Source organism: Geotrypetes seraphini, chromosome 1 (genome assembly GCF_902459505.1).
Source record: "Geotrypetes seraphini chromosome 1, aGeoSer1.1, whole genome shotgun sequence".
In the NCBI taxonomy this organism is placed as follows: domain Eukaryota; kingdom Metazoa; phylum Chordata; class Amphibia; order Gymnophiona; family Dermophiidae; genus Geotrypetes; species Geotrypetes seraphini.
In genome coordinates, this window is record NC_047084.1 from 291,946,140 (window position 1) to 292,018,228 (window position 72,089).

The window sequence follows — 72,089 nt, forward strand, 5'->3', positions numbered from 1 at the left end:
TAATGCTGCCACATTCAGGAAAAAAAATTTCGATTCGATTCAGCCTATTGAATTGGTTTTTCAATTCGATTTTCCTGCCCAGTTGGGTGATTTTTTTTCAAAACTCCTGGTGGGTTTTATAACTTTTTCATCCTCCTTTGGCTTCTCCTAACCACACTGGCGCTGTGGTGTAAATAAAATAAAGAAACAAAAAGGACTTTTCCTCTCTCTGTTAAATCCTAGCTCACGTTTGCAGTCCAACACCAGCTCTGGCAGGATACACATTTCAAATCTGACATATTATAATCACAAAACAGAAAATAAAATTAATTTTTCTACCTTTTGTTGTCTGGTTATATTTCAAATCTTGTTGGTCCAAGGATCTGGTTTTCTTCTGATAACTTGCTTGCCAGGGTCTCCTTCTTTCTTCTTTCTGCATGCTAACCATCCATCTGCCAACTCTGTCCTCCCTTTCCATTTCTCTTCCCTCCCCAGGAAGTCTGGTATCTTTCCTTTTTTTCATCTCCCTCCACAGATCCACCTTTTCTTAACTACCCTTTCATCCGGCATCTCTCCCTCCTTCCCCACCACCCCAGAGTCCACCATCTCTGCCTTTCTTTTCCCAATTACCCTCCTATCCAGTATCTCTATCCCTCCTCCACACCATCCCTTGTGTCCAATTTATCTCCCTTTCTGTTCCTTCCCTCCCTAAATCCCTCCCTAAATCCTCTATTTTGACCCATTATTTCTTTCCCCCCCCCCCAAAGTTTGGCATATGCACTTCTCTTTGAACACCCCCTTCCCTCCGTGTACTTCTAAACCAGGGTCCCCCCCAAAGGCCTGTCCCCCCTTAAAGGTCTGCCTGTCCCCCCTTGAAGGCCTGTCCCCCCCTTGTAGGCCTGTCCCCCCCTTGTAGGCCTGCCTGCCTGTCCCCCCTTGAAGGCCTGTCCCCCCCTTGAAGGCCTGCACCCCCCCTTGAAGGCCTGCACCCCCCCTTGAAGGCCTGCACCCCCCCAAAGGCCTGCACCCCCCCTTGTAGGCCTGTACCCCCCCTGAAGGCCTGCCTGCCCCCCTTGAAGGCCTGCACCCCTTGAAGGTCTGCACACCCCCCCCGAAGGCCTGCCTCCCCCCTTGAAGGCCTGCCTCCCCCCTTGAAGGCCTGCCTGTCCCCCCCCTTTAAGGTCTGTCCCCCCTTGAAGGCCTGCCTGCCTGCCTGTCACCCTCCTCCCCCTTGAAAGCCTGCCTGCCTGCCCGCCCGCCCCACCCTGAAGGCCTGATGCCCCGACCCACCCCGAAGGACCGCTCGCCCCACTGACCTTCTTGCACCACCTATGAAGCAGCCGCAGCAGGATCGCGACGTCAACTATCCCTGCGCTGCTTAGGCGCTGCTTCCTGCGCCGCGGTCCTGCCCCTCCTCTGATGTCAGAGGAGGGCGGGACCGCGGCGCAGGAAGCAGCGCCCAAGCAGCTCAGGGATCACTGACGTCACGATCCTGCTGCGGGCTGCTTCACAGGTGGTGCAGGAAGGTCAGTGGGGCGAGCGGTCCTTCGGGGGTGGGGGGGGACTGAACGGCAAGGCCTGGAGCACCCCCTCAGGGCTGGCACCCGGGGCGGACTGCCCCCCCCCCCCTTGGTACGCCACTGGTTGAAGTTGTATTTCCAGAATAGAGAGGCAAAATTTTGTGGTGAAAAGGTTCTAATGTTCCCCGATGTGGCAAGGGCTACTCAATATAGGAGAAAAGCCTTTTTGGCTTTACGTCCTAAAGTTCTTGAAATGGGTGCAACGTTTTTTCTTAAGTTTCCCTGTAAATGTATTCTGCATGTTCAAGATAAAGATTATGTATTTTGGGAACCTTCTCAATTAGAACTTTTTCTTAAAAGAAAGAAACAAGATTAATTATTATTAGCTTTTCTCAGTGGGGGGGTTTAAAAAAATATATCGCCCTAAGAGGTAAATAGGTTTTGTGAAGGGGGTAAGTTTGTTCTCCTCTCCTCCTTTATACCTATTTTTTGTTTTCCTGTTACATAGCTTATTTGAATTATGAGATGTCTTCCTTCATTTGTGGGCTAGATGGATATTTCCCTTAAGGGGTAAAATTGGTTCTTTTTTGGACAATGTATATTTTCTTTGAATTCCATTTCTTATTATGTTTATTTAAATGGATGTAATAATGTTGAAAATACTTAATAAAAAAAAAAAGAAAAAGAAAAGATGATGGCAAAAGCTAGAAGGATGCTAGGTTGCATAGGGAGAGGTATGGCTAGTAGGAAAAAGGAGGTATTGATGCCCCTGTATAAGACTTTGGTGAGACCTCATTTAGAATATTGTGTACAATTCTGGAGGCCACACCTTCAAAAAGATATTAAAAGGATGAAGTCAGTCCAGAAGAAAGCTACTAAAATGGTATGTGGTCTTCATCATAAGGCATATGGGGACAGACTTAAAGATCTCAATCTGTATACTTTGGAGGAAAGGAGGGAGAGGGGAGATATGATAGAGACGTTTAAATACTGTGACCGGGCCTGTCCCTGAGTAGGTGGGAAACCGGGCTCAGATCACAGGTAGATTTATTAATGCGTCTTTTATATGGCTGGATGAACAAAAACCCGGAGGACGGATTTCTTAGGAACTGGAATCAGGTTTATTAAAGTTTCCAAAAAAAAAACATGTTGGAACATATAGTTTCTTCACACTTTCCTCCACCAAACATAACAGGGGCTTTAGTCCTTGTGCCCTGCCTGGAGCTTCCAGGTCCATAAAATAAAGTAGGTTAACATCTCAAATCTCCCAACAAAAATAAAGCAAAGGTTCAGCTTTCAAATTCTCCCACACAAAATGTGTCCCCGGTAACTGAACTTTGCCAAGCCCCAACCTGGGCTAACTTCCAGGAGCTTCTTACCCCTCCAAGTCCTCTAGAGGTAAGATAATCAAACAGTTCTCTTAATTACTTTTCAATTGGGCAGAATTGCCCTCCTTGCTTCAAACACTGCTAATGTCCAGGGCTTCAATTAGCCTAGACTGGATTATTAAGGAAAGGGGCAAGACCTCTCATATCTCATACTCCCCTAAGTCCATGTCCTCCCCAGGCTCACTCTCCCCAGGAAGGCTGTTCATCTCCCAGTCATTAGAATCATAGCCACGGCTGCTTCTCCACCCCAGGACCCTAGGTGGTTCTTCCCAACCCCCTCCTTGCCTGCATGTAAGCTCCTTGCTGACCTGTCCTCTCCTTTGGTCCACCCTCCCAGGGTTTGTCTGGCAAGGCAAGATAGCGTCCAGGGATTTCAATCTCCCGTCTGCTGGCTGTGTCCTGGATAGCATACGGGGTTGAGGAACAGGCACTCCTTGGAAGCTGCTCTCCCTGCTGGTAGCTAGCTGATTGTGATTAGCATCACCTGAGCTCCTCAACTGATTTCCCCTTGTTGGTATTTGAGGTTTTCTGACCTGCACAACTCGAGTGTTAACCCCACCCCCTCCTGGGTTGGGTTTAGGTTTTAGAGAAGGAGGAAAGGAGTAATAGGGGGAAGAATTCTGTTCAAGTGCCTTCCCCCTCTGGCTCTTAGGCTGGGTTATGACCGGGTCTTTCTCTTCCCTTCCTGGCTGTGCCGGCTCCATGCCAGGTTTTCTCGGGCTCAGGGCAGGGTGCATGCTGGGTTTCGTAGTTTTTTTGGCTGGGACAGGAGCTTCCCTGTCACAATACCTACATAAAGTAAATACGCATGAGTCGAGTCTCTTTCATTTGAAAGGAAACTCTGCAATGAGAGGGCATAGGATGAAGTTAAGAGGTGATAGGCTCCGGAATAATCTAAGGAAATACATTTTTACAGAAAGGGTGATAGATACATGGAACAGTCTCCCAGAAGAGGTGGTGGAGACAGAGACTGTGTCTGAATTTAAAAGGGCCTGGGATAGGCATGTGGGATCTATCGGAGAGAGAAAGAGATAATGGTTACTGTGGATGGGCAGACTAGATGGGCCATTTGGCCTTTATCTGCCATCATGTTTCTATGTTTCTTATTTCGTTAAGTGCAAATTTGCAGAAACAAAATTGTATGTTTTTTGACATTGTTTGAGATCATTGATTGAACCATATCCATATCATTCTCTTTATGACTGGGCTGAGAACTTTTCAGCACCCCCTCATAATGTCATTATTAAGGCATACATTTATTCAAATATACAAGGATAAATCAAAAAGTAAAGCCAAAATACATTTAACGGCTTTAATAGAAATAGCTATGAGCAATTGAACATACCACTTTTCCACATAGTCCCCATGTAAGATGATGCATTTGTTGTATTGTTCAACTAGCTTCTGCATTCCTGCAGAGAAGTTTTTCAGATGCTTCCGAAGCCAGGTGAACACCACTTCCTTTACTTCATCATGCATCCATGTCTCATCATCAGTGTCAATTCTCTCCAGAATATTCAGATCTTCTTCATACCATCTCAGGAATTGGGTCACAACCTCCACATGCTATTGCTTATGACAAATGCAGATCCATAGCTGATATCCAAATTTGCAGCCAGTTGAGATAAAGTTTCAAGTTTGTTTAAACTTTCTTATACCGCCTAATAAGACTTCTAAGCGCTGTACAAAATCATAAAAACATACATTGGCTAAAATACAAACTTAAAATTACAAGGTAGCTCTAGGGATGACTACTACATTCAAAGACATTAAAACCTTGACATACAGGAACAGAAGGTAAGAAGGCGAGAGCTACAATACTCAAAGTAAAAGGGAATGAATAGGGAAAAAACAGTAGGAAGGGTTGTTGAAGCTAAAATCATATTGGGTCGCCCTTACAAGGGCAGTTAGGTCTCAAAGGCATCAAAAAATAAAAATGTTTTCAGCTTTGTCTTGAATTGACTAACCCCCTCTTCTATGAAACTGCGCTAGCAGTTTCTAAAGCGGGGAGCCGCGCTGGATGGCCCACGCTGCTCCCGATGCTCATAGAGTTCTTATGAGCATCGGGAGCTGCGCAGGCCATTCAGCGTGGCTAGAAACTGCTAGCACAGTTTCATAGAAGAGGAGGTAAGAATTGATTCTTCCTCATAAATAAGCTGGGATAAAATTCCATAGAGAGGGAGCAGTCACTGTAAAGATGGTCGACCTCATTGTGTTTATGTACTCTAATGAAGGGATAGAAAGAAGATTCTGAGCTGGAGATCGAAGAGTGTTAGAGGGATTATATGGAATAAGAAGTCTAGCAATAAATTCTGCCTGGTTATTTTGTTGGATTTTGAATGTTAATAAAATAATTTTATAGGTGATTCTATGTTCTACCAGTAATCAGTATGCTTTGTGTAAGAGGGGAGTAACATGATCATATTTTTTTGGGTTAAATATAATTTTTACTGCAATATTCTATACTATCTGGAGTCTTCTTATTTCATTTTTGTTATGCCTTTGCAGAGGGCATTGCAGTAGTCTATGCAGGAGATCACAAGACAGTGGATCAGGATGTTCAGAGAGGAGGGTTCTTAAAATTTGGAGAGAGATCTAATCATTTGCAGCCAATAAAAACAGCGCTGGACCACTGTACTGATATGAAGGTGATAATTGAATTTGCTGTCGAAGGTGACTCCTAGCAATTTTAATGAAGATATGACATTGATGGGTAGAGATTTGAATTTGAGAGAAGCCTTTAAGGACAGTCCATCTTTGGTGGGAAAAATCATTAATTTGGACTTTTCAATGGTCAAGGACAGCATATTAGAATCAAGCCAAGATTTAATTTTTTTCCAATTTTTGATTTATGATATTACCTCATTTGGTTTACTTAAGTCTATTGTATGAATTAGTTGCAAATATCATGAAACCAATAGATTGACCTAATGTTAATAGAGGGGCCAAGAAGATACTGAAAGGTAAAGGAGATCAAATTAAACCCTATGGGATGCCATATTCAATCATGAGTCTGAGGATGTTACATTAAAGACTACCTTGGAGGACCATTCTGTAAAGAAGGATGAAAACCAGTCCATAACTTGATCTGTGATACCGATTTCCCTATGACACGACAGAAGGAGCTTGTCAAATGCTGAAGAGAGGTCTAAGGAGATAACTGACTGTTATTTGCAATTAACCAAGTACAATCTTTAGAAGTGTTGTTTATATGAGCTTCTATTGTAAATGCGAACTGTTAAAGGTTTCAATATATGTGACATTCAAAAATAGAGAGAAAGAATCAAAAATTAAGAAAGAATTTAAAAAAGAAAAGAAAAATACAAATATATGAAGTGATAAATTTCATTGATCCTAAAAAACCTTCAGTGGTTATCACAATCCATTATTACCAATGGACGTCAATGTAGTCTATGGTATGGATTTCTGAGATTCTTTTTTCCTTCATTTATAATATTTTGAACTTCCTACAATCCAACTATATGAGGGAATTAGGACTGATATATCCTGGAACCAATTTAATTTTTCCAATTGGTCAACTTTCTGTAAATTATTTTCTAAGTATGCCAAAACAAATTGCCAACTTGATGATTGTCCTTCAAATCTAATAAGAAATGCTCCACTCACTTTAAAATCTAAACTTTTTAATTGGATTCTATGGCTATTAGAAGCAGGATCGTTTCCAAGGGAAATAGGTCAGATTCTGATTACTCCTATCATAAAGGATCCGAAAGAATCCATTACTAATACATCTAATTTTAGACCGGTTGCCTCTATTTCATTATTTACAAAATTGATAGAAAGTTTAGTAAATGTGGATTATCTAGACAAATTTGAAATTCTATACAATTTTCAGTCTGGTTTTCGATCAGGATTTAGCACAGAAACAGTATTAGCCCCATTAACAGATCACATTCATAGTTTGTTCAAATTGGACTCTAGTGCATTAATCCTACAATTGGACTTGAGCAGTACTTTTGACTTGGTAGACCATGAAATATTATTACTGTGTTTGGATTCTATTGGAATTTCAGGAAGGGTATGGAACTGGTTCCAAGATTTCCTGAGAAATAGGTCATACCAGGTAGTTAGCGCTGGACAATATTCCACTAGGTGGGTAAATGAAAGTGGTGTCCCTCAGGGTTCACCACTCTCACCAACTCTATTCAATGTTTATCTAGCACCATTGGGTTACTTATTACATAGTTTACAAGTAAAATTCTATATTTACGCAGATGATATTACAATACTTATTCCTTTAATTGTTTTCACAACATAAATGTTGAATCAAATTGCTTTCATTCATACACAAGTGGAAAACTGGACTTATACATTTAAATTGAAACAACCCGGGTAAATCAAAATTCTTCCTTGCTAGCCCTAATGAAAAACTTACTGAAACAATGCTTTTTTTAAATAGTCAAAATTATCTGATAGTTCCCACCTAAAAAATATTAGGTGTTACATTAGACCGCTCTTTATCATTCAAGGCCCATACAGATTTATTGGTTAAAAGATGCTTCATTGTTCTTTAGAATTTGCGTACTATTAGAAAATATTTTGATTTTATAACATTTAAAATTTTGGTTCAATTGTCAATTCTTTCAATATTGGACTACTATAATGTTATTTACATGGGCTCATACAAAAAAACAATCATACGATTAAGAATAATACAAAATACAGCAATTTGTTTGATTTTTAATTTGTAAAAACACGATCATATTAGTTTATATTATCAAAAGCTCCACTGGTTGCCGTATGAGGCCAGTGTTATTCAAATTTGGTTGCATTTGTTTTAAAGTTTTATTTAGTCTAGCACCATCTTATCTTTCTTCCCATTTTAGATTTCTTACTATTCAGAAAAACATTCACAGATCCGGTTGGTTTTATGAATTCATGTTTAAATGCTCTCATTTCCCCATCCCTTACCTATTATCAGTTTTGGAAAGATCTTAAAACTTATCTATTTAAACAATATAAAACACAATATTGATTTTATTCTTAAATTTATCGTAGTCAGTTTCTACTATCTTATGATCATTTGTTTAAACAATTCTACAGACTATTTTTATTTATTTTAGTATAATCATCTTGTATCGTGTAATTGCTATCTTTTATCGTTTTATAGGGCTGTATTTTGCTATTTAGTATTTTATTTTGAACTGTGTTATTTTCATTTATAATAATTGTTATAAGGCTTTGTATTTCTAATTGCCTAGTGTAATTATTATTGTGTAAACCACCATGAACTGATGGTTTGGTGGTATATAAAAATAAACTATGATTATTATTATTATTTATTATTAAAATTGAAATAAAAATATTTTGTGGCATGCAATTTCATTAGATAAACCTCGATTGAGTGGATCTATTTTTGGTCACATGGTTTATCTACATTTTTATGAATTGGGACATTGAGTATTCAACTACTGAGAAAATGGCTGAAAGAGCATGGAAGTCAACTTTGAGTTTTTCTGATGCAAAAGCCTTTGACTTGTTAAATGTTCCAACTATATTTGAATCACAAGTTAATACATCCAGTGATTCAGATTGGTTTCAGGTCCTTAATAAGTAGAGAAATTATATACAAATAGATCTAAATAGAAATGAAAAAGATTAAATATTGTAACTATTCCCTCCCGTTTTCTTTCCTCCCTTATGTATCATGTCAGTCTGTTTTGTCTGTTTGTATTAGAACCCAACTTATTGTAATACTTCTAAAATTCTATTTATTTTAAATAAATTGTTCATCGCTTAGTTTGTAATAAGCGATCAATCAAATATTAATAAACTTGGAAACTTGGAAACTTGCAAATTGAATTTTGTAAAGTAGAGAGAATTCCAAGAGGACTTCAAGTAAACACAGTTCCCCAAATATTTAAAGAGCACCAAGATTTTATAGATAAACGGAAGAGAATTTTAAATAAGTGTTCTTTACATCTAATGCTTCTAATCATAGAGAAAAGTAGAGAAGTATGTGGTGAGCTAAAAAAAAGAGGTGGATTAGGAATTAGACAAATTAAAAACACTTATCAACTTAATAAATTTGAAGAACATTATAAGCAGTTACAAGACAACATCAGCAGATTAAAAGAATAAAATAAAAATATTTAATAGGGATGATGTGTATATTTGTGATCTTCAAATAAGGATGAAAGAAGTTTTATACCAGTTAATTCTAACATTAATCTTTCCAGTTTCAAGGAAAGTACATCTTTGAGTGATTCATCTTCTAATAGTAGCAGTAGATCTCAAGATATTTTAGGCAACAAGAGCAATCAATCAAGAAGAGAGAACATAGAAATCAGAAGTTACCCTAGAAGACGTTCCCAAACGAGATCACAATAGAACACAATGCAACACAACAATCAGTGGTAGTTAATTTATCCAAAATAATTTTGAGTGATAATGAGCAAAAATATATATATTTTTTTTTTTCAAAATTTCTTTTTTTGATTTTGGGAAATTCATCAGAAAATTACAATTAAGGATATTTTTTCATGGAAAAGAAGAATTGATTCACAAATCAATTATGAAATCTTCTTCTAATTAGTATCCTCCAGGCCCTATAAATAATGTTTTGGGGATTTTTAAGCACAAGGTCTTGAAGGGAGTGAATACTTTGGTTGAATACAATAAAAAGGGTCTCAATAACTTATCCAAAGATTTAAGAATTGTACTAAAGGATTTGAGAGTTGATGACAGCAAAATAATTAAGAAGATGGACAAGGGAGAAGCAATTGTTCTTCTAGATAAGGATGCATATTTAAAGGAAGCTTTTTGCCAATTAGAAGATAAGAGCATGTACAAATTAATAAAAATGGATCCCACTAGCCAACTTCAAAGTGCTATAAAAATTTTAACTAAAGAAGGCACAAGAGTATGTTTTTTTTTTAATCTCAGAAAGATTTTAGATTTTTGAATATCAAGGATCCTTTGAGTCCTGTTATGTATTTTCTTCGAAAGGTACATAAGAACTTGGGAAATCCCCCAGGTTGTCCTATAATATCATCAAGGAAATCAGTGCTAGAACTTTAAGCAAGTTTGTGGATCACTTCTTGCATGACTTATCCCCTCTTCTACGAAACCGCGCTAGCGTTTTTTACTACAGAGAGCTGTGCAGAATGGTCTGCGCTGCTCCCGATGCTCATAGGAACTCAATGAGCGTTGGGAGCAGCACGGGCCATTCAGCATGGCTCTCTACGCTAAAAACCACTAGCATGGTTTCATAGACAAGGGGGTTAGTGAAAATGAGTCCATCATATATGAGAGATACAGCACATTTTTTTTTTTTTTTAAATCCTTCAAAAAGATGATGCAGACTATTTTCCTTTTTTGGTGGTAACTTTGGATGTAGCTGCTTTATATACTTCCATCCCACAGGATGTGGCCATTGAGATTGTTTCCTCTGCTTTAGAGTCTAGGATTAGACCACATTTAATTCCATCAGAGTTTTTGGTGAGATTGACAAGATTGGCTCTACAAGAACATTTTTTCATATTTGAAAACAAATTATATTTGCAGATACCAGGAGTAGCTATGAGGGCTACTTTTGCCCTTTCTATAGCTAATCTATAAATGATACAGTTTGAAGAAGAGTGGTTAAAATTTTCACCTTTTGCACAGAAAAGCTAAAAGGATCAGTTGCAAAGGGTAGAACTATAAACCAGGCATGGATGTTATTTAAAAATACTATCATGGATGCCCAGAACAGATGTATTCCACGTATCAGCAAAGGTGGAAAGAAGAGGAAATGAGAACTGGAATGGTTAAAAGGTGAAATGAAAGAGGCTATTAGAGCCAAAAAACACATCCTTTAAAGAATGGAAAAAGAGTCTGAAACTTGCAAAAGAGTCAAAAACTCATAACAAATTTTTTAGGTACATCAGAAACAGAAAACTAGTAAGGGAATCTGTAGGACATTTGGATGATCAAGGAGCAAAAGGGACGCTCAGGGAGCATAAGGCCATAGCGGAGACATTCAATGAATTATTTGCTTCGGTCTTTACGGAAGAAGATGTAAGAGATCTACCTGAACAGGAAATGGTTTTCAAGGGTGATGATGCGAAGGAACTGAAAGAAATCTCAGTGAATCTGGAAGATGTACTAAGTCAAATTGACAAGGTATAAAAGTGATAAATCACCTGGACCGGATGGTATACATCCAGGGTAGTTCAAGAACTCCAACATGAAATTGCTGACCTGTTGTTAGTGATCTGTAACCTGTCTCTTAAACTGGCTGTAGTACCTGAGGATTGGAGACTGGCCAATATTAGGCTGATTTTTATAAAGGGTTCCAGGGGAAATCTGGGAAATTATAGACCGGTAAGACTGACTTTAGTACTGGGCAAAATGGTGGAAACAATTATAAAAAATACAATTTTGGAACACATAAACAAGTATGATTTATTTTAATGCGACAGAATCAGCATTTAAGAAAAAAGTTTTCCAGGAACAAAGATACCACATGGCAGTGGAAGAGAACAAAAAGGCATTTGATAATAGGGATATACAGTACATGTATTAGTTTTTTGCAACTTTTAAATAAAAATATACATTTTCAGTGCTCAGTTGTTCAGATTATTTTATTAATAGTTTTTAAATTTCCTTTTCTATCTGTCATGCATCTTTAAAACAATCTTATAACCAGTTTTATAGGACAGGTGCTGGCTGAAGAAGATGGGGGGTTCTAATTTACTCTATGGGGACCCAGAACACATTCTCCTGAAATCTCGGTGTGGCAAACTTCTCCATGGAAGCAGGTGAGGGCAGTTTCTTTCACATGGTAAACTAGATTAACATATTTGAATTCCAGAGCTGCATTTTCAGAGTGTCCCATTGTTCTAATGGGAGGGTTGTATTTTCTCCAGATTGTTTCTCTGTATGTGTTACACAATCTAAAATGAAGCAACAGAGTTTCTAAGAGAAATTGTAAAAAAATAAAAATAAAAAGAGAGAGAAGACAGAAAGAGTGATTGTATTAAAATAGCCCTCTCCATTATACAGACACTAATAGATGCTCAGTACATTATTCCTGTATAAGTACAATTTGCATTTACAAAGATCTCCTGAGAAATGATGGATGAGGAAGGAATGGAGAAAGCCCTGTAGCTGAAAGTGCTTGTCTAGGAGTAAATTTCAAGTACAAGGCGTTTTTTCCTTCTGCCTTCTTCCCAAAGGAAACTCCGCTGTGTCATTTTAAATAAGTGATGTCTTTCTGGCCTTTCACCCCCATCCCATCAATAAAAAGAGGGATCCAGGAGGAGGGGAGGCCATCTGTCTTCATTAACGCTCTGGCCAGCTCCTCTGATCAGGGCAACAGGAAGCATCTAGAGCAGAGACTGAATGGGAAAATCTGCTACTGTTCCACGTTGGCTGGCCCTACCCACAAATGTGTTTTCAAATATCACTGAGTGACAAACCCGCTGTTCTTATCTCACCACCTGCCCGGTGGAAGAATGAATGCCTGAATCCATGGAAGAATAAATGAATAAGTGAACTGAAGATGACAATTAATTTTTTTGTGTGTGACCTGGAAAAGAAAAGCCAGAACTGAAATGTAATAACAATTATACTTACATAAATCACTTGCACACGAATAGTCAAGACACAAGGATAAAAAGATTTATGTTGAATGTGATGGCATAATGCAATTTGGAATACTGAGAGATCATAGGTAGGGCTTTTACAGAAGTGATAAATAGTAGTTATTCATAGGTGTTTATAAATTGTAATTTTAGCTGCTTATTTTCCAGTTTATTGAGGCTACTTTGGGGGTGTTTATTGGTATTTTCATGGTATTTGTGCCATTGCTATGCACTTTTTCCAATGGAATACAGTACAGTAGACTTTCAGTTAACCAGCACCCATGGGGATTGATAGATGCTGGATAAATGTAGTTTCTGGTTGCTTGAGAGTTAATATTAAAAAGAGGCCTAACTGATACTATACCCCATACTATGCCATACCATAAACTGTTCCAGACAAACTACCAGACATATGGTATGCAAAGCTTGGTTATCGGGTGTGGCGTGCCAAGTTTACACTTAAATTTTCTTCAGAATTTGATTTTATTTTCATCTTTATTTAAAGTATTACAGAATTTCTTACATTTTTTTTCTGGTTGCTTGAGAGTTCTTGTTAATTGAGTTCCAGTTAACAGAGAGTCTGCTGGATATACATTTGTGCAGCTGAGAAATCAGCAATATGAAAATAGATTAGATGATTTAAGGCAGGAAGGGGGAGAAATGAAATAATAATACTAGTGCAGGTAGAGGGTTTGCAAAGTGCTTTTTGTTTTTTTGCACCAGGGCTGCTTTTTTGGCATTCATTGGATATAACTTAAAATCATAAGCTTTAATCATTGAACTACACCATTTTAAGGGTCCTTTTTACTAAGCTGCAGTAAGTGCGAATGTGTACTTTATTGTAACAAAAAATGACTTATCATGGGGCACACTAATGCATCCCATGATCATTTTTGATCGTTCATGCACTACTTACATGCTAAAAAATCAAATTTATTTTTGACTGCCTCTGTAGAAGTAGATTGCTGGGCCTTTCTTCTGCGCAGTGCCCAGCACTATAGAAATAATAAATAGTAGTAGTAGTGCATGCCTAGTGTGTGAACCCTTAGTGGCAGATTCTATAAATGGCGGCCTGAATGTAAGCGGGGATAGGCCTACCAAAGCATGCTGCCTACATTGTAGGCATTTTTGCCAGCCTATGAAGGTGCGAAGGGCCATTTACCCTCGCCCAGAAGTGGCCGGCTATCCTAGCTTCCTGATTTCTGAGCACATTTGACAGGGCCCCCCTAAACATTTGGGTCTGTGGCATGTGCCTAGTTTGCCTATGCCTTAATTCAGCTCTGGGCAATAGATTATATTTTCATTGTATTGCTGGTGATCATCCTACTGATTTCAACCTGGTTATACAATCTGAGGCTTTGATGTGGATCAGTAGCATGGAATGTTGCTACTCCTTGGGTTTTGGCCAGGTACTAGTGACCTGGATTGGCCACCGTGAGAACGGGCTCATGGGCTTGATGGACCATTGGTATGACCCAGTAAGGCTATTCTTCATCCTATCTAAGTTTTAGAAAATTAGTAAAAACAAACTTGTTCAACTGATTTGTAACCTAAATGCTCCTATTGCCCTATCGCTTTACTCCAATTGAATTTTACCACTATCTCTCACTCCCGCCCTGTTCTTTGCCTACATGTATTGATGACTGTACAGTGCGCCTATTCTACACTGATTGTTTGCTGTCTGTTCCAGCCCTTCCTTTCCCTGCACCAGCTTAGATGTACTTTATAACTTTACTTTGTACCTATCTTCGCTGATTGTCCAGCTCCTTTTATTGTAAACCACCTTGAACTACTACGGCTTTGGCGGTTTATAAGAATAAAATTATTATTATTATGTTCTTATGTACCGTTAATTAGGCTTTTAGTATCAAATTATCTACCTGTTTCTAATGTATCACTATTAACTATAATTGAAAAATTGTGTATTATGTTAAATAGAAGATTTTTTGAATGACCACCAGTTTGGTTTTCACAAATATCACAGCACAGAGAAGTGGCTGATGCTAGACATTGATTGGACCAGGGAGAAGAACTAATTTTAGTAATTTTTAATATGTCAACAGCATCCAATACTGTCAACCAGCCCCAGTGGTGTGGTAAGGTGGATGCAAGGGGGGTGGTCCGCCTCGGGCGCGGTCTTCCTCGGGGTACCGGCACCCCCCTCCTCTCCACCCCCTTCCCACTCCTCCCCCTGCTGCGTGTGCATGCCCACACTCCTTCACTGTACCTTTTTAACTTTGGCCAATTAACATTATTAGTGGAAATGTCAGAATAACGATGTACCACCCAAATGGGCAATGTTGGAGGCTGAGGGTTGTATTTATACTGTCCAGAAGAAAGGCCCGGCAATCTACTTCTTTATACTGCCACGTAAACTTGATGAGGTTCATCAAGTTGCTAGGAATCGAACACGAGTTAATAGTACCCAACAGCAGCCAATTATCAACATTGATTGGTCTTATTAAACAATTAAGTTATGCACTTAAATAGGCTGTGTACACTGATTTGTGTGTGCAACCTATGACGCTATATACAGAATTTGGGGGGGTTAAAAATTTGATATCCCACCTAATCGAGCTTCAATTCAGTTTACATATTTAAAACAAAGGGGGATACATAAAATATTAAAATAAACAAACGAACACACCACAGATAAACATGAATCACACAGGCTGGAACAGGAACAAAAGGGAAAAAGGAGAAGAACTGCAATATTTGGATAGAAAAGTATAAAAGGGAAGAACGATAGGGAGGGGATGCGAACAACATGCTTATTCTGAACTTGAAAATGATTAAACCGATATGGTTCACAAGGTTTTCTTACCCCTTGTGTGACTCCTTTATTGTTCTTCAGGGGACTATTATAACTGTTTACTTAGTTGGAAATGCTTAGATATTTGTGTTACTAGACAAGGGGAATGACAGGCTGCTGGTCTTTCTGGTCATCAGTGCTGCTTTTGATACCGTTTGATACCAGCCTCCTTGCGAGACTCTCAAATATCGGAATCAGTGATCGAGCACTCCAGTGGTTCTTGTCATTCCTGAGCTATAGGATCTAAAGGGTCCTACTAAAGTCTATTGTATCACAACCTAAACCAATAAAATATGGAGTTCCGCAGGACGCTCTCCTGTCCCCTCTGCTTTTCAAGCTCTATATCATACCAGTGATAGACATTGCCTTAACACACCACATAAAGATCAACTCGTTTGCCGACAACGTACAACTGTACCTACTGCTAGGCTTGAACCGAGACGCCCAAGTCTCCAAAATATGTGTCTGCTCGCTCGGAAATGAAAAACTGGATGTCCCAAAACAAACTGCAACTAAATGCAGAGAAAACCAAATTCCTCTGGTTACGTAGAGGTGACCTAAAACTCGCCCACCCATCAATGTCTTGGGAATCGGCTACCCAGACAGCCAAAGACAAAGTACGCAGCCTAGAGGTGATACTTGATGGTGACCTTTCACTCTCTGACCATATCTCCCAAGTAATATCTGCCTCGTTCTTCTACCCCTGTCAGCTAAGGAAAATCAGACGATACTTCTCGGAACAGAATTTCTCTCATCTACTCTATGCTTTTGTCCTCTCCTGTTTGGACTACTGCAACGTACTCCTAAATGGCCTCACCTTGAAAAACCCCCATCAACTACAATGAGAACAAAATGCTGCCATCCTACTCCTGAAGAATCTCAACATATGATACCCGATCACCCCAGTGATGCGTGCTGCCCACTGGCTGACAATCGACAAATGATGCATATCCAAAGGCTTAGTAATGGCCTACAAGCTCTTCCACGACATAGTACCAGCCTATATGATACAGCAGGAGCATTTTAATAAATTTAGGGATGTTTGGAAGCCATTAACAAAATATTGTACAGAATGAATATTATTGTCTCCCTTTGTTCATACACGTCCAGGGTGGGGAGGGGGGGAGGGAATATTTTATGATTTATTATGCTTAAGTACAATTGTTGGATATAAGGGGGAGGGATATTTGATGTGAGTTAAACTTTGATGGTATTTTAAGTGATGTTAAAGTATAAAATGATTGTATATTATGTTACATTTGTTGAAAGTTTTAAAAATGAATAAAGATTTTTTTTTTAAAAGTTTTTATTGTTAGGTTGTGGAGATTGGATTAATTCTTTAGAGATGTAAGGGTGAGGAATAGAATTGATTGTTACATTACATTAGTGACTTTTATTCCGCTATTACCTTGCGGTTCAAGGCGGATTACATAAGAGGTTATCTGGACATTTCCAGAAGAGTTACAGAGTTGAGCAGGTTACTTTTGGGGGATTGAAATGTTTCCTGCGGAGTTAGTTTGTCTTGATGGATTTCTTGAATAGAAATAAAGTATTTATTCTTGTTAAAAAAAAGATTCTTTAGTTATATTGTGATTTAATCTATGTGGTGAGGTAGCTTTTTATTTAATTAATATTAATTATGTATGTATAATTTGTGAACGGCTAGGAATTTTAGATTGTGCAGTACAGTAAAACCTTGGTTTACAAGCATAATTCGTTCCAGAAGCATGCTTGTAATCCAAAGCACTCGTATATCAAAGCAAATTTCCCCATAGGAAATAATGGAAACTCGCACAGACAAAGATTTAAAGAGGTGCGGGGTGGGAAGGGAGAGCGTGAGTGTGGTGGGGGGCAGAGAGGAGGGCGGGGGATTGGCATGGAAGGAGCGGGGGCCTCCTACCCTCACAACACCACAGGCCACAACCCATACACAGAAGGAATTTACTCTAGATTTTTTCTGCGATTTTCCTACTTTACCAGGAACTCTACTGCCACCTGCAGTTTTTCCCTTCAGCACAAGATCCAGAAGGAGTATTTCTGTTCTGCTCTCCCGTTTTCTTATTTTATTCAGTGTTTTGGACTTTTATTTGGTATTTTCAGTGCTTGGAGCTTTCGACTTGGTATCAGCTCTGCCCACATAGAGAAAAAGCAGACTGAGGTCTGCAGCTGACAGGTCAATCCCTGGTGGTACCTGTTAGCTAGTGCATTTATTCTCTCACCTGTTTAGCAAGGGTTCAAGCACAGGCTGTTAGGTATCTGTAAGAGGCTCAGCAATGTCTCACAGAGTGCTCTCTGCATTTTTGCCTCCCCCTTCTGGTAGCGCATCTGTCAGTCTGCAGGGGTGGGGGTGCAGTCAGACGCCATGTCTGACTGGCAGCCCAAAAATCAGCATTGAAGAAGCATTTCCAGCATGAGGCAGTGATTCTTCTCCTTTCCAGCTACTGTAAAGAGCCAAGACAGGCTGCAGCACATTGCCAGCAAGGGTAGCAGTGTGTAAGGCTGTTAAAGACTATGAGGTGAATCAAGGGTGAGTCTGGAAAACAGAGTTTTTAGGGTCCCTGCATGTTCCTCTTCCTTCCCCCTCCTGAAAAATCCTTGATTTGCTGTTTTGGGACTTTAGTTAGTAGGGGGAGGGGGGTAAGCATATTTAGGTGCAAAAATCTTGACCGTGGCCATCTTGGATTTTTGTGATCCTAAAAAAAAAAAGTTCCCTACACTTCTAAAACTTCAGTTTCTGTCTCAAAAGTAGTTGGGATGGAGTCCTTGGGCTTTGTTACCCCAGATTCATGCCAGGATTGTGCAAATTCTGCGCCTCAGGAGCATCCTTGCACCTAAGGTTACCATATGGCTCCAGAAAATGGAGGACAGATTGAGACATCCGGGTTTTACTTCCATGGCTTTCAAAAGAAGTAAAGCCCAGATGTCTCTATCTGTCCTCCTTACTTCCATTGCTTTCAGTAGAAGTAAAACTCGGATGTCTCAATCCGCCCTCCTTTTTCTGGAGCCATTTGGTAACCCTACTTGAACGACATGTCACTACATAAACCGGAGAGGCTGGAGCAGCCAGCTTAACCTCTCCTCTGTGTACTAAGATGGCAAGAAGGGAGGCCTTTTCTGTTTTCAGGGCCTAGAAATGGTAACTATTCCATGCTTAAGGACGCAGATGCTCCACAGCCCAAAAAACACTAAATTGAGTAATCACAGGCTGACTCAGTGCTCCTTAGGACTGATGCCTTCTCAGACTTCTTGAAGTTTTTGTGGAAAGCTTATCGAGGGAGCCATGCTCCCCCTATGCAGTCCTGCTCCACGTCAAACTTACCTCATTGAAACATAGCCTCCCAAGGCTTCTTCCTTGTCTGCCGCTGTCCAGGACTCAGGAGACTCCTCTCCAGGGAATATGGATGATTATTTTACTGATCCTTTATTTTCTACAGATGCTTCTCCCATGGCTGGGGACCAGGGACTGTTTGCTAGCACTTTAGATCCTATGTTGGCTTCAGAACCTGGGGATGATCCCTTGGTTCTGCATTTATTTAAGTCTGCTGCCTTACTGGATCTCATGTTGGAGTCTCTGCATTAGCTGAATTTGCACATACAGCCAGCGACTTCTACCTCTTCCTCCCTCATGTGTGGAGTGAGGGTTCAATCCTCTAAGTTTCCCTGGCCTCCAGCTGTTAATGTCTTGATTTCGGAGCAGTGAGATTCTCCTGAAGGGTCTCTCAAAATAGCAAGAGCCATGTCCAGGCTGCATCCTATGGATAGGAGTGTCAACAACTTTTTAGTCAGCAAATAAATGCATTCCTAGTTTCCACAAGTTAATAAGTGTACCTCCCTTCCAAATGTGATGCTTAAGGATATGCAGGACCGCTGAGTAGATGTTGCTCTCAAGAGACTTTGAGGCAGTGGCTTTAGAAGTCAAAGCTACCTCGGCGGTGTCTTTTGTCACTCGTGCTTGCCTGTCTAGACTGCGCACTTTGGAGAATGAATGCGATGTTCCCCCATCTCAGCTACTTCTACCTAATGTGGATTATGTGGCTGATGCTCTGTATGACATTAAATGGGTCCTGGGTAAAGCGTGAGCTTATTCCATTTCTGCTCATAGAATGCTCTGGATCAGAAATGGGCTGGCGATTCCACCTCTAAAGCTACTCTGGCCAGATTCCCTTTTAAGAAGTAGCTTTTATTTGGAAAAGGCCTGAATGATATGATGAACTGCATGGTGGACCGTCGTCCTAAGTTCCTGCCTGATAGTAGAGCTAGAACCTCTGCAGCAGGGGTGGGCAACTCCAGTCCTTGAGAGCCAGAATCCAGACGGGTTTTCAGGATTTCCCCATTGAATATGCATTGAAAGCAGTGCATGCAAATAGATCTCATGCATATTCATTGGGGAAATCCTGAAAACCCGACTGGATTACGGTCCTCAAGGACCGGAGTTGCACACCCCTTCTCTAGAGGCTTAGGGCGCTCTAACTTTCATGGCTCCAGGCGCTCTTGACAATATTTCAGTTCCACATCACAGAGATTCTCTGGATCCAGGTTAACCAGACCTACACTTCCCGTGTTGCATCATCTACCAAGTTGTAGCGATACCAGGCCAAGAAAGGTCCCCCTCTACATATAGGGGGCAGGCTCTCGTGTTTCTGCAGACCTGGGTCCAGATTTCATCCAAATGCTAGGTTCTAGATATCATTTAGTCTGGCTGCAAGCTGGAATTTGCCTGGCCTCTAATGGACTGGTTTGTGGATTCTCCTGCAGGACACCTGGAAAAGGCAGATAAGATTCAAGCCACTGTGAGGAGGTTGCTTAATATTCAGGACAAAGAGCCTGTGCCGCCTGGACACTTGGGCTCAGGGAAATACTCCATATAGTTTTATTATGCCAAGGAAAGGTTTCAATGATTGGATACCCAGTCAGGACCTTACTCATGTGAATGTAGCACTCAAAGTTCTGCGCTTTTGCATGGAGACGTTTGGTCTGTCATAGCAATGGTGACCTCAGGAGAGTTCCTAGTATCTCTAGATTTGACAAAGGCTTACATTTTCCCAAACCACAGGATGTTTCTTGGATTTCATGTTCTGGAAAATCATTATCAATTTTCAGCTCTACCCTTTGACCTGGCGACAGCTCCTCGCACCGTCACCAAGGTGATGGTTGTGGTAACAGCTCACTTGCACAAGATGGGACTGCAAGTACATCCATACTTGGATGACTAGCTGATCAGGGCCCTCTCAAATTCAAAACAAACAATAAAGGGAGGTGCACTGGAGCCGGTAGGAGGTAGAAACAGGAAAAAGAAAAGGGAGGATTTCAAAATTTCAAGATTTTATTTTGACTTGATGAATCGCTTATTTACATTACTAAGCGATTTACAAATTTAAAATGTATAAGCATATACCAATTTAATCTTTAAATATAATGGGTTTAACAGACAGACTTGCACTGATCCAAGCCATACATACCTATGATGTGGATTGCAAAACTCCTAATCCATCGAGAGAGAGCTAAGCCGCGAAGTTTGCGATCCCCGCTCAGGGAAAACTTGGTGCCAGCAAGCACAAGCAGGCGCACTCCGATGCAGAGTAAACATCGATGTTGTGATCGCTGCACTAAAGAGTGAGCTAAAAGAAGAACAGAGAGCTCAGGGTCCAAACACCAAATGGTAAATGGTAAAACTAAAGGGCATAATTTGAGGTTATAGCGAGGAAGACTTAGGAGCAATGTTAGGAAATTCTTCTTCACGGAGAGGGTGGTAGATGCCTGGAATGCCCTCCCGAGGGAAGTGATAGAGAGGAAAACGGTGATGGAATTCAAAAAAGCGTGGGATAAAAAATTGAGGACCTCTAATTAGAAAATGAAGGATATAAATTAAAGAACTAAGGCCGGTATTGGACAGACATGCACGGGCTGTGTTCCAGCAACTCATTTCTTAGTATTGCAACGGAAAGTGAAACGACACAAAAATCCATACGAAAAAGGAGATTATCGCTGAAAAATAGCTGGAAAGCGATGACCACAAATGCTCGCAGTCTAAGCAACAAAGTTCATGATCTGCAAGCCCTGATATTAGAGGCAGATCTAGATATTGTTGCTATCACAGAGACATGGTTTGTGAATCACATGGATGGGATGCAAACATACCGGAATATAATCTTTTTAGGAAGGACAGAGGTGGTCATAAAGGTGGAGGAGTAGCTCTCTATGTAAAGATCAATATCCAAGCGACCGAAATGCAAGGGACCTGGGGAGAGGAAGAAGCGATATGGATTGCTCTGAAAAGAGAAGATGGAACTTCTATCTACGTGGGTGTAGTCTACAGACCTCCGACTCAATCGCAGCAAATTGATAAGGATCTGATTGTGGATATCCAAAAGTTTGGAAGGAAAGAGGAGGTTCTGCTGTTGGGAGATTTCAACCTGCCGGATGCGGACTGGAATGTTCCGTCTGCGGAATCGGAAAGAAGTAGGGAGATTGTGGATGCCTTTCAAGAGGCTCTGCTCAGACAAATGGTGAAGGAACCCACAAGGGAAAAAGCGATATTGGATCTGGTCCTCACAAATGGAGAGAGTATCTCTAATGTTCGAGTGGGTGCTCACCTGGGTAGTAGCGATCATCAAACGGTTTGGTTTGATATAACGGCTAAAGTTGAGAGCGGCCGCACGATACTTAAAGTCCTAGATTTCAAACGTACGGACTTTAATGCAATGGGAAAGTACCTGAAGAAAGAGCTGTTAGGATGGGAGGACATAAGAGAAGTGGAAAGACAGTGGTCTAAGCTGAAAGGAGCGATAAAAATGGCTACGGACCTTTATGTGAAGAAAATCAATAAAAACAAGAGAAAAAGGAAGCCAATATGGTTCTCCAACTAGTGGCTGAGAAAATAAAGGCGAAAGAGTTGGCGTTCATGAAATATAAAAAAACCCAAGAAGAGGAGAGCAGAAAGGACTACAGGGTGAAACTGAAAGAAGCCAAGAGAGAGATACGTTTGGCGAAGGCACAGGCGGAAGAACAAATGGCTAAAAATGTAAAAAAGGGAGATAAAAATTTTTTCAGATATATTAGTGAAAGGAGGAAGATAAAAAATGGAATTGCTAGGCTAAAAGATGCTGGGAACAAATATGTGGAGAGTGATGAGGAGAAAGCAAATGTGCTAAACAAATACTTCTGTTCTGTGTTCACAGAAGAAAATCCTGGAGAAGGACCGAGATTGTCTGGCAAAGTTACACGAGAAAATGGAGTAGATTCTGCGCCGTTCACGGAGGAGGGTGTTTATGAGCAACTTGAAAAACTGAAGGTGGACAAAGCGATGGGACCAGACGGGATCCATCCAGGATACAAAGGGAGCTCAGAGAGGTTCTGGCGAGTCCTATTAAAGACTTGTTCAACAAATCTCTGGAGACGGGAGTGATTCCTGGGGATTGGAGGAGAGCGGATGTGGTCCCTATTCATAAAAGTGGTCACAGGGATGAAGCAGGAAACTACAGGCCGGTGAGCCTCACTTCAGTTGTTGGAAAAATAATGGAAATGTTGCTGAAAGAAAGGATAGTGTATTTCCTTGAATCTAATGGGTTACAGGATCCGAGGCAACATGGCTTTACAAAAGGTAAATCGTGCCAAACGAACCTGATTGAATTTTTTGATTGGGTGACCAGAGAGCTGGATCGAGGACATATGCTAGATGTAATTTACTTGGATTTCAGCAAAGCCTTTGATACAGTTCCTCATAGGAGGCTGTTGAACAAACTTGAAGGGCTGAAGTTAGGACCCAAAGTGGTGAACTGGGTCAGAAACTGGCTGTCGGACAGACGCCAGAGGGTGGTGGTTAATGGAAGTCGCTCAAAGGAAGGAAAGGTGACTAGTGGAGTCCCTCAGGGTTCGGTGCTGGGGCCAATCCTGTTCAATATGTATGTAAGTGACATTGCTGAAGGGTTAGAAGGAAAAGTGTGCCTTTTTGCAGATGATACCAAGATTTGTAACAGAGTAGACACCGAAGAGGGAGTGGAAAATATGAAAAAGGATCTGCAAAAGTTAGAGGAATGGTCTAATGCCTGGCAACTAAAATTCAATGCAAAGAAATGCAGAGTAATGCATTTGGGGATTAATAATAGGAAGGAACCGTATATGCTGGGAGGAGAGAAGCTGATATGCACGGACGGGGAGAGGGACCTTGGGGTGATAGTGTCCGAAGATCTAAAAGTGAAAAAACAGTGTGACAAGGCAGTGGCTGCTGCCAGAAGGATTCTGGGCTGTATAAAGAGAGGCGTAGTCAGTAGAAGGAAGAAGGTGTTGATGCCCCTGTACAGGTCATTGGTGAGGCCCCACTTGGAGTATTGTGTTCAGTTTTGGAGACCGTATCTGGCGAAAGATGTAAGAAGACTTGAGGCTGTCCAGAGGAGGGCGATGAAAATGATAGGAGGCTTGCGCCAGAAGACGTATGAGGAGAGACTGGAAGCCCTGAATATGTATACCCTAGAGGAAAGGAGAGACAGGGGAGATATGATTCAGACGTTCAAATACTTAAAGGGTATTAACGTAGAACAAAATCTTTTCCAGAGAAAGGAAAATGGTAAAACCAGAGGACATAATTTGAGGTTGAGGGGTGGTAGATTCAGGGGCAATGTTAGGAAATTCTACTTTACGGAGAGGGTGGTGGATGCCTGGAATGCGCTCCCAAGAGAGGTGGTGGAGAGTAAAACTGTGACTGAGTTCAAAGAAGCGTGGGATGAACACAGAAGATTTAGAATCAGAAAATAATATTAAAGATTGAACTAGGCCAGTTACTGGGCAGATTTGTACGGTCCGTGTCTGTGTATGGCCGTTTGGAGGAGGATGGGCAGGGGAGGGCTTCAATGGCTGGGAGGGTGTAGATGGGCTGGAGTAAGTCTTAACAGAGATTTCGGCAGTTGGAACCCAAGCACAGTACCGGGTAAAGCTTTGGATTCTCGCCCAGAAATAGCTAAGAAGAAAAAAAAAAAAATTTAAATTGAATCAGGTTGGGCAGACTGGATGGACCATTCGGGTCTTTATCTGCCGTCATCTACTATGTTACTATGTTACTATGTTACTATATGGTGATTCGGTGTAGGATGGGCTGAGGTGGGCATCAATGTGAACTCCACTAATATGGAACATGAGGATGTTACTGGCCAGACTTTACGGTAGATATCCTACAAACAGCGGGATGGTTGGATAGGCTGGAGTGAACTTGAACAGCAACTTCAGCATTTGGAACCTAGGACAATACCAGACTTTACAGTCCACAGCCCAGAAATATCAAAGAAGAGACAAGCTAATCTAATCATGTATTTTTTAATGGGTATAACTTAAGGGCAGACTGAATGGAGTATTCAGGTCTTTATCTGCCGTCATTTACTATGTTACTATGTTAAACATGACATCCCCGTCCACCATCCCATCTGTAGCCAGCATTCCCCAGACAGGTGGAGCACCTACCTACCTGTGGTTCTCACCCTCCCTGGATCACGGTGACACGATCCACGGGAAGAGCTTACCTGCAGCTTGCCTTGATCTCTGGGCTGTAAGCAGAAAAAGGCACCACCGCGGGATTCACTTTATAATCTAGTCTTCCCCAGAGTAGTTCGCAGAACTGCGCCCTGTGCCACTTCCAGCCACTGCCACCACCCCCTTGTCGCTGCTGCCGCTTAATGGTATTACTGTTTATTATCTTTAATTAGTAGCACAGAGCGAGAGGAGGGAGATGCCGATGTGTGCCATTTTTTCCGCAAGGGAAAAAGCAAAAACCCAGCACATTGGCACAGTGGTGTACCTAGCATATGTGACACTTGGGGCCCATTATTTTTTTAAACCCCCCCCCCTCGCATCTGTATGAAAACCATGATTTTTAGTAACAATCCATATGTCACACAAGAGTGTACCTAAGAAAAGGCAGCATCTTACATACTGCAGTGAGCAGTAACATCAATACACCCATTGTAAAACTAAACAAGCCAGACTAGTACAGATCAATCCTGCACAGTCAATCCTAACAGAAAACCATGTCTTTTGAACACACATAACACCTTCGCCTAATATGGAATATGTAATCACAAAGTAACCCCCCTCCCTCTTTTACAAAATTGTAGTGCATTTTTTAGCCACGGTGGTAACAGCTCAGACACTCATACAATTCTGAGCATCAGAGCTGTTACCACCATGGCCAGCGCTAAAAAAACACTCTACAGTTTTGTAAAAGGGGAGATAAAATAGGAATATGTAGACAAAAATTAAACTGAACCAAGAAGCTGGACTCTGCATACAATGCAACATCACAGAAACAGTGACACATGTCCCCTAAAGCAAAAAAAAAAAAAGAAATTTTTTTTTCTACCTTTGTCTTCTCTGGTTTCTGCTTTTCTCATCTTCTTGTCACTCTCTTCCTGTCATCCACTGTCTGCCTCTTCTCTCCTTCTATGCCACTTCCAGAAACTGTATGCCTTCCCCTTCCATCTCTCCCTTCACCCCCATTGGTCTGGAATCCATCTTCTTCCCTTCTCTCCTCCAATGGTCTGGCACCTCTCTCCTCTTCTTCCTTACCCTCACCCACACCCCCATGATCTGCCATTTCACTCTATCCTCTCCCTTCCCCCCACTTCCATTAGCATCTGCCTTCTTTCTTTCCCTCCAACCCAATTCCATCCAGTATCCTTCCCCTTATGTCTCTCTTCCCTTTCCTTGCACCCCAATTCCATCAGCATCTGCCCCCTTTCTCTCCCTCCATCACCCTTCCATACCACGCTGCCCCACCACTCTTCCATACCATCCTTCTCACAACTCTTCCATACCACCCTGCCCCTTTCTCTTCCTCCACCACCCTTCCATACTACTCTGCCCCTTTTCTCTCCCTCCACAACCCTTCCATGCTCCTTTCTCTCTCCCTCAAAACATTACATCCCCCCCTGGCATAGACGGCAACGGCCCCCCCCCCCCACCCTCCCCGGCATTGCCAACAAAGCATTCAGCTCTGTTACAGGAAGATCCCGCGATGACTGCATCTGCCGGTCCATCTCCCTCCGAAGTCACTTCTTCAAGAGCAAGTAAGTGACATCACCCTTAGGGAGTGGAACGGCAGACGCAGTCATCGCGGGACCTTCTTGTAACAGAGCTGGATGCTTTGCCGGCAATGCCGGGGAGGGTGGGGGGGGGCCCGTTGCCGTCTATGCCGGGGGGGGATGTAATGTTTTGAGAGAGAGAGAAAGGAGCATGGAAGGGTTGTGGAGGGAGAGAAAAGAGGCAGAGTAGTATGGAAGGGGGGAGTGTACCGGCAGACGCAGTCATCGCGGGACCTTCTTGTAACAGAGCCGGCCGCGTTGCCATCAATGCCGATGGGGCCCGTTGCCGTCTATGCCGGGGGAGGCCATCACAGTCGATGGCAGGGGAGGGGCCATTGCCGTCGGGGGGGGAGGGGCATTGCTGTTTAAAAAAAAAAAAAGGCAAGGTGAGTTGTCCTCCTTCAGCGGGCCCCCTTCACAGTTTCAGGCCCTAGGCACGTGCCTACTGGGCCTACCCATTAATCCGGCCCTGTGCAGGGCATGTCTATCTACCAGAGGCATGCAGACAGAAGATTTCTCTCAGATGCTCTCAGATTTCTTGTCTCTTTGGCAAGTTAGCTCCATCGACGTGGGACTATCTTCAAGTCCTGAGGTCCATAGCGGCCACAAAAGACATGGTGCTTTAGGTGAGGGCCCATATGCATTCTCTCCAGTATGCATTACTCTCACGCTGGTCCATTCAGACGGACACTTAACAGAAGTGTCTTCCCTGGATGCTGTAGGCACAGGCCAGCATGGATTGGTGGGTCCGTCCTTAGTCCCTCTCTAGGGTCATGTCTCTTTGGATTGCTTCCTGGGTGGTCATAATGACTGATGCCAGTCTCCTCAGTTGGAGAGCTCATTGCAACCGTCATCTGATTCAGGGGCAAAGGACACCCTCTCAGAAGAACTAGTCAATAAACAGGCTAGAACTGCGTGTCATTCAGTTGGCTCTGATGAAATTGCAGAAGCAGAGTCTTCTCCGGCAATGTTACAGTAGTGGCATATGTCAGTCTCCAGGGAGGCACCAAAAGTACATCTTTATGTCTGGAAGCCTGCAGGCTCTTTCACTGGGCGCAGTGGCATCTCCAGGCGCCATTGGCTGTGCATGTTACGGGAGTGGACAATGTTCAAGTCAACTTCCTCAGCGGACAGACCTTGGATCTGGGCGAGTAGACGCTTTTGATGGCAGAGTTTCAGGCTATTGTTCAGCCCTGGCCCATCCAAGTTTCGACCTCATGGTGATAGCGAAGAACAAGAAAGCAGACAGGTTTTTCACTTGAAGATTCGAGCCCAGAAGCAAGGGTCTATTTTTAACTAACTATGCCAATATTCAATGGCTAGCCAACTAAGTTTTAACGGGCAAAGATATACTACACTTTTAGGTGGTTATCTTTGGCCGCTGGACTTAGCCAGTGAGCTGCTGAATACTGGCTGTATCATACAAAATAGCCAGTCACAGGCCAATCTGGAGACTAGGATATTCACTGAGAGATAGACGGCTCTGTTCTATTTAGACAACCAGGAGACATTCCTGGCTGCCTAAATAGTGCTGAATATCAGGTCCTGCTCATCCGTATCTCTCAATCCGATCAAAATGCTGCTGCATGACGCGTATTCCATGAGAGCTGCTACGCTCACATTACCCCTCTCCTCAAGTTACTTCATTGGCTCCCCATTCGTTTCCGAATACAGTTCAAACTCCTCTTACTGACTCACCTTGTAGCCCCTCAATATCTCTCCTCATCTCCCCCTATGCTCCCCCACCCTGTGAACTCCATTCATCGGGTAAGTCCCTCTTAGCTGTACCCTTCTCCTCTACACCAACTCCAGACTCCGTTCCATCTTTCTTGCTGCACTAGATGCCTGGAACAGGCTGCCAGAGTCAATATGTCATACTCCGTCCCTAGCAGTATTCAAATCCAAGCTAAAAAGCCACTTTTTGGAAACTGCTTTCAACTCTTAACTCCCAGTCACTGTCCGGTACTTATACCCATTGTATTATTCCTTCTGCCAGAAACTCCCCAACCTGAAATGTCCTGTCTGTCTGTCCAAATTAGATTGTAAGCTCTTCTGAGCAGGGATCATCTATTGAATGTTAAACCTACAGCGCTGCGTATGCCTTTCAGCACTATGGTAAATGCAGTAGGTATAAGAAGTTGTTCAGCATTGCACATGAAGGTGCTGAAGCCAATCTGCTCATGACAAAGAAGAGAATTTGGGAGAATTTATTAGAGAGTAGTGGCCAGGATGTATTTTTTTAAAAAAACCAAAACACCCCTCAAAAAGTGAGTTTTAAATCTGGATTTGAATATGATCAGAAAGGGAACATAATGCACTGTATCAGAATCTGTTCTAGGCAAAGGATAGAACACATAGGGAAGAACAAGAGTTAGCAATGGAGGACACAAATAAGAGCGATATGCCTTATAAACAGGAGGGTTTTTTAATTTTAACTTTTTATTTATTCAACTTAAAATTTAACATGACAAGATAACGTCACCAAAGAAATAAACAGTACATGAAGAAAAGAACTTCAAAAAGAACTAAAGAACATATAAGTAATCACACACTGTTGTTGGGTCACAATTAATGAGGGGGGGGAGGAGGAGCAACAAAGACAGGAGAAAATATAAACAAACTGAAAAAAGAAATAAAGGAAACAAGATGTAGCCCAAGGGTGGTCCGATTAAACTAATCATGGTGGAGTTTGGGAAAACAGTCTCTGAGGCATACTTGAAGTGATTATTCCTTTTCCAGATTAAAAATTAATCAATTGCAGTAAATAAAAGAAGAACATAATGCAATCCCTGAAGAGTGATCATACATTTACATATATATCTAAGCGCAAAGGATGCCCTGCTCCCAACTGTAGCACCTGTGGTCTTAAAAGTAAAAATTGTCTTTTCTTCTTCTGGGTAGCTCTTGATACATGAGTATACATATATATTTTATCATTCATAAACATCTCATACTTAAAAAATAGCTTGGGTAGCCATTCTCTGTCAGAGACTAATGCCAGCTGAACCTGAAGTATAGCCACAACCAGAGATTTTGTATCAGACCTCCCAAGAAAATTAATCAAATCAAGACTATCCAAAGATAAACCTTTTTAGTTAGGAACAGATTTTTCCCAACTGGTAGGTAATACATTTTTGAGACTGGAGGGTAAGAAGCTTCCTGGACCTTTAGCACCTAATATAAATAACTCTTAAATGTGTCATGAGCATTAATATAAAATGTTTTTTGGAACGTTAATCAGTCTAAGGTTCTGATGCCTGACAGCATTTTCCAAATTTTAAAGTTTTGAATGTACATTCACAATGACCTTCATCCAAGTTTGACCTTGGGTTTCCAAACTCTCTAGCCTTGTCTCTTAAGCATCAGTTTCATTTTCCAAATCACATATTCTTTTTCTCATAGCCATCATTTCAGTCAACATTGAATTACAGTATGAAGACAAATTCTGTAACTGGATTCCCAATGAGGACTGAATGGTTGAAATGGCCTCCCATACCAGATGAACAGAGATTACGAGGAAGAGTGTAGAGAAAAAAAAAGAACTAAAGAGAAGCTACAGTGTGAATGTATTTGTAGGTCAGCAAAAGAAGCCATGGTACGCCCTCTCCTGGAATACTGCGTCCAGCACTGGTCACTGTACATGAAGAAGGGCAAAGTGCTACTCGAAAGGGTCCAGAAAAGAACAACCAAAATGGTTAAGGGGCTGGAGGAGTTGCCGTACAGCGAGAGGTTAGAGAAACTGGGCCTCTTCTCCCTTGAAAAGAGGAGACTGAGAGGGAACATGATCGAAACATTCAAGATAATGAAGGGAATAGACTTAGTAGATAAAGACAGGTTGTTCACCCTCTCCAAGGTAGAGAGAATGAGAGGGCACTATCTAAAGTTAAAAGGGGATAGATTCTGTACAAACATAAGGAAGTTCTTCTTCACCGAGAGAGTAGTAGAAAACTGGAACACTCTTCTGGAGTCTGTTATAGGTAAGGTGACCATACATCCCATTTTGAACGGGACCGTCCCATTTTTAGATCCACTGTCCTGTTGTCCCCATGCACAGCTTTGGGAAACCGAAATGTCCCGTTTTCAGAGACAGCGTCCCGAAGCTGTGCTTGGGGACAATGGGACAGGCGATCGCTTCCCCTCTCTTCCTCCCTCCCTGCTGCACTAAAGCCAGCCTGCCTATCTGCCTGCCTTCCTCCCTCCCTCTAGTGCCGATGCCTGCCCCTCACTGAACCGGCCCCCACTGTGGCTTGCTACCCGCTAAAACCTACCCCCCCTGAGTCCACCACCGCTGCCGCCCGCCGCAACTAAAAATAAGGATGGGCCATCTCTCCTGCAGCGATCAGCCATCCCCCCCCTACAACGATCCGGGCAGGAGGGATCCCAAGCCCTGCTGCCCCGGCACCCCCGAACTCCCCAACACTATCAGGACAGGAGGGAGCCCAAGCCCTCCTGCCCCGGCACCCCTCCCCCCAACACTATCGGACAGGAGGGAGCTCAAGCCCTCCTGCCCTCGACGCAAGGGCTCCCTGAACCCATGATCCCCCCCCCCTGCCAACCCCCGACCCCCAAGTAAGTTCAAGGCGTCAAGGAGTAGATAGTGATCAATAGTATCAAAAGCCACAAATATATCAAGGAGGATGAAGGTAACATTAAGGCATTGGACCTTGACCATAAATAAGTCAATGGAGACTTTGGGCAAGAGCAGTTTCTGGAAACTGTAGAGTAGGGGTGTCAAAGTCCCTCCTTAAGGACCGCAATCCAGTCGGGTTTAAAGGATTTCCCCAATGAATATGCATGAGAGGGGACAGATTCAGAACCAATGCTTGGAAGTTCTTCTTCACCCAAAGGGTGGTGGACACCTGGAATGCGCTTCCAGAGGGTGTGATAGGACCGAGTACGGTAGTGGGTTCAAGAAGGGATTAGATAATTTCCTGAAGGAAAAGGGGATAGAAGGGTATAGATAGAGGATTACTATACAGGTCCGTCTGACCCAACACTGGCACTGCTTATGTTCTTATGCATGCACTGCTTTCATTGTATGCTAATAGATCTCATGCATATTCATTGGGGAAATCCTGAAAACCCGACTGGATTTCGGCCCTCGAGGAGGGACTTTGACACCCCTGTGTAGAGGGTGAAAACTAGTCTGGAGCAGATTTAAAACCATTTGACATAAAAATCAAAACAGTGAAAGAGAACAGCATGTTCCAACAGTTTAGATACAAAAGGGAGGAGGAAGATGGGATGATAGCAGGGCTGGGGAGAGTGCAGTGAAGGGTTTTTAAGGAGGGGTGTTTTTACAACAAACCACTGGCATGCTGCTTGTCAACTAAGAAACTTCATTTAGAAATGTCCAGTATATTATTATTTTTTTATAAGAACACTAAATGCACACCACAAAAAAATTATAGAATATGAACTGGAGCTAGAAAATTTTGTTGCAAGAAACTTGCCCTTGAGTCTAATAGACAACATTTCAGAAAATGTTACAAATAGGTTTCCTGATTCATAAATTGCACACAATTTCAGTTGCAAGTGTAGCAGCTAAGAACTGGACAAAGAAAATTTGTGCTCACAGTTGAAATCCTAGCTCTTTACATTTGCAAATGTGTGAGTGAACAGATATTGTATATTAATGACAGTAAAAATGGCTATGGTTGTAATTTGCTTTGACAGTAGTAATATTAAGAACATAAGAATAGCCTTACTGGGTCAGACCAATGGTTCATCATGCCCAGTAGCCCGTTCTCATGGTGGCCAATCTAATCTAATTTTCTATTTGTGCGTCGCTCATATCTATACAGACTCAAGGCGACTGTAAAGAGAGGCAAGAGGGGAGAAAAATAGGCGGGAGAGAGGGGAGGTGGATAGGATAGGTAGGAGGGAGAGGAAGGGGAGAGAAAAAGAAGGGAGAGTGGAGGAAGGGAGAAAGGGGAAAGGGAGAGAGGAGAGGGAAGGATAAAGGAGATTAACTATCAAACAGATGGGTTTTCAGTTTTCTTCAGAAGATGATGGGGCAAGGTTCAGTTCTGATCCTTTCTGTAAGTTTTTACTCCTAGAAAGGTAAGCATGGAGTGGAAAACTCGTTTATAGTGAAGATCTTTTTATGGTTCTGCGAGAAGTAGACCATGCTATTGAGAAGAGCTGGATGAGTTGGACTGCAGAGTTTCCATAGAGTATGCAGTGAATGATGCAAGATATTTTGAATCCAGGTCACTAGTACCTGGCCAAAACCCAAAGAGTAGTAATATTCCATACTACCAATACAGGGTAAGCAGTGGCTTTCCCCATGTCTTTCTCAATAACAGACTATGGACTTTTCCTCCAGGAACTTGTCCAAACCTTTCTTAAAACCAGCTATGCTATCCGCTCTTACCACATCCTCTGGCAACGCGTTCCACAGCTTAACTATTCTGAGTGAAATAAAAATTTTGTCCTATTGGTTTTGTTTATTTATTTATTTTTAATTTTAATGGAAAAACAGCAAAATACAATACAAAATCAACAAAACAAACTCCTGTGGGACATTGATGACAACTAAACCCCCATTAGAAAGGTATAAAAGCAGACTCTTTATCATTATGACTGGGATAGCCACGCAGATGATTACCATAAACTGGAAAAATTGGGACAGACTTAATTTTTCCTTTTGGTGGGAATCTTTATGTTTATGCTATAAATATGAAAAAATGAACTCAGAAATATCGTGTCATAATAAGCTATTTAAATTAATATGAGGTCCATTGATGAATTTTGTTAACTCTGATTAGTTGGAATATACTTTATTTCCCGTTTGATTTGTACATCCAGGGAGGGGGGAGGAGGGGTAATATATTTTGTTGTATTCATTGATTAAATGCAAGTGCTGTTTATGATATTATTTGTATGCATAATGTAAAGCACTTTGGTTTTGTTCTCAAATTAGGGTGGGAGGGAGGGGGAGAAAAAGTATTTTATAGTACTCTTTGATTGATTGTAAGTGCTGCCTATGACATTAATTGTATATATATATATATTAATGCACTGTTTTCGAATTGAAAATTAATAAAGATTTTTTTTTTTAACCCCGAACTCCAGTATTCACCCAATCATAAAAACACATACCAAAATCCAGAGGTCATACACAATTCAAAAGATGTACGAGAATTCTTCAGTACATGACAAAAACAATCCACCCCCTCTCCCCCTCTCCCCCATACTCACTTCCCAGCAACCCCCCACCCCCACCCCACCCCCACCCCAGCTAAACCATAAGTAGTGCAGGATTATAGTAGAGAAACAACCAGAAGAAAATGCAATATATCAAGAAAGGAGAGAAACCCCCCATTCTAAGCACTTAAGTAGACTGTGCATCAGAAAACTCTTTCCAAGCTATGTATGGAGCCCAAATTTTTGAAAAGACCACTTGCGATTTCTCGGTAAAGCTGTCAACTTTGACACATTTAACACATATCTAATTTTAGAATGCACCATCTCCATTGACAGGAGGTGCACATATTTCCAAGCTGCCGCTAACAACATGCGTGCCGCTGTCATCACCACTGCTATCCATTTCCGATAACGTAGCAGCAAAGCCTTAGGGGTTTAATTTAAACAAACAACATGCCACAGATGGAACTACCTGAAAACCCAGTACCTCAGATACAGCCCCTCCCACCCCCACACTCTATCCCAATATGCCTGTGCTGTAGGACAATGCCACCAAACAACCTCCTATTGGTTTTAAAAGTATTTCCCTGTAACATCATCAAGTGTCCCCTAGTCTTTGTGATTTTTGATGGAGCGAAATATTGTCAAAGTTCAATCTACATTAACCCCCTCCTTTACAAAGCTGCGCTAGCATTTTTAGTGCAGGCCACCGCAGTAACAGCTCCTATGAGCGTCTGAGCTGTTACCACTGCAGCCGGGACTAAAAACGCTAGCGCGGCTTTATAGAGGAGGAGGTTACTTATCTGGCTTATCTGAAAAAAAGCAATAGCATGTCTTTGTAAGGATATCAACAGGTGATGGGCTGGCACATGGAACTGATGGAGCTAATGTAATGACTAGATCTAAACAATTACTAAGTATTGTTCACATGCATTTTATATGTCATGTTATTGCCCAGTGTGCTCCTTATCCATGCTAACCATTTCCAAATGAATTACATAGTAACATAGGGCTCCTTTTATTAAGCTCCGTTAGCGTTTTTAGTGCATGCTAAACCCCACGCTATGTGGCTAGAACTAATGCCAGCTCAATGCTGGCGTTAGCGTCTAGCGCACACAACAATTTAGCACGTGCTATTCCACGCGTTAATGCCCTAACACAGCTTAGTAAAAGGAGCCCATAGTGAAGACGACAGATAAGGACCCGAATGGTCCATCCAGTCTGCCTAACCATGAACTCTCTTTAATTAATGGTTTAATTTAAATTGTTCTTTTTTCTTAGACATTTCTGGGTCAGAACCCAGAGCTCTGCCCGGTATTGTGCTTAGGTTTTATCTATTGGAGTCTCCATCAAAGCTCACTTCAGCCCATCACAACCATCCCAACCGTCGAAATCCTCCCCAGCCCATCCTCAAATGAAAGGCCATATACAGGGCACAGACCGTGCAAGTCTGCCCAGTACTGGCCTTAGTTCTTCAATATGGACCATTATTTTCTGATTAGAGATCTTCTGTGTTCATCCCATGCTGTTTTGAACTCTGTCACCGTTTTCTTCTCCACCACCTCTCTCGGGAGCGCATTCCAGGCATCCACCACCCTCTCCGTAAAGAAGAATTTCCTAACATTACTCTTGAATCTACCACCCCTGAACCTCAAATTATGCCCTCTGATTTTTACCGTTTTCCTTTCTCTGGAAAAGATTTTGTTCTCTGTTAATTGAGCAGCTTTGCCGAGATATTCAGTCATTTGTCACATAATTGCAAAGCCAAGACAAGAAGGTTCAGACAAGAAAGTTGTAGAAGGAGTCTCTCTAACTAGGCCCAGATGCTCAGAAGTTTTCCATGTAAGAGCTCCACTTCCATTTCTCAAAGGGGTTCTCCAGGGCTTCTAGCGATAGTGGAGGCAGCCAATGAGAATCCTATGCAAATGCATTACAAGAAGCTCATTAGTATTTAAATGAGCACTCCTTATAATGCTCAAAAGGGAAGAGAAGGGAACGCCCACCTCTTACCTGGGAATTTTTGTACAGTAGGTCTGGAGCAGCTGGCATCTATTGTGCATGTGTTGTATGAGTATATGTTCTGCGCCTAACACAGGACCAGTACACACACTCATAGTTCATCACACTCCTTAAGGTCCATTAATCAAAAACTTTTAGCAGTTCCATCACTGAAAGTTATCGGAACCCGCCTTCATGATATTTTTTCTGTGATAGCCCCACAATTATGGAACACCTTACCTCTGCATTTAAGAGAAGAAAATGACTTGAATCATTTTAAACGCTTTCTGAAGAGCTTTCTTTTTAAAGACGCTTTTAATTTATAATCACATCTAACGATTATCGTCTTTTTTTAAATATTTTATTCCCCCTTCCCATTGTTCTTACCATTCATGTCTTCTTTTCTAATAAATACTATTGTAGTTCTGCCCTCTTTTCCTTATGTGTCTGTTAGTTTGTATGTCAATCTGTCAAATGTATGTAATTTACTGTAAAAATTAATATATTGCAAAAATTAGTATATGTGTATACCTTTTTTTTTATTATGTAAATTTCTTAGTAAATTAAATAAGCGATTCAATAAGTTAAAAATAAACTTGAAACTTGAATGCACACACACAACAGAAGCTAAAAAATAAAAACAAGCTGTAACTGAGCTGGCAGCCCTGCTCTCGCCCTTCTGACTCATCTGATCGAGGTTCTGGAGCCACGATCGGCTGAGCAGGCAGGGGACGCCACGAACAGTTGAGCCGGCAGGACTCACCAGAGCCGCCGATCAGCTGAGCTAGCAGAGGGCGAGAAGAGCTGCAATCAGCTGAGCTGGTGCCGCTGGATCAACTAATTGTGACTCCGTTCTCTCCATGCCAGCTCAGCTAGGGTTACCATATGGCTCCAGAAAGAGGAGGACGGATTGAGACATCCAGGGTTTACTTCCATTGCTTTCAGTAGAAGTAAAACCCGGATGTCTCAATCCATCCTCCTTTTTCTGGAGCCATATGGTAACCCTAAGCTCAGCTGATCAGTGGCTCTGGAGCCATGATTAGATGAGGCTTCAAGGGAGAGCAGCAGTGACAGAAGGAATGAGTCTGGGGATGGGGGAAGTTGCCACTTTGCTCTTCTGAGCAGGTGTCAGGCACAGTTCCTCCCCTCTTTTACCAGGGTATTCTGCACAATTAGAATGCATATGATGCACATGTTATTGTGCTGAACATAGCCTGGCAAAAGAAAATTGCTTCCAGCCCGGCTTATCTTTGCCCGGTTGCCCGGAGCTTTGTGCAACCAGTTAGGAGTCTTGCAGCTACAACGCATTAGGATGGCTCAACCTGTATAAAGGGGCCCACGGACCGTTTTACTAAGGTGTTTGTTTTCCTTGTAGGAACAGTTTATCGGGTTATAAATGTTTTAGTTTATCTTTACAGTAATTAAGAAAAATATTGATGACTTATTTGGGGGGGTTTTGCATGCTTTTCCTTGCTCATGAATCTTGAGTCATCAGCATTTTTGGAATGGGCTGGGAAATGTACGATCTTTGTGTAAGAAGGATATGCTTTTGTTATCAATTAGATCTGATGTGAGTATGATGATCTCCCATGAGGTTTTAGATAGATTGGTTGTGTTTTTGATTATGGGTGCTTTATTATAATCCTCTTTGGTACAAGTGGAATGTAAATGTCAATACACTGAATAACTGGGTGCCATAAGACAGGCACCCCACTGTGACCTTATTCTATAATAGCAATTACACATACAGGCCTATAAAATGGGCCTAGAAATTAGGCCCAGAGAAACATGGTGCATAGCGGCTATCGATCTACAGCAGTGGTCTCAAACTCAAACCCTTTGTGGGGCCACATTTTGAATTTGTAGGTACTTGGAGGGCCGCAGAAAAATAGATAATGTCTTATTAAAGAAATGACAATTTTGCATGAGGTAAAACTCTTTATAGTTTATAAAACTTTCCTTTTAACAGTTAAAAGGAAAGCTATATAAACTATAAAGTTTTACCTTATGCAAAATTGTCATTTCTTTAATAAGACATTAACTATTTTTTCTGCGGCCCTCCAAGTACTCTATTTTTTCTGCAGCCCTCACATTTAAAGTTTAATATCTTTTCTTTCTCAAAACTGACACATTTCAATCACTATATTGAAAATAAAATCATTTTCCCTACCTTTGTTGTCTGGTGTTTTTCTGTACTTTCAACTATGTTTCCAGGGCCTTCTTGTCCTTTGACTGTTTTTCTCTCCATCTTCACGTTCTGCCTTTGCATCCATCTTTGGCATTAACTTAATGTTCAATTTTTCTGCTTTCTTTTTAAAATCTACGTTTCCATGTCTTACCTTCCCTTCCTATCTCTCTCTTTTTCCGTCCTATTTCCATGGTCTGGCATCTCTTTCCTTCCTTTTTCTCCCTCTCTCCTTCCTTCCTTTCCCCTGGTCTGGCATCTGTCTCCTTCCCTTCCCCCATGCCCTGGCATCTCTCCCTCCCCCTCCATGGTCTGATATCTCCTTTCCTTCCCTCCCTCCCATGAACTTGGCTTCTCTTGTTCCTCTCCTCTCCCTTCTCCTTCCTTCCCTCTCTTTCCCCAATTGAGTGCAGCAGCAACAGAAGCAGCATTTCCCTTCTCCCTTTCCTGCACAGCAGAAGCATTTCTCTTCCTCTTTCCCTCCCGCTCCCTTTCCCTGTGCAGCAGCAGCATTTCCCTTCCTCCTTTCCTGTGCAGGAGAGGCATTTCTCTTCCCCTTTCCCTCCCTATCCCTTTCCCTGTACAGCAGCAGCAGCATTTTCCTAGGGTCCCCCTTTCCTTTGCAGCAGAAGCATTTCTCTTTCCCCTCCCCTTCCGTTCCCTTCCTTGTGGAGCAGCAGCGTGTCTGGCCGGCTCAGTTGATCTTTCCGTTCAAAGCCGCGGGTGGCGGCTCCTCGCGAGATCCGTGCCTGCGTCTGAAGCCTCTCTGATGTTGTGACATCAGAGAGGCTTCCGATGCAGGAGTGGATAGCACGAGGAGCCGCCAACCCGCGGCTTTGAACGGAACGATAGACTGAGCCGGCCAGACACGCTGCTGCTCCAAAAGGAAGGGGAGGGGGAAGAGAAATGCTGTCTTGATCGCGTCCAGACCGCGGGCCGCAAAATAGACCTGGAGAGCCGCATGCAGCCCGCGGGCCGTGTGTTTGAGACCGCTGATCTACAGTTAGGTACCATTTATAGAATCATGCCTATCTGGTAGCCATCAAAACCTTAGGCACCCCCTATTTATGCCTGAGTTTTCTTTGCCTAAATACCGGCGCCTAAGTCCATTTTGCCACTTACATGGAAAACATGCCTAAGATCTGCCATCTGCCCTTAACCACACACACTTTCTGGTATGCGCCTTGGGCTAGGCACCTACCTGAAATTATTAGTCACTTACCCATTTAGGTACCTAACTCGCAATTAACTTTAATGTAAGTCAATTATTGAGCCAATTAAGCTTGTTATCAGTACCAATTAATCTAATTAAAAAATTAAGCTGGCATCTAAATCGGCTAGGTGTGTCGATTTAGGTATCTAAATTTAGGTGGCTTTTATAAAATTGGGACCATAATTTCTGTTATAGAACACCAGCTTAAGTTGGCAGTTATACACCTGCATTCAACGTCAAACAATTTTTTATTAAAAAATAAACCTCAATAGAAATAAAGACACTAACAAAGGGGTCCTTTTACTAAGGTGTGCTAGCCGTTTTAGCGCCTGCTAAATATTAGCGTGTGCTAAATGCTAATGCGTCCATTATAGTCTATGGATGCGTTAGCGTTTAGCACACGCTAAAAAGGCTAGTGCGCCTTAGTAAAAAGACCCCAAATTTAGTAAAATAAAGACAAACACCACTCCCTCCCCCCCATTACCAACTAGCAATTTCACACTATTAATCCTCAGCTATCAGAAGGCTTTGATTCTTAGCCTCTCTGGATCAATATATACAATATTAAACCCCATTCCCACCCATCCCCCCACCTCTGCTTTGAGAGTACTGATCTGGACCAGCATCATCATTAGCATACCATATATACTCAAATATAAACCAATCCAAATATAAACCGAGGTGACCTTCATTCCCCCAAAAATGAGGAAAAAAGGTTGACTCGAATATAAACCGAGATTAGAAATTTGGGAGATCGTGGTGAGAAAGTCTACAAAGATTAGACTGACTTATTTATTTATTTAAAAAATTTCTATAGCTTTTAAAACTAAACAGTTTACATAATTTACAAACATAATTTTAAAATAAAAACATGATAAACTAAACATACAAACAATCCTCAGAAATCATGTCTACATGCTTGGCATAGTAAAGATCATGAATAATTCATCAACTCTGCCAGAGAGGAAAATTATTGGCTAGGAAAAGGCCTCTACAAATAACTGCGTCTTAAGTAATTTTATAAACATGCCCTTTTCACGGCAATTTCATATCTGACCCATCAAGGAGTTCCATATCTTAACTCCTGCGCAACAAAAAAGTCAATTTATCAGTCTCAGCAAGCCTTTGGATTCACAATCGTCTTCAGTAAAGCTAGATTTGCAGAGCGCAATTATTTTTTTGGTGTATAGCTACGTATATTATTTTTAAACAGTTCTGGAATGTTTCCATACAAGAATTGATGACAAATCATTACTGCTTTATACGGTACTCTGAAAGCGACTGGTAGCCAATGCAATTTTTGGAGATGTGGCTTATTTATTTATTTCTTTTTCCATCCCATTTTCCCCAAGGAGCTCAGAACAGGTTATAGGTTAAACATACATAAAATACAGTTAACAGTACAATTGTATGATGCAATATACAGTTATCCTTAACTGTATAAGTTTTTCAATACAAGTTTTTATCTTAACTATACACACACTAGGGATCTAATACCAATATATATAATGTACAGTTACAGGTTAAATTTGCCATAGTTACAGTGGAAGATGTTTCAATACAAGTTGTTTTTTTACCTAACGTGATAAATACTGGGATCTAGTACCAATATACTCCTGTCTTCACTGAGAATCCCATAGAGGGTGGGAGCCGGAGTGCCCTGAGCATGCACAGACGCTCAGAGTCCTCCACCGGATCACCATGCAGCATTGGTGGCGGGTGCTTACTTCAGGTTCGGTGGCTGCAACAACATCTTTCTTGATGTCGGGAGCAGCAGAAGCAGCTTTCTTCAATCGTAAGCATAATGCCGGATGAGGGAGGATGTCTATAAAGGACAGTGGTGTCTGTATTCAAGTTTTATTAAAATTTTGATGTATTGCAATATCATAAATTTAAAGCGATTTAAAATTAAAAACAGGGTCTCAGTTACCAAGTACAACAAACACAGAAACATTACGGACTTATACTTAGGGGAAGTGGGGAGAACTACAATAAGCATAGTAAAGTAAACAAGAAAGGTAAGTATAATGGGGGGGGGGGAGGTAAGAATTTTAAAAGTACAATAATAAAAGAAAAAAGAAAAAAAACATTAAAAATATTCTTATTTATTTATTTATTTATTTTTTTAATTCTCGAGGCCTGGGACAAAGGAGGTGAAAGTTTCTGCAATGAATGGGGTCAAAAAGAGAATCCAGCGATTATGTCTCAAAGGCATCCTTATACAACCAGCATTTTAACAATCCTTTAAGTTTATCTAACGATTTTTCTTCCTTAATAAGTGCTGGTAAAGAGTTCCATATTCTGGGCGCAGTAACAGCAAAGATCATATCTTGTCTTGTATTTATTATGCTAAGCGATGGAAGGTTACTAGAAGGTTTTTGTCCTCTGATCTCAAACTTCTGGTAGGAATATATGGAATAATATACCTTTCTAGGAATGATGGGTCTTTGTTAATATTTTGAATGTTAATAATGCTATTTTAAATCGGTGGAGGGAGCGTGTATGGTGGACAGCCACTCTGTTGCTTATTGTGGCGATGGGGAGGGAACTCGCACATGGAAACTTACAGCCCATAAGGAGCTGAGGAGAGGAGGACAGTCGCCAATGGTTGGATGGTGTCTCAAATATAAACCGAGACCCCTATTTTGGGGCCATTTTTTTAACCCACATATCTCAGTTTATATTTGAGTATATACAGTACTCAGACAGCTGGATACTATGATGCGTTTAAAATTAAGCTTCTCCCATTGGGACTCAAGTCTGTAGACAGGAATTCCATACCATCAGAAAGTACTTATTTTATTTAGGAGAGTCCCTTGCATCGCGCGCCTCCAATACAAGCAACTCATGCAGCTGCTTTATCCACCGTCAATAAGCGGTGACTCAGAAGACATTCAAGATTACAGAATGCATTTCCATGCAAGGAGACTCATTTCTCTAAACAGTGTCTCCCCTTTTACCTTCTCCCAAAAGGCTCCTGGATTGTCCGGTATCAATTGTTCAATGGAGCCTGCAATCCTACAACCAGGAATAATAGACAAATGGCTGTTACGCACCGATTTTCATGTTTGCCCACTTATACCTTGTCAATGGGAGGTAGAAATGCATATGCCTAAATAGGACTCTTACATGGGTAACTTACAATATTCTGTAAGTTGTGCACATAAATCGAATCGAATCTTTGATTTATATATCGGGTCATCTCCCAGTGGACTCAGTTCACATATAATTAAGACTGGAGTACATAGCAGAAAACATAGGAGAAGGAGGAAATAAATAAAAACTAAAGTACATAAGAAAAGCATAAGAAAAATAACTATAATATTATCATTTCGTTGAGGCTGTAGTCAAACCATTTAAAAAATTGCGAGAACAACAAAGTTTTCAGGAATTTACGAAATAATTGCAGCTGGCCTAAAAGCCTAATGGAGTCAGGAAGTTCATTCCAGATCTCTACAAACTTGAAAACAAAAGATCGACTGAGCTTCCCAGCAGATTTAACTCCCTTAAAGGAAGGGAAGGCTAACTTATATCTTTGTGTGTTTCTCAAATGGCAAAGTCTAAGGGGTATTCCAACATAAGGGGACAAAAGGATCAAATATTCCATAGAGAAACTTGAAGATTATGCATGCGCATTTAAACTGGATCCTAAAGCGAACTGGGAGCCAGTGAAGCTTTATCAACAAAGGGGAAACATGATCATACTTTCGTTTCCCAAAAATGAGCTTAGACCAGTTTCTTCCCTAACTCCACCTACCACACACTCCACCTATATCTAATCTAAAATGTTTCTAATTACCCAACATGTTGCTCTTTAAGTTCTCAACAATTCTTATGTAATTCTTAAGTTCTCGACAATTCTTATGTAATGCTTATGACAATTCTTATGTAATGTTACAACTCTTGTAACCTCCTGACAACTCTTGTGTAATCCGCCTTGAACCGCAAGGTAATGGCGGAATAGAAATCACTAATGTAATGTAATGTATTCTGTATTAACTGAAGTCATTTTAGACTGCTCTGCTTAATGCCTAGATAAACTGATTTACAATAATCTAGCTGAGAAAGCACAGTGGATTGTACAAACACTGAGAAATGTTCTTGATGGAATAGTGATCTGACCTTCCTCAACATGCGCAGCCTAAAAAAAAACAACACTTTTTTGTCAAGGAATTTATCTGTTCATGAAATGTAAGTGACAAGTACAAGATGACACCCAGGACTCTAGATGAAAAATCTATATGTAATGCAAAACCTGCTTTTAATGTCACAGAGGAAGGGAGGTTTTCTAATTTTGGCCCAATCCAAAGCAATTTGGTTTTGGCAGCATTCAGTTTCATTTGAATAGACAAAGCCCACAGTTGAAGTTTAGAAATGCAGCAGTCCATATTAGGGACCAGGTTGTTAAGATCAGGATCAACTTCTAATAAAATGAAAATATCGTCTGCTTAGGTATATATAGTCTCTGCTGATGAAAGGCAAAATTTTTTCAGAGAAGTCATATATACATTAAACAAGATTGGCGACAGAGAGCCCTATGGTACCCCACAGCTGGATTTCCAAGTGGAGGAAGTCTCACCCTCCAAATATACCTCATAAGATTGCAATGAGAGGAATTTACTAAACCAATTCAGTACAACTTGGTTTAAACCAATATCTGATAACATACGAATCAGGATATTGTGATGAACGATATCAAACACAGCCTACAGATCAAATTGAGATTAACGATAATAGGAGAATCTCCGTGTTTGATCTAAACCCATGTTGAAATGGTAACAAAATAGATAATTTCTCCAAGTAGTTGTAAGTTGGCTAGAAATAATTGACACCTATAGCTTGCCCATGCCCCTCCTCTCTGTGAATGTCTTAAGGCAGTTGTGCCCTAAAGTAATAAAATGCATGCTGTTATAGTTGAACACAAAAGTGCTAGAACATTATATTGCGACATACTGGCTGACTATGGAGTTTCGAGTAAAATATAAACTACTGCTGATGGTTTATTTGAGCTTGAATCATATGGCGCCCAGGTATTTATGTGATTGACTGGCATTGTATGTTTCAATGAGACAATTAAGATCGTCTACACAAGCAAGTTTGAATGTGCCATCTTCAAGAAGCCTCCACTATGAGAATACAAGGAAAAGTGTGTTCTCTTGTGTAGGGCCTATGGAGTGGAACAAATTACCTGTGTATTTACAACAGTTCAAAGATCTGCAGGAATTTAAGCAAATGTTAAATAAACACTTGTTTTGCATCATGAAATATGGCACTTAGTGTGATGTTAGCTAGGATTTCACTTAAAGAGTGAATAGGAAGCTATGTGCTCTGTACCATCAAGCATAGAATTTGGTGAGAAGTCTGGGTGTGATAGGCACACAGCTTTGTTAATTGTTTTGTATGTATTTAATTGTTTTACTGTGTATGTATATTTTGTAACCCGCCTTAGATAAGGGCGGACTAGAAATGATAATCAACTAAAACTAAACTAAACTATAGTATTCTATAGCTTACACACATAACTAGCCCCTAACTATAGATGACCCATTATAGAAAGAAGGGGAAAGTGGTTGTCAGTGTAGTGAGTAGATTGAACATTTCCTATGATAAACCGCTCTAGGAGCAGACACAGTGGTACAATCCAGGTTAGTGGCAAGAGAATTCTCAGCATATTTTGATCAGAAGACTCTTAGAGCTGATGGAAGAGCAACAAAGCATACCTACTGTTCTGCTTCCAGTTTCATCAGGCAGAGAAGGAACCTAGAAGCATTTTTTTTTCAGGTGGGTCTGACACAATCATTGCACATGCATTGCAATCTGAACCTTTTGTAAGTATGCAAATCAATTGTACATGTATTAATTTATAGGTATGCGGGTGCACAAGTGCACTTTACATTTCTAGGTGCCCAAACCAAGGCCCTCATTCTATAAGAGATGCCTATATTTAGGCGCCTACATCGGTGTGCTTAGCTGATCTAGGCGTTCTATGTAGACAGAAGAACATAGATTGAAGAACATCGGCAGAGCGAAAGGATCTAAACATATTTTTCCAAACTTTCTGCAAAATATCTTCCTCTAATGAAAGTTCCAAATCTTCATGCCAAGCGTTCATCATGCTGGTTAATGATGAAGTTGAAGACTTTCTCACAAGGACATACCATCTTGAGGCGACTCCTTTTTTTATTGCTATTGATTAGTGATGTCTGAGAAAGTAGTTCTGGGATATTCTTGATTGACTGTTCTGTTTTACTGATTTTGCCTACCTAGCTTAATTTTTTAATTAGTACGATCAGCATTGATAATTGAAAAGCGCCATTAAAAAATCAATTAAAAAAATTAAATATGTGGTAGGTACCAAATTCAGTAGGTGCCTACCACTTCGAGGTAGGCATCTACCCTGAGGCACCTACCAGAAAGTAGGCATGGTTAGAGGCAGAATATAAGCAGATTGTGAGCATGACTTGACTTAGACGCATCTTTTACTCCAAGAAAACTAAGACCTCTTAGGTGCCACTAGATACAATCCTATAAACGGTGCCTAGCGGATGAGGACGTTATTGGCCAGACTTTATAGCAGATATCCTGCAAACAACAGGATGGTTGGATAGGATGGAGTGAGCTTAGATGGCAACTTCAGCAGTTGGAATCTAAGACAATACCAGGTGGACTTTAGCCTATGGCACAGAAATATCAAAGAATTTAATCATGTGTTTATTAATGAGAATAACTAATGGGCAGACTAGATGGACTGTTCAGGTCTTTATCTGCCATCATTTACTATGTTACTATGTTATTGAAGAACTAAGGTCACTACTGGGCAGACTTGCGCAGTCTGTGTCCCGTATATGGCCATTTAGTTGAGGATGGGCTGGGGAGGGCTTCAACGGCTGGGATGGTTTAGACAGGCTGGAGTGAGCTTTAACGGAGACTTCAGTAAATGGAGCCTAAGCACAGTACTGGCCCAGAAATAGCTAAGAAGAAGAAAATTTTTAATCAGTAGTTTAAAGAGAGGGTAAGGTTGGGCAGTCTGCTGTCATCTACTATGTTACTATGTTACACTGATCGGTGTCTAAAGTTAGGCTCTGTTTATGGAATCAGGGCTCAAATGTGTGCTCATGAACACATACCACCATGACACACCCTGTTAATTAGTGGACACATAAGCACAGGAGAACAATCAGTACCCCATAGCTTGATAAAGCAAAATAGGTGCACCTGGTTTCTAATCTTCTTCTTTGGTCATCCCCACTGCTGAACGTTAATAGGAAATTTTATAACAGATATTATGCTAATTTCCTCCTCTGCTCCCGAGAACATTTATCCACTGTTTACAAAGTTGCATAAGATCTCATAGTCAAAACAGTCTATTTCTGTGTCAGGCCCAGTATCTACATTTTTGAAATGCAGAACTATTATTCTGAAAGATTTAGAATGTGATTTTCTAATTTATTTTCAGAAGGAATACTTATTAACTATATATCCAACAGCATGCATTTGATTAAAATGAAATTTTAAAAAAATGTTTATTTCAAGATCAAATCATGTTTATAGAAGAAAACAAACAGAAATGAAGCACACCAGGTTTTCCAGAAATACAGCATATATCTGGAACAGGAGTTTCCGATTTTATAAATAAGTGCATATCACTAAACTGATTCTGTGGATGCTCTCATTAAGGAAAAGGTTAAAAATGAAAGCTGAGTGATGACCCTCATGAGGAAGATTTGCATGCCTGCCACCTCTATTATATGCAAATCTGCCTCATGCATATTCATTATATTGTTCATACTAGGAGTACAACAAATAAAAAAAATTCTTGTGTGCAATTCAATAATGAAAAACAATTATTTAAAATAACATGATGTGCTCAGACCTATAACCATGTTATCATGGGACCATCATAACCACATTGATATCCCAAACTGCCCCTTCCAAGTCACAAGATTACGATAGTTCAATGAAAATTTGCAAAATTGTCAGTTAGCAAAGGTTAATCCCAAAACTAGAAGACAGAGGGCCCACCGACAGTGTTTGCGATCGTGTACCGACCCGATTCACTAATCTCTGTTCCGATCATCCTCTGATCCGATCCTGATCCGTGCATGCAAATGAAGGGAAACAGCAAGCAAAGTAGGCAGGCAGTGATTCACTAAACAAATTTGTGCTCTATCCCTATTATAACAGGGCCGACTAACGATGTTGTTTAGACATGTCTATGTTATATGTGATAATCGGAGGGAAACAAGATTTTTATGTAAGTGATATGGAAACTGCATGGTTGTATGCGGTATATAAACTTTTTAATAAATACATAAATCTGGGACACCGACTGGGCTGGCCGATCAACAAATGAAGCGACTGCTGGGGACCAATTGCTCACGTCCTTTCCGACTGTCCTCGCCCTGAAATCCCAGCCCTGCAGCCCATCAAACCATCAAAAAAGCACTCCGCTCTCTGCTGCTCTGCTCGAACAGGGATACATCACCGCACTTCCCTTCAAGAGCCCTGCTCTTGCCGCCCCGACTCTCCTGTTCTTCCATTTCGGTCTTTTAACCTGACGTTGCATTGGGCAGAAGCCATGAACTTCTTCTCCGCAGCCCCCCTCGGTGAAGAAGAGGCCATTCCATAAGGCTTTCTGCTTTGAAAACATTTTACAGAGACAACAGGGGTTGCAATTTCACCACTTAAAGGTGCCCAATTGTTTGAGCCCCTGAAGTTAAGCAATATGCCGGGACTTATCTATACTTTTCTCTTGTTCCAGTGGAGAGCATGCGCAGACCATCTACAGGCAAAGAAAATGGTCTGCACAGGCGTTGGGATCACTCAGTAGCGATCCATGCGGTCGGTGGGGGGCATTCCTCCGATCGCCCCATTTGAATATTGTCCCATCATGAGTTGGTCAGCCTGCCACGGATCGGTCACGATCGGACAGGTTAGTGAATCAGACCCAGAGAGGCATGAAGCAGGGTGGAACAGTGTAGTTACTTACCTGTAACTTAGGTTCTCCGGGGACAGCAGGATAATGTCCCTCACCAAGTTGTTGTTAGATTCTTCCACAAAACGTAAAACAATTATACAGAGGGCTTATTTTGTTTGTTTGTTTTCCCCTTTTGAAGTGTAAGATTTGTATACTGAAGTAACGCTGTTTCCTTTGTAAGGATGCCACCCTAGACAGCCAGGCTCCCAGTTATTTGAGGATCCCTCTGTGCAAAGACCTGGAGAGTAATCCAGATATTTTTGGTACCCCAAGCAGAAGTAAATGGGGCAGACTACTGCGGATTTGTCTTACCATTCTTATCTGCTATTCCAGTCTGTTTCTAAGGAGCTACTGGTTTCCAGGTGGAAGTCCTTAGAAGCATTACAGGCTCCCCTTTCCTCACAATCTCCCAGCTCACAGGTAAGTGTGACAAAGTGAATCTTCACAATCAGTCATCTTTCATTCTCCTGTCATTAGTAGGGTAATGGGATTTGATAAACCACCCTTCTGTGGTACAATCAAAGCAGTTTGCATCTTGTATTATACAGTATACAGGTAATTCCTCTATCCCTAGTAGGTTCACAATCTAATTTTTTATTTTTTTGTATTTGGGGCAATGGAAGGATTCTGTATAAGGTTCTTACATTAGACACGGCTGGGCATCCTAATCAAGAGCACCTAGCAACACTTGAATTCAGAATCCACACTCAACTTTTTCATTTTTTTTTTTTTAATTGACAAGGTGATTGACCATGCTAGTTTTCAGCCAATAAAAAAAAAAAAATTAAAATAACCAATTAAGAGTTTGACGCTGAACTCTTAGGACGCCTAGTGATGCCCATCTGAGTTAGAGTTTCTCCTAGCGAATCTTTTTCAGCAAGGGTGCTTACCTCTGACTTTGAAGTGGAGTTTTGGTTTACCTCATCAGGATTGTTACTTATATACCGGAGCAGTAAGTAACAATCCTGATGAGGTAAACCAAAACTCCACTTCAAAGTCAGAGGTAAGCACCCTTGCTGAAAAAGATTCGCTAGGAGAAACTCTAACTCAGATGGGTAACTCTCTAAAGGAGTTTAGTAGACACAAAGAGTGGAGAGCTATGTATGTAAATGCACACAGCCTGGGGAATAAATTTCTAGAACTAGAAACAGAAATAGTAAATGCAGACCTAGACGTGGTAGCAATATCCGAAACATGGTTCACAGACTCTCATGGGTGGGATATAACTATACCAGGATACAACCTGCTTCGCCAAGATAGAGAGGGTAAGTTGGGAGGTGGGGTAGCACTTTACATCAAAGAGAACATCAAGACAACTAGGATCACAGATGTCAAGTACACTGGGGAATCCATCTGGGTAAACCTGGCCAGAGGCGGAGAGAAATGCCTATACCTTGGTGTGGTATACAGACCTCCAAGACAATCGGAGGACAAGGACACAGAATTAATTGAAGACATTGAGAATATCACCTTACGGGGGGACGTTGTCCTGCTAGGGGACTTCAACATGCCTGATGTAGACTGGAACACATTCTCAGCAACAACTTGTAGTAGCAGGAGGATATTAACATCCATGAAGGGAGTACAGCTCAAACAAATGGTTCTAGAGCCCACTAGGGCCCAGGCCATCCTGGACCTGGTACTTACGAACGGGGAAAGCGTCACGGAAGTCTCGGTGGGAGAAACGCTGGCAACCAGTGACCATAACATGGTATGGTTCAACCTTAGAAAGGGCTTCCCTAGATCACAAACAAAAACAAAGGTACTCAATTTTCAGGGCACTGACTTCGCAAGCATGGGTGATTTCGTCCATCAGATGCTACAGGCTCAAGAAATAACGGATGATGTGGAAGCTATGTGGTCAACACTGAAAAAGACACTACACGAAGCAACTAATCGCTACATAAAATCGGTAAACAAACAACAAAGAAAGAGGAAACCCCGTTGGTTCACTGATGAGGTCTCACACCTAGTCAAGGACAAGAAAAGAGCATTTCTTTCATACAAACGCACCGGGGAGAAAGAAGCTAACATTGAATACAAGACAAGGTCTGCAGCGGTCAAAACAGCAGTCAGGGAGGCCAAACTTCGAGTGGAAGAAACTCTAGCAAAGAACATTAAGAAAGGGGACAAATCCTTCTTCAGGTATATTAGTGACAGGCAGAAGAACACAAATGGGATAGTACGCCTCAGAACAGCAGACGGGAATTATGTGGAAACAGATTCCGAAAAAGCCAAACTACTGAACGATTACTTCTGCTCAGTCTTTACCTGCGAGGCACCTGGACACGGGCCACAGCTGGAAGCAAAGCCAAGCAAGGAAGACCCATTTCAGAATTTTGGGTTCTCACCAGCTGATGTTTACAGCGTACTGTCAAGACTCAAGGTGAGCAAAGCCATGGGACCAGACGAATTGCACCCACGAGTGCTCAGGGAGCTGTGCGATGTCCTGGCGGAACCGTTAACCATGCTCTTCAATCTCTCCCTAAGTATGGGAAGAGTCCCCCTGGACTGGAAGACAGCTAACGTCGTTCCTCTGCACAAAAAGGGTTGCAGAGCGGAGGCTGCAAATTACAGACCAGTGAGTCTCACATCAATAGTGTGTAAACTCATGGAAATATTACTTAAATGCAAATTAGATACGATTTTGGATGAGGGGAATCTAAGGGATCCTAGTCAACATGGATTCACTAAGGGTAGGTCATGCCAATCCAATCTTATCAGCTTCTTTGATTGGGTAACAGGAAAGCTAGACTCGGGAGAGTCTCTAGACATAGTGTACTTGGATTTCAGTAAGGCTTTCGACAGCGTCCCACACCGTAGACTATTAAACAAGATGAAATCGATGGGGTTAGGTGAGACACTAATTGCATGGGTCAATGATTGGCTAAGTGGAAGACGTCAGAGGGTGGTGGTCAACGGCACCCTCTCTGAGACATCGGAGGTGACCAGCGGAGTGCCACAGGGCTCGGTCCTGGGTCCACTCCTTTTTAACATATTCATAAGGGACTTGACCCAAGGGCTTCAGGGTAAAGTAACTCTATTCGCTGATGACGCCAAACTATGTAATATAGTAAGTGAAAGCAATCTGCAGGATAGTATGACGCAGGATCTGCTTACGTTGGAAAACTGGTCCTCGACATGGCAGCTGGGCTTCAACGCTAAGAAATGTAAGGTTATGCATCTCGGTAGCAGAAATCCATGCAAACCTTACACCTTAAATGGAGAAACACTAGCTAGGACTTCAGAAGAAAGGGACTTGGGAGTAATCATCAGTGCAGACATGAAGGCCGCCAAACAAGTAGAGAAGGCCTCATCCAAAGCAAGGCAACTTATGGGATGTATCAACAGAAGCTTCGTTAGCCGCAAATCTGAAGTCATAATGCCACTGTACAGAACCATGGTGAGACCTCATCTGGAGTACTGTGTACAATTCTGGAGGCCACATTACCGTAAAGACGTGCTTAGAGTTGAGTCGGTTCAGCGGATGGCCACTAGGATGATCTCGGGGCTCAAGGGTCTCTCGTACGAAGAAAGACTAAACAAATTGCAGCTCTACACTCTAGAGGAGCGCAGGGAGAGGGGGGACATGATTGAGACATTTAAATACATCATGGGACGTGTCGAAGTGGAAGAAGACATCTTCTTTCTCAAGGGACCCTCGGTCACAAGGGGGCATCCGTTCAAACTCAGAGGAGGGAAATTCAATAGTGACATAAGGAAGTATTTCTTCACAGAAAGGGTTGTAGATCACTGGAACAAGCTTCCAGAGCAGGTGATCAAGGCCACCAGCGTTATTGACTTTAAGAATAAATGGGATGCCCTAGTAGGATCCTTACGAGAGTCGAGTTAAGGAACTAGGTCATTAGTACTCAGACTTAATGGGGTGGGTCAGTAGAGTGGGCAGACTTGATGGGCTATAGCCCTTTTCTGCCGTCATGTTTCTATGTTTCTATGTTTCTATAAATGGAGGTGCCCTCTGATGCCTACCTAAAGAGTAGGCATAGTTAGGGGCAGAGAATAGGCATGGTTGACTTAGGCATCGCCAGGTGGCCGAGTTAAGCACCAGTAAATTAGGCCAAGTAAAGGGGATGGAACTAGAATCACTGATAGGAGAGGGGGGAGGGGAGAGATTGCATGGGGGGTACCTCATGTCTTTGCAAGACTCATCCGAGTGAGATGAAGAAGGGGTGCAGAGACCATGCTAAGGGTCACAGGGAGCTGAAGTAGGAACTAAACCCATTTCCTGAATAAACAGAGTCCCATAAATAAAAGCATAAAGTGCTGATGCAGGGTGGTTGAGGATCTCAGAGACCAGCTTGGACGTTGGTAAATGAACCTTTATGCCAAGCCTCACAGGTTCCAAGGTATAATCATTGATCCTCAAAATCTTCCCCCTCCTAACTTAAAATTATTATAGTAGTATATTCTTTATTCATTCTTCTTAGAAATTTATCTTCTCTCACATTAAATATTATATCTTATCTTTCACCCAGCAAAGAAACTGAATGACTTATCTTAAATAGATGCACAGAAACCAAAACCCGACAGAAACCATTTCGCTCTTAGTACTGGCTTTTTCAAGGGTTCAATAGCGGCACTGGATCTATTTTTGACTGCGTCACTCTCAATTAAGGCTGGGTGCTCAATGGCATTTCCCCAGGTTCTCAGCCCACTGCACTAACCATTAGGCTACTGTAGCCTCTTCTACGATTTGTGGTATTATTAGTATTTTTAAGGCCTCGGGATCATGTTTTCTTCCTAAAATAACTTTGATTACTTTATCTGGGCCCCCATCTTATATATATATTTTATTTTTATTTTTTTATTTTTTTTTTTTTTATAAAGGGCACAGCCAAGAAACATTCGGTTTGTGGATTTTTCTGAAATTTGGTCCCAGTTTCTGTGTGTGTGTTTATTTGTTTCCCACATTCATTTAGATAATTTTTGTATGCGGGTTAAACTTTTCAAAACATGCAAATCGATTGTCGGAGTATGTGCATAAGAACATAATCCGTGCCTCTGTTGGGTCAGACCTGAGGTCCATCATGCCCAGCAGTCCGCTCACGTGGCGGCCCATCAGGTCCAGGGCCTGTATAGTAGCCCTCTATCTATACCCTTCTATCCCCTTTTCCTTCAGAAAATTGTCCAATCCCTTCTTGAACTCCAATATCGTACCCTGTCCTATCAGTAAAGGCCTGCATGCAAATGGGGACGATCGTTAGCATGCCACCTACACACCCCCTAACCACAGCCAGAGTGATCCCTGCTCATGCGCACACCCTGACAGTAGTGACAGGAGAAGAAGCCTCCTGTCACTGCTGTCAGGGCCCAGCCCAGATCTCTCTTGCCTGCTCCCGGACTCTCCTGCTCTCTGCCACCGTTCCCTGCAGTGCAAGCCCGTGGTTTTAAAGCGGGCTTGCACTATGTAGAACGGTGGCAGACAGCAGGAGAATCCGGGAGCAGGCAAGAGAGATCTGCCCAACACCCTCCCAGGCCCCGAACTCTCCTGCCTGCCCTACTCTGCTCTGCCGTGCCTGCACCCCCCCCCCTCCCCATGAAGAAAAAAGCAGGAAGGATGTCAACTCCCTCCTGCCATCAGCATTTTTTTTTTTAATGCTGTATGCATGCAGCACGGCCCTTGCCACCCCCCCTTACTGGCACGGCCCTCGCCCTCCCCCCCCACCGACCGGCAGTAAAAAGTTGTGAGCAGGAGGGGTGCTCAGTCCCTTCTGCTCCTAGGCATCCCCAGGCCCGGTCCTGGTCGGGCCAGGCGGTCGGGCCCGGACCACCCACCCGGTACCTGTAAAATTGTTGGGAGCAGGAGGGGTGCCCGGTCCCTCCTGCTCCTTGGACAAGGCTCCCAAACATCTTCGGGAGCAGGAGGGGTGCTCCTGCTCCTACTCTGCTGCAACCGACGACGCCCAATAGCGGCCTTAGGCCCCGCCCTGGCGCATCATCTGAGAGCCTAAGGCACTGATTGGCTGAGGCACCTCAAGCTCCTCCCTTTGGAGGGGCCGGGGCACCTCAGCCAATCAGGGACTTCCTTAGGGAGAAGTCTAAGGAAGTCCCTGATTGTCAGCAGGGGTTTGGCTGCTCGGCGGAGGTGTGTGCTCAAGGGTCCTGCTGCACGAGGGATGGGAGGGAGGGAGGGAGGGATAGAAAGATGCTCTTGGTCCAGCCCCTCTGTCAAATTTAAGAACCCATTGTGGCCCACGAGCCAAAAAGTGTGCCCACCCCTGAGCTAGGACGTGACATCAGAGGGAAAGCCAACACAGCTGCAAGCAGCAGGCCGGAGAAGCTGCTCATGCTGGTGAAGATTTAAAGAGGTTCGGGGAAAAGGGTAGGTATGAGTGTGGCGAGGGGGTCGTGGAAGGTGTGGGGGGCAGAGAGGAGGGCAGGGAGGGCACCTCCTACCCTCACTATACCACTGTTCCCTCCTAAGAGGTCCTTTTACTATGCTATGGTAAAAAGTAGCCTTAGCACATCCTTACACAGATCTTTCTGGCATGCTAAAGCCATATTTACTGCATCAGTGAAATGGTCGATTTTCTATTATTTCAATTAATGGGCTACGTGCTAATGTTGTCATTAGTACATAGCCATTAAAATAATTAATGTGTGAACACTTACCGACACCTATTTTGTAAGCGGTAAGGGCTTAGGCGGTAATCCTGCACTACTCAACACATGGGTCTAGATTCACAAAGGGCACGGATCAAATCCGATCCATGGGGGATCCAATCCGTGTCCAGGGGACTGATTCACGAATCGCCCTCATGCACATGAAAGCAATCGGAATCACGCCCCCTCCATCTGACTGCTGGGATTGCTCTCTAGTGATCCCGATACATGCGCAGACCATCTGTAGATGGTCTGCACATGTGCTAGACCCTCTGAGCCCGGCAGAGAAGTTTGTTTTTTTTAACTGGTTTTTAACTTTTTTGCGAGCCTGTGGTTTTAACCCGCTTTAAACTCATGGGTTAAAACCATGGGCTTGCACTGGGGGAAGGGCAGGAGAGATTCGGGGCAGCAGGCAGGAAAGATTCAGGATGAGTTGGGGTGGCAGGCAGGAGAGATTCAGGGCGAGAGCAGGGCGGCGAGTTGGTGTGGCAGGAGAGATTTGGGGTGAGAGCAGGAGATCAGGACAGGTAGGAGATCCGGGGCAGGTGGGAGAGAGCAGGAGATTCGGGGCTGAGAGCAGAGAAGCAGGGCAGAGAGCAGGGCGGCAGAAGGCAGGGCAGTTGGAAAGGACCTCTATGACTGGTCCTCAGCAGTCGCTTATTTATGGATCGGCCAGCCCAGTCGGTGTTGCTTTTTTATTTTAGTGAATCGCTTCCTGCCTGCATATGAATGCCGTTCCCCCTTATTTGCATGTGCGGATCGGAGGATGATCGGGACAGAGGTTAGTGAATTGGGTTGTAGGGAAATCGGGTCGTAAAGGGGTTGCTAAGTGGTCGGACGTTGATCGATGGGCTTAGTGAATCTAGCCTATGGTTATGTAAATGTGCTAACTAATCGGCACAGAAATACCCACTCTCCACCCCCCAGACCTTACTCTCTCTGGAAAAAAAAAAAAAAATTTTTAGCGTGTGGTTTGCGCACGCAGATTGGAATTTTACCACACGATACTTGAATGCATCCCTTGGTAAACTTTTGTAAGGTGCAGTAAGCATGAGCTAAAACTTAGTTTAAAAAAAAAAAAAAAAAGGTGGAATATGTGCTAATGAATGCACATTCCTAGTGTAAATCCATTAAATATAAAAACCTCATCCCCTTCCCTTCACACTTCAGACACAAAAAAGATTGATGCAACAGCCCACTCCTCCTCCGTTCAGCTCCGGCAACTAGCTAAACCACAGACAATGGAACGGCGTGTGCCATAAGGGCCATGACCTGACCGACCCTTTGCTACACTTGCGATCAGCAACCTGGGAGCATGAGGGGGCAGGGACAGAGGCCGACTTCTTTAAAAACCCACAACTTTAAAAAAAAGGTGTTCTGCTGCCCTTGAAACCAAAAGACAAAGGAAGTATGTAGCCATAAAGATCACCAATATTACAAAAAATTAAGAAAGACATTAACTCGTATCACTCAAATCTGTGAATATTATAGGAATAAATGATGGACTTATTTATTTATTTTATTTTCAAAAATTTCTTCCCAGCTTAACGCCTAAGCAGGTAACAGTGGAAAACATACATATTCAGGACTTGTTCAAGGTCACCTAGAAAATGAGAATCAGTGGAGTTCTTCATTATATGCCGCAAGTAATTGCACTGTTCAAAGCTTGGCCCAAACTAAACATCTCAAAATGCAGGAAATGTAATAGAATGGAATGTAATAAATCTAATATATGCTTACTGTATATCCTGGACTGAAATAAACAAGCATTGTTTTATCCTGCTGACTCCTGTGGATTTGCTCATTGTCCATTCCCACTGTTTTCCTTGTCTGTCAAGCAGGAATTTAGGAGTTAAAGCACTCTTGAAAGAGGTGCAATTGTGTTTTTGTGTGTGTGTGTGTTTAATTACTGTATACTAATTCAGTAGAGTAAAATTTGCTTTCTGTGCAACTGTAGCATAAAGCAACCTTTAGTTACTGTGAGAACAGAACAAAATATTAAACAGGAAATAAGGAAAGGGTGAAAATAGTGAGGTTTTTGCAAACTGCAGTGGGTAGAGACCCTGAATTCCAGATTTTGCAAAGGATTTGATTTGGCTCAGAGAGAAGAATGAAGACGCAGGGTGGGTGGAAATCTGAACAACTAATCAATCACCCACAGGGTGAGGGGAAGGCCGCCCAGATTTTATGGGCAGAGGTGGATAAAAATCCCTTTTCTCAGTGATGAAAAGGTTGAAGGTTGGAGTAATAATGCAGCGGAGACGTAGGAGTCAGAGCAGTAAGTCTCAGGTCAGAGAGATAAAGAGGAGCATTTTTGTGGTGGATTTTGAAGATCAGCAGGGTTAGCTAAAAATGGGAGCAGAGAAATCACATTTTGAGGGCAGTAAGGAGCCGAGAAGCTAAATGTTTGACATACTGAATTAAGGGCATAGCAGGTGTGGGCAATGTAGAGAGAGAAAAAAAGTAGTCGTATAAATATGTGAATGGAGAAAGATGATTTGGAGCTTATGCAATTATACAGAAGCATGGCAAAAGTGAGATCAGAGGAATAAAGCTGAAGAGACACAGGGGCCCTAAGGTACTAAGGTGCACTAGGCCCTAATGCAGGCTTATAGGAGAATTTATCGAAGGGCACTAAGCATGTTAGGGAAAGGGATTGGGACTTATATAGTTCCCTTTTTTTTTTTTTTTTTTTGTAGTCTTACAACCAAACTCAAAGGAGTTTACATACAGGTACCTCGGAATCCAAACGCCCCTGAACTCAAACGTTTTGGAATCCAAACTTTTTTTGTAGTAAATTTTGCCCCAGAATCCGAACTCTACTTTGGAATCCGAACACCCTGCACATTGTATATGTGTGTTTCTGCCCCTAAAATCCAGTATATTTGAGTTTGTGGGACCCAGGAACGGATTAATCCAGTTTCCATTATTTTCAATAGGAAACATTGTCTTGGAACTCGAACCGGGTTCTGGAACGGATTAAGTTCGGATTCCAAGGCATCACTGTACTTCAAGCATTTTCCCTATCTGTCCCAGTGGGCTCACAATCTATCTAATGTACTTGGGGCAGTGGAGGATGAAGTGGCTTGCCTAGGGTCATAAGGAGCAGCACAGGGTTTGAACCCACAACCCCAGGGTGCTGAGACTGTAACACTAACCACTACACCACCCTCTCCTCCTAGCACATGCTTGATTAGCATACACTAAACATTAGAGATGTCTATAGGGGTATAATAGATGTACACTAACGTACCCTGCTGTAATTTCCCTGTTTGTGTGTGGCAATCGCATGCTATTTATTTTTTATTTATTTTGGGAAGAGGGGCCTGGCATGGGCAGGGAATGGGTAGAGAGTAGGCACGGAAGCACTAACCAGCTAGCGTGCACATTACCGCACGCTAACTGGTTAATGCGGGGTTCACATGGGAGCACTTAGCGCATTCTAAAGAGGAGGCTGTAAGTGCTCCTGGATTAATATATTTGCAAGTCCCATGTGCTAATTGAAAAAGGAGTGTAGCCCCCCCCCCATGGACCGCTATAAATGTAGGCTTTTCCTAATTATGACAGGGATAGCCATGCAAATGGTAACTCACAATTGGAAAAATTGCGATCGCCTTAATTTTCCTTTTTGGTGGGCGAGTTTATGTTTATGCTATAGATATGAGAAGATGAATGCTGATATGTTGGGGCATAGTAATCGGTTTATACTGGTTTGGGGTCAGTTGACATCTTTCATCACTTCGTCCAGGACAGGGTGGGTTGGGGGGGGGGATATCTCTTTGGTTTATTCTTTGATCAAATGTGCTGGAAGGGATGGGAGGGATATTTTTCTTCTGCATTGTTATTGATTGAATATAAGTGCTTGTTTTGATTATGAATGTTTGTATAAATCTTGGCATTTTGTATTAGTTTTGGAAAATTAATAAAGATTTAAAAGAAAAAGGAGCGTAGGACCTGCAAAAATAAAATATAAAAGCGCCCTATTTCATTGCCATGGTAAAAATTGGCTTAGCATATGGGAAAGTCCTGTGTTAGGACACCCTCAGTCCATTTTTATCGCAGCTTTGTAAAAGGGCCCCATAGTGTTAAAATATTCATAAAGCTTTGTTCACCCAAGGAAATATTTTGCCTCACAGATGTTTAAATGCAAGTGATTGCATCAGACACCAGAAAAGATCTGTCAAAGCAGGAGAACAGAATAGCTTGGGTGGGTAATAACCGAAAGGGTCGGAAGATGTATACAGTTAATATCCATTGTCTGTAAAGACCTGGTTATGGCGGCTGTAGATGGAGACTAGATGGCTAAGGGGAATCTGAGGTTATCAGAGAGCAAGGCTTTTGTTGTGTTATGTTTTGTTATCCTCTAGCAGAAAGGAGCAGTTAATAAAGTCGGGACAAAACAAAGATAGGAAACACCCGGAGACTCCAGTCTAGTTCTAAAGATGATCTAAGGGACTGCTGTGGTTGATGTTGTGAAAAGCAGAACCTAGATTAAGGGGGATAACGAGAGATGAGGAAACCCTTATCCGCAGAATGCCAAAGACCATTGACCATGCAGGTGAGAGTAGTAAAGAACATCAGAATTTTGAAAGACAAAGATTTTACTTAAGATAAAATCCAGGAGCAGTGTAATAAAAGTCATCGCTCAGTCTAACACAGGGTGCCTGGATCTTTAACTGCAAGTCTGCATTCATTCAGGATTCCTGGGAATGGAACTGCATTGACAATACAGATACACAGAAGGCTATATGGTATTGATAGCAATGATAAAGCACTAGCTATTCATATATATATATATTTTAATAATGGGGCCTGTGGTAAAGGGTCTGAACAGCTTTCAAAAACTGCCACTTCGAGTTCAGTGCAAATACAAAGAAGCAAGAGCACATCTGTGAAAACAAATACCAATGTTTAAACTACATATTGTTTTCCAAATTGTTTTCAAACTGATGCTGCTTTAGATTAGACTTCTGACTGTGCCCACCCTCCCAAGGGGATCTGGTACTTCTCTCTCTCCCTCACACTGCAGCTTGCCATCTTCAGGCCGCTGGCAGCTTAAACACACTGCCTTGATCGGACCCAGAAACTTTCCCCTCCGCTTCAACTTCCTGTCCCTGCAAAGGCGGGACACTGCAGCACAGGGAAAGCTTCCAGGTCATTGAAATCAGTGTGTTGAAGCTGCCAGTGGCCTGAAAATTGTAAGCTGAAGGGTGGGGAAGGGAGGGAGGTTTCTTCCTGGAGGGAAGGGAGATGGAGCACTGGACTGGCAGCTCATGTGCGTCTTCCTCCATGGCACCCCTGTGAGTTTGACTTGACACCCCAGGGCACCGTGGCACATATGGTGGTTTTGGAAACACTAGCACAGACAAATTAGACACATGCGGGCAGTGGTGTAGTAAGGCGTGAGCAGGGGAGGGGGGTCCACCCCAGGCACCATCTTGCTGAGGGCACGGCACGGCACCCCTCCTCCTCTCCACCCTCAACCCGCTCTTCTCCTTGCCGTGCACCCCTTGCCTTCCCCCATACCTTTTTCTACTTCCCCAACACGAGATCGCTGCTCGCATCAGCATCGGCGCTCTCTCTGATGTCACTTCCGGAACCTGCTCCTAGAAAGTGACCTCAAAGGGTGAGCCAACACCAACATGGGCATGCTGCTCGCGCCGGAGAAGTTAAAAAAGGAAAGGGGGCACACGTGCAGCAAAGGGGCAGGGAGGCACACGTGCAGCAAAGGATTATTGCACACGTGCAGCAAAGGGGCAGGGAAGAGAGCAGGGAGGGGCGCCTCTCACCCTTACTAAACACTGCACAAAGCCCACATGTTTTCGGAGGTGCACAGCCTGGCAGATGTGCTCAGGGTTCAGGAGGCTAGGGTTGTCAATTGTCTGGCTTTTTGTAAAACTATTCAGATTTTCCATTAATGTCCAGAAGCCAGAAGAATGGTTGAAGTGTCAGAAGTCTAAAGGCTGAGTAATTTTCAATCTGCAAATTAGGGTTCGCAAATTTTTTAAAAAGGAAAACCTACTACTTGCCCTGTCCCTTATCCTGCTCTCTGAACCACCTCTCTCTTCAGTAGAAAGGTGAATAAACTACATGTTGTATAACAGACATGCCCTTTATCTGCAATAATGAAACATAAAAACAGAAATATGATGGCAGATAAAGGCCAAATGTCCCATCCAGTCTGCAGCATCCACTATCTCCTCCTCTCCCTAAGAGATCTCACCTGGCTATCCCAGGCCCTCTTGAATTCAGACAGTCTTTGTCTCCACCACCTCAACTGTGAGCCTATTCCAAGCATCTATCACCCTTTCTGTAAAAAAGTATTTTCTTAGATTACTCCTGAGCCTATCACTTTTCACTTCATCCTATGCCATCTCATTCTAGTGCTTCCTTTCAAATGATACTCGATATGGTGATACTCGAGAGGGTGCAAAGGAGAGCGACACATCTGATAAAAGGTATGGAAAATCTTTCATACGCTGAGAGATTAAAGGAACTCGGGCTCTTTTCCCTGGAAAAGAGGAGACTTAGAAGGGATATGATAGAGACCTACAAGATCATGAAGGGCATAGAGAAAGTGCAGAGGGCCAGATTCTTCAAACTTTCGAAAAACTCAAGGACGAAAGGGCATTCAGAAAAGTTGAAAGGGGACAGCTTCAAAACAAATGCTAGGAAGTTTTTCTTCACCCAACGTGTGGTGGACACCTGGAATGCGCTTCTAGAGGGCGTGATAGGACAGAGTACAGTATTGGGGTTCAAGAAGGGATTGAACAATTTTCTGTTGGAAAAATGGATAGAGGGGTATAGATAAAGGATTACTGCACAGGTCTTGGACCTGTTGGGCCGCCGTGTGAGCGGACTGCTGGGCACGATGGACCTCTGGTCTGACCCAGCAAAGGCACTGCTTATGTTCTTATGAAAGAGATTTGCCTCATGCACATTTATGCCACATAGGTATTTAAACATCTATGTCATATCTCCCCTCTCCAACCTTTCCACAAAAGTATACATATTGAGATCTTTAAGTCTGTCTCTATACGCCTTATGACAAAGACCACTGACTCCATCCTGTTTATATCTTTGTGAAGGTGCGGACTCCTGAATTGTGTTCAGTATTCTAAATGGGGTCTCACCAGAGTCTTATGCAGGGTTATCAATACCTCCTTTTTCTTACTGGCCGTACCTCTCCCTGTGCACCCTCGCATCCTTTAACTTTCGCCTTCACCTTTTTGACCTGTTTGGCCACCTTAAGATCATCACATACATTCACTCCCAAGTCAAGCTCCTCTTTCATGTACAAAAGTTCTTTACCCCCTAAACTGTACCATTTTCTTGGGTTTTTACATCCTAAATGCATGACCATACATTTCATAGCATTAAATCTTAGCTGCCAAATTTCAAACCATTCTTCAAGCTTTGCAAGGTCTTTCTTCATGTTATTCACCCCATCCGAGATGTCTACTGTATTGCAGGTTGTGGTATCATCCTCAAAGAGCAAATCTTATCTGTCAGCCCTTCAGCAATATCGCTTACAAAAAATTTTAAAAAGAACAGGCACAAGAACCAAACCCTGAGGCAGACCACTAGTAACATCCCTTTCCTCAGAAATATCTCCATTAACCACTACCCTCTGTCACCTTCCACTCAACCAGTTCCTGACCCAGTCTGTCACTGTGGGGCCCATCCCGAGGGCACTCAGTTTATTTATTAGACGCCTATGTGGAACACTGTCAAAGGCTTTGCTAAAATATAAATATACCACACCTAGCACACTCCCTCTAAGCAATTCTCTGGTCACCCCGTTAAAGAAATTGATCAGATTTGTCTGACAAGACCTGCCTCTAGTGAATCCATGTTGCCTTGGGTCCTGTAATCCACTGGATTCCAGAAATGTCACTATTCTCTGCTTCTGTTTTCTCTGGTAAAATGCCATTTTCTTATTGCCTTCTGAGGAGGCAGTTCTATAACTAGGCACCCCTTTAAGGCACACTGATGCCGTGCAGTGAGAGCCTTTTCTATAGTGACATCTGGGCACCCAGATTCCATTACAGAATACTAGTGTTAACCGGCATCAACACTCACAGTTAACACCACCATAGACTTGGGAGAGCTACTGTCATATAAATGTGGCAAGGATGCATATAACTTCTATAAGTTGTATGTGTTAAGTGCAGCTCTGCCCATGCCCCTTCCTTAATATGGCATCTTGATCCCTAGTGGTAGTACTGCAAGACTACCATTAAGAGTCAGCAGAGCATTTTGAACCTGGTGCCAGCAGTAGGGGGATCACTCCTGCCCCAAACTCCCACTAAATCCTGGGACTTCTTAAGATAGACCCTGGAGGACCAGCGGAGTGGGAAGGGGGCTTTTAGGAAGAGGAAGTAATATCTGTCCAGGCATGATGCTCTTCCGGGGGGGGGGGGGGTAATATGGTCCATGCGGGTCATAATTGGGAAGATGCTTTTTTAGGGGATTAATGTGCAGATGGAACTGTGAGAGGGGGAGATCCAGGAGGCTGCTAAGATTTTTTTTTTTTAAGGTGCCTCCCAGGATCATCCAGATGCAATTTTGCAGCCTTATGCTCCCAGGATGGAAAAAACTGATGGTATTGTTACAAGAATAACATGGCTTACATTCATTTGATTTACATAAATGGGTTGTGTTGCATGCATTTGCCTGCTTTTCATCTCATTGTTGTGTAACCCATGATAACTTATATCATCATTCATTACAATAATATAATGTACTTTAGTGCCTTTAACAAACTTTAAAGGGCAAATAACATGTTAGGACTCCTTAAATGTACTACTTTGGCAACAGATATAAAATTGTCGTGCCGATATAGTTATCTGAATCTCTTCCTCTCTCTCCCATCCCCAGTGTTGCAGGCTTTCTTTCTCTTCTCCATCCCTAGCAGTCACATTTTCTTTCTCTGTCTTGCCTGGCCAGAAGAATCCTATCCCTTGTCCTTTCTCTCCCCTCAGTTTCTCTTTTCCTCCCATTTCCCACTTAAGCCCTAGACGATGCAAATTGTATTGCTCCAGGCTCCACTACTCCATCCCTACCATCCTGCCAGGTAATTAATGGGGAGAATGTGGTGCAGTGGTTAGAGAATGACATGGGGACAAATTTTTCCCCATCCCTGCAGGAACTTATTTTCCCATCCTGGCGAATTCTTTTCCTCTCCCTGCCCCATTCTTACATGTTCCGTCCTCATCAGCGCAAGCCTTAAACACTTAAACACTTAAAATCATACATTTTTGAGGCTTGTGCGGTTGAGGCAGAGCTTAAAGGAATGGGACAGGGACAAAACTCGTTGGGACAAGAAAATTGCGTTCCTGCGGGGACGGGGATAAATTTGTCCCCATGTCATTCTCTAGTTGTGGGTTCAAACCCACACTGCTCTTTGTGACCCTGCACAAATCACTTAACCCCCCCCCCTCCCCACTCACACACTAGATACACTACACTAGATAGATTATGAGTCCACCAGGACAAACAGGTAAAAGGCTTGAGTACCTGGATAAATTCTTATAAACTGTTCTGAATAAATAAATAATATAAAGGTGGGATAAGTCTAGCCAAGAAATTTCAAATGACTACATGAGTAGCAGGCAACAACACACCAGAAATATGTGTATGTGTCTCTCTCTGTGGTTTTATGTATTTCCCTGGTGGTAGTAGTGAAAAGGGATTGGTATACTGCCTTTATTTTGTGGTTATACAACCACACTCATAGTGGCTTAAATACAGGTAATGTAATGTAATGTAATTTATTTCTTATATACCGCTACATCCGTTAGGTTCTAAGCGGTTTACAGAAAATATACATTAAGATTAGAAATAAGAAAGGTACTTGAAAAATTCCCTTACTGTCCCGAAGGCTCACAATCTAACTAAAGTACCTGGAGGGTAATAGAGAAGTGAAAAGTAGAGTTAGAGGAAAAATAAAAATAAAATAAACATTTTAACAAGACAGCATTGATCTAAATACTTTGGAAGGTAGAAGAGAGGAGAGAAAGGAATAGAAGCAGAAGGGGGAGCCGTTGAACAGTAGAATTCTGGAGAAATTTAAATGATAGAAATAGAACAAAACAAAGACAAAAGGCAAAACAATAGATAAGATTAAAGATAAATCATAAGCTGGAAAGAAAAATAAAATAAAACTTTGTCTTCAATCCACGGTTTCAGCGTCAGTGATGAAGTGGAGCAAGTAAGTTTAGGAGGAGCGATTGACGTTTCCAGAAAGGGCTTCTTCAGGGAAGAGACTTGGCAGACAGTCCCAGGATGCCTATGTCTCCTCCCCTGCGATGTTCTCCCATAGGTACTCAAGCATTTATCCCTATTTGTCTTGGTGGGCTTACAATCTATCTAATGTACCTGGGGTAACAGGGAGATTAAGTGACTTGCCCAGGGTCACAAGGAGCAGCATGGGTTTGAACCCACAATCTCAGGGTGTTAAGGCTGCAGCTCTAACCACTGCACCACACTCTCCTCCTGCCATATTTACTTATTTATTGGGATTTTTTTATTCACTTTTATATGAAGATTGATGCAAGGCAGTGTACTGCAGATACAGCCTAACATAAAACTTACAATTTTATTAGCAGCATGATAATAGTAAAATAGCCAAAAATAAGCATGAATACAATCAGTGAGGAAAACTTGGAGATGGCAAATTGAACCCTAGGAAAAGAAACAAGAAACCGTACCAGCATTGTGAAGTAATCATATAAGATACCGTACATGATAAATGTCAACAGAATATGAATGATACCATACAAAGCAGCATGAAAAGAACAATCATCTAATGTAAATATGATAGAGGCAGTCCCCAGGTTAAGAACGAGTTACGTTTTTTACAGCTGTTCTTAAATTGGATTTGTATGTAACTCAGAACTTGTAGATTTTATGATTCTTGCTGCTTACCTCTGCTCCCAGCTGACAAAAGGGCTAACTGTTCCCTCTAAGGTACAACCACACACTGTTCTTTTTTTTTTTTTTAATTAATCTTTATTCATTTTTAAAGCACCCAATAAGTGTAAAATATAATACAATCATTTATACTTAAATAACACTTAATATATCATCAAATTCTAAACTACATCAAATAATCCCTCTCCCTTATATCCAATAGTTATTCATAAGTAAAAGAAATCATAAAATATTCCCATCCCCCCACCCCACCCTGGACGTATATGAACCAAAGGGAAAAAATAATGTTTATTCTATACAATACTTTAAATCTTTGCAATATTTTGTTAATGGCTCCCAAATAACCTGAAATTTTTAAAAATTTCCCTGCTGTATAGCAATTATCCTTTCCATTTTGAATATGTGGCATAAAGAGTTCCACCAAAAGCTCACACACTGTTCTTAATGTGGCCGTGCATCATTCCTGAATCTGCTAAAGGAGAAGTGTAGGAGTCTGTGCCACTGGAAATACTGCTCAGTGAAATCAAATGAAGCTGCAAACGCGTTCTTAAGTACGAGTTGTACTTAAGTCGGGCATCTGTAACTCAGGGACTACCTGTACTAACAATGTCAGCATAATATAAATGAAACACCTTAATAGGTATACAACTAGAACAATCAAATAACATAGATGTGATGCTCATAATGTCAGTACAATACAATGAAACATCTTAATAGGCAGCCAAGGAGATAAGTGCAGTTCAGATATATAGACAGGCAAACTGGATAGGGACAAAGTTAGTGGGATAAAGAAATGGGTGGCTAAATTGAAGACAGATTATGTGAATAGTTGAATAAGCTATGTGGAACTAGACTTAGTTACAGGTTGTGCAGCAAGTTAGCGACCAAGATAATAAAAGGCGATGACTAAAGAGGTTAGGGATCTTCAGCTTGGAAACAAGACGGCTGAGGGGAGAAATGATTGAAGTCTACAAAATCCTGAGTGGTGTAGAATGGTACAAGTGGATTGATATTTGTACTGCATCAAGATTCACAAAGACTAGGGGAAACTCGATGAAGTTGCAGAATAATACTTTTAAACCCAATAGGAAGAAGTATTTTTCACTCAGAGAATAGTTAAGCTCTAGAATGCATTGTCAGAGGATGTGATGAGAGCGGTTAATGTAGCTGGCTTTAAAAAAAGGTTTGGACAAGTTCCTGGAGGAAAAATCCTGTATTTTTCAGACCATAAGATGCACTTTTTCCACCCCCAAAAAGGGGGTGGAAAAGGAGGTGCATCTTATGGACCAAATACATTGCATGCCCCCCCCCCAGTACCTTTTTTAGTGGCAGTGTTCTAGCGCAGTCTCCTTTGTCTTAGAAGAGCGATGCACAACGCAGGAGCGCGACCTTTGCGCTCCCTGCCTGGTCACGCCGCTCTGTGATTGGCTGCAGTCAGATACTCACTTGGGATTAGAGATGGGCATATCATACATGCTTGATAATCAGATCATAGGACCTCCTATGATCTATATATCATTTCAGGTTCACATCCTGAATGGAACTGAATGTTGTAATCATTTATGCTCCTATCGTCCTACCCACCACTTAAATCCATTATCCACAAGGGATGATCATATTTTTACAAAACTTTTTTTTGAAATTGTTCAATATAAAAGACAAAAAATGTGGAAGGGCATAATCAAAATAAATGTCTAAGTCCATTTTGGGCCTTAGTTACAAGTCGTCCAAAGTCAGACAATGAAAAGGTCCATTTTCAAAAAATACGTCCAACATATTTTTTTTTTTCAATAATTGTCCAACTGTACGTCCAGCCGTCTGATCGCCCAGACCGCTAAGTCGTCCATCTTTATACCCCATTTTCATCCAAAAATTCATCCAAGTCACAAACGCCTAGAAAAAGACCTTTTGGGCATGGGAGGGGTCAGAAAAGTGATGGACTGGACACCCAGACATGGCACCAGAGTAGTGGGGTACCTTACAGAGCACTGCTGTGAACTTCACAAAAAGGGTCCCACATAAACATCTCACTACAGCTCCCTTATAGGTCACGGTGAGCCTCCCAAAACAATACCAGAATCTACTAGACCCAACTATCTACCACCCCAATAGCCCTTATGACTGCAGGAGCCACTTATACGGCAGTACAAACTTATACGGCAGTACAAGGGATTTTTTTTTGGGGGGGTGCTCATTTTTCACCATGAATGTAGTAATTAGAGTGGCTTATGGGCCTCGTTCTCCTCTCCATGGTTCCCTAACCAACCCTCAAAACCACTTAAGCCACCTCTGTGCAGCTCTACTAGGCTTTCCTATGCCAGGCTGCCAGGTTCTGATGTTCTGGAAGCAGATATGTGAAGTTGTTATTATGATTTTTATGGGGGGTCAGTGATCACTGGGGCAGTGTGTGGGGGTCTGTTCTTTGTGTCTGCAGGGCTTATCTGGTCACTTTGGATACCTTCTGTGGACTTAGACCTGTTTTAGATGGCCTAAGTCACAATGTCCAGGTTCCATCTAGGCAGTGTTGTAAAACTTTCGGTTATATATGCAGTATGACATGTCCCGCCCAAATCCCGCCCTCGACACTCCTCCTGACACGCCCCTTTTAGCTCTGGTTGTTCAGCAGCACTGTGAGGGCCTAGGTTGTTTTCTGTTTCGATTATCAGCCCATAGGGTCTACCAGATAACCATGGAGTTATTCAATAAATATTTTAAGAAAAATATATATTTTTAGAAAAAAGGCAACACTTATCATGGGTGGAACCAGTCACCACCAACGTTGATATATTTAAGATAAGTGTTGCCTTTTTTCTAAAAATATATATTTTTCTTAAAATATTTATTGAATAACTGCATGGTTATCTGGTAGACCCTATATTTTTTGTCTTGTAAAAAAATGTTCAGCACTTGTGGATAATGGATTTAAGAGGTGGGTAGGAGGATGGGAGCATAAATGATTACAACATTCAATTCAGGAGGCGGACCTGAAATGATATATAGATCATAGTAGGTCCTATGATCTGATTATCCAGCATGTATGATATACCCACCTCTAATCCCAAGTGAGAAAAAATTTTTTATATATATTTTCTAGACAGAAACTCTACAAAATTTTCATAAAGCGAGATTTCTTGACATTTCTGATAAGAATTTGTGCAAAATAGAATTTAAGGTAGTAGCTATTTTTAGCGCCTGAAAATAAATTCTTAGAGTTAAGGTATATAAACTTGATTGTAAACATCGTGTTACCCACATTTCCTTATATAACTATTTGGGGTTTTGCCAGGTACTTGTGACTTGGATTGGCCTCCACGAAGACAGGATATTGGGCTAGAGGGACCATTGATCTGACCCAGTAAGGCGGTTCTTATGTTCCTAAAGTAAAGGTAGACTTGAATTTGGTGTGGGCCCTCTGGGAGACATACACTAATTCATGGTACTATAACATTTGCCTTCTGCAAACACAACACATACATGCAGAAGGGTTAGAAAAAATTCCATGAGCCATGCTCTGCATGCTTTCCTTACTTTTTTTTTAAGAAAATTACCGCTGCCTAGCAGAATTAAAAATTTCTTCAGCCTTTCATACCTTCTTATGCCCATGTACACACACACACACATCTATCCTTAAAAGAAGGTGCTAGGCTATCATAATTGTACAAAACAAAGCTTTAATTTTCTAGTTACACTTAGAACATTGCAATGAATTAAAGTCTTAATACACTGGCCATATCAGCATATTCCTTGGCTCTGTAATTTTACATTTTGGTTTATTCCTAGATATCCTTTAATCATAAGGTATGTTGTTACATTTTTCCACTTTTTGAAAATAAAGTATGAGTCTTTATTTGGCCATAGTCCTTAGGTTTTAAAAACTGCTTCCTCTTGAGCCACCTGTCAGCTGTTTGAGCTGTATCTATTTCTTATATACATCAATTATCAAAAAAAAAAAATGGCACACAAATTTACTTAAAATAATCATATGGAAATCACTGAGCAGAGCTCTAATCTTTTCTCCCGAGTTTGCTCAGCAATTGAAACATACCTTTGCAATTAGTGGCTCATCTGATCTGATTTTTTGGCAAATCAATTGTAGTGACTAACAAGTGTTAGCCTGAACAAGTTGCATCAATTAGGATATGGCAGTAGAGTAGAGAGGGATGTTGTAGGGATGCTGATTTTCCAGTTAGTAATTGCAAATAGAAAGGAGAGACAGGCTGAATGTAGGTGGAATATACTGGTTCTGCTAGGACAAGCAGGATGAGTCAGCCACATATGGGTGATGTCCCTGACAGCTCCCATTGGCCAGATAAGCTCTCCAATAGCTCAGAAAGGGATTTTTTTTCCTCTGAGCTTGTGAGTTGCTGGAACACCCCTCTGGGTGTGCCCAGGCAGATCCCCTCACCTCCTTCCTTCCCCCTACTTCATCCGTCTATAGTTTCCACCCATTCCCAACGGTCGGTTTCCACACAGCTCTCCACAAAAAAACTATCTATTCACTTCATGAAAATGCCAGAATCATCAAAAAAGTGCCCCAGCTATAGAAAAAGGATGAGCACACTGGATCCTCACGATTTCTGTGTCCGCTGTGTAGATACGACGGATGAGGACCAGCTTTGCTTGCATTGTGCCCGCATGTCTCTACATGCACTCAAGCCCTGACAATGAACATTGGACTTCCTCAAGAGAAGAGGAGTCTGGGAAGCGGCCACATCTGAACAGACTGGCCCTGGGCTTACATCTGTGGCAAATACAGGAGGAAGCCCGATAAGTAATCTCAACTGGGAGAGTCTAACTAATCAATGCAAAATACACCCTCTTGTGTTTTTTTATACACATAAGTATATATATGCTTAGAAGTTCTGAAGAATGCTCCTTTCCCAGCAATTGTCTCCCAACTCTTAAATTGAATTAAAGAGGAAAGAGCCTCAGATCCCCGTGTGTTGCAACTATGAAACTGAACAACCACACTAGAAAAGGTAAATACCTCATTGGCTCAAAACCCCCTCCTGTCCAAGGTCCGTGTAAATTAAGTATGTGCTCAAAAGGCTTATTCTTGCTCACTCGTTCAAAACTCCACCCCCCTTCTCCCCCCCCCCCCGGACAACAGGCCCGATCCGACAAACCTCCCTGCCCTGTGGCTAGTGATGTCTACACTGCCTTCTTACAGCATCTGGAGCGTTGGCATATGGCTGCTGTAAAGGTCGTCTCTGATGCAACTTCCAGTTGTGTCAGAGATGACCTTTACAGCAGCAACACGGAGCTTCAATGCTCTAGCTCAGGGGTGCCCACACTTTGTAGGCTTGCGAGCTACTTTTAAAAAGGTCAAGGCAGATTACTCTATGCACTGTCACCTCAGTAACAACCATACAAAAATAGACAAATATACCCCTTCCCTTTTTACAAAACCACAATAGCAGTTTTTAGCGCAGGGAGCTGCGCTGAGTGCCCAGGGCTGCTCTCGACGCTCATAGGCTCCCTGCACTAAAAACCGCTATTGCGGTTTAGTAAAAGGGGGCCATAGTGCAAAATATAGACAGCAGATATAAATTCAGACACATTTTGATCACTAAATTGAAAATAAAATCATTTTTCCTACCTTGTCTGGTGATTTCATGAGTCTCTGGTTGCACTTTCTTGTTCTGACTGTGCATCCAATCTTTCTTCCCTTCTTTCAGCCTGTATGCTTCCTCTCCTCCAGACCTCATTCCCTCCCCCAACTTTTTCTTCCTCTCTCCCTGCCTCCCTTTCTTTTTTCTCTCTTCATGCCCCCTTTCTTTTTTCTGTTTCCCTTCTGTCTCCCTGCCTGCCCCTTTTCTTTCTTTCTCCCTACCTGCCCTCCACCAAGCCACTGCTGCCACCATCGAGGAACAGGCCCCAAAGCCACAGCCGCGGCCGCCCCAAGCTCTCTCTCTCTGCTTCCCTGCATCGGGCCAACCAGCATTCCTCTCCCCGACGTCAATTCTGCCGTCGGAGAGGAAGTTCCACCCAGCCAGGCAGCGATTGGCTGGCCCGAACTTCCTCTCTGACGGCAGAATTGGCTTCGGGGAGAGAAAGGCTGATCGGCCCACTAGATCGCCAAGGCAAAGTGAGTCTAATACAGAGCTCGGGATGGGCTCTGCTATCGACTCACTTTGCCTTGGCGATCGACCATTTTCCGGACCTGGCCGGCTGTTCACCCCCCCTAAGGCTGCACCCGGGGCGGACCTCCCCCCTTGAATCCTCCCTTGGTACGCCACTGGGTTATGGCTACTTCAAGACAAAGCTGCTTGAATCATCCCGACATATTTTGCTATATTTGTGGGGAGTATACACTGAAAGCAAGTAGGAAACCTATTGCTAAGTTTGTAAAAAGAACATATGTAGGTTATTTTGGTGTCATGCTTGGAGATCAAAGATAAGCCATGGGCTCCTCATATTGCATGCAAAACTTGTTTGGAGCATTTGCGCCAGTGGACAAATGGAAAGAGAAGCTGCCTGAAATTTGGAGTACCAATGGTTTGGAGGGAACCAAAAAACCACTTCAATAACTTATTTTTGTATTGTTAATATCATAGGCATCAATCGAAACAATCATGACAAGTGGTCGTACACTGATCTACCTTCAGCCTGGAGACCTGTTTCACTTTTCCATTAACTATTACACTTCTCAG